This window comes from Girardinichthys multiradiatus, chromosome 5, assembly GCF_021462225.1.
Source record: "Girardinichthys multiradiatus isolate DD_20200921_A chromosome 5, DD_fGirMul_XY1, whole genome shotgun sequence".
NCBI classification, from domain to species: Eukaryota; Metazoa; Chordata; class Actinopteri; order Cyprinodontiformes; family Goodeidae; genus Girardinichthys; species Girardinichthys multiradiatus.
The window spans coordinates 12136744-12208832 of record NC_061798.1 but is presented as its reverse complement, the minus strand read 5'-3'; the positions used below and the strand labels follow the sequence as shown (position 1 = coordinate 12208832).

Below are 72089 nucleotides of genomic sequence, written 5' to 3'. Positions count from 1 at the left end.
AGTCACAAGAGAAGTAGGACTGCTCATGCAGCCATCAAGCTTCAAAAAGAAAACCCATGAGGCCGTCTCCATCCTGAAAGGTTTAGCGTGCTCGGCTCAGTCAGCTCTCTCAGTGGGAAAATCTTACAAACCCCTCCAAAATGAGTACTTGCAGGAGGATGCATTACGAGATACATTTAAGGTTCTCTGTGAAAAAGGAAACAAAGAAGGGAAAATATGCATTTTTCCCACAAGTTGGAACAATTTTTCGGACATCTTATTGAAATGTATGTGATATCTTTTCATCAAAGTAAACAAGAGCTACAGTTGTATAGCTTTACACATACATATTTTTACATAAAAATCTACAAAATGTCCCTCAAACAATATACTTTACTAATCAATGACACACTGCTCTTGTTCGGCTTTTCTTGTGAATCCTTTGTGTTAGTAATTAGATCAGAATCAGAATCAGAATCAGCTTTATTGCCAAGTTCATGCATACAAACAAGGAATTTGCCTCTGGTACACTTTGTTCTTTTGTTCTGTTTTTGCATTACAGAAAATACAAATTTACAATTTACAATGTACAATATACACATATCTAATAGAAAAGGTGCATTTGCAATATCTGTATGCTGTTGTTTTGTACTCTATTGAATGTTCAACAGAGAAACAGCCTGGGGGAAGAAACTGTCTCTGTGGCGGCTGGTTTTAGCAAACAGTGCTCTGTAGAGGCGGCATGAAGGTAAAGCTCTGAACAGTTTATGTGCAGGGTGTGTGGGGTCTGCAGAGATTTTAGCAGCTCTTTTCCTGACCCTAGACCTGTATAAGTCCTGGATGGAGGGAAGGTCAGCTCTGATTATTCTCTCTGCATTCCTGATTATTCGTTGCAGTCTGGACCTGTCCTGTTTTGTGGATGAGCCAAACCACACTGAGATGGATGAAGACAGGACAGATTGAATGATGGCAGTGTAGAAGATGACCAACAGCTCCTGTGGAAGGTTGAACTCTGAGTTGCCTCAGGAAGTACAGTCTCTGCTGGGTCTTCTTTCGAACAGTGTCTATGTGTGGAGACCATCTCAGGTCCTCAGAGATGGTGGTTCCTAAGAACCTGAAGTGGTCCACGGCCGATACAGTGTTGTTGAGGATGGTGAGGGAGGTGTATGGGGGTGGGGTTCTCCAAAAGTCCACCACCATATCCACAGTCTTGAGTGGGTTCATCACCAACCTGGATCAGTCCAATGACAGTGGTGTCGTCTGCAAACCTAAGGAGTTTCACGGACGAGTCCGATGAGGTGCAGTCATTTGTGTACAGAGAGAAGAGGAGTGGGGATAGAACACACCCCTGGGGGGCACCAGTACTTATTGATCTGGATCGGGAGAAGATGCTCCCCAGTCTCACCTGCTGCTGTCGGTCCATCAGGAAGCTGTTGATCCACTGACAGGTGGAGGCTGGGACGTTGAGCTGGGTGAGCTTCTGGTGGAGGATGTCTGGTATGAATGTTGCTGAAGGCCAAGCTGAAGTCTACAAACAGGATCCTGGCGTACATCCCTGGGTGGTCGAGGTGTTGCAGGATGAAGTGTAGACCTAAGTTAACAGCATAATCTGCTGACCTGTTTGCTCAGTAAGCAAACTGCAGGGTGTTCCAGCAGGGGGCCTGTGATGTCTTTCAGGGGCTTCAACACCAGCCGCTCAAAGGATTTCATGATCACAGACGTCAGGGCTACAGGCCTGTAGTCATTTAATCCTAGGATGGTGGGTTTCTTGGGAACCGGGATGATGGTGGATCGTTTGAGGCAGGAGGGGACCTCACATTTCTCCAGTGACTTGTTGAAGATCCTTGTGAAGATCGGAGTGAGTTGATGTGCGCAGGCTTTCAGGCATGATGGGAGACGTTATCAGGTCCTCCAGCTTTCTTTGTTTTCATGCGCTGAAAGAGTCTGTTTACCTCTTCCTCTGAGATCTTTAGTGCAGGCAGAGGATCTGATGGTGGGGGGTTGGTAGCTTTATGGGAGGAATTTGTTCCTGAATGGGATGTAGAGGGGATGATTTGAGGTACGAATGGCTTCTTGTCATGTCTGCAGTAGAAGCCATTCAGACGGTTGGCCAGGAGACGACTGTTCAGGATGGGTGGAGGGGCTCTTGTAGGCAGTCAGGTTTCTCAGATCATTGTTTATGAAAATACAGACTGTCTGCTGGGCTTTTAAGTATTCTGGAGTTTAGGGTCAGTGTAACAAAGTGGATCAGGTTCAACATGGAGTCAACTGGAAACACACAAGTTTTAGATTTCAGATCACATCAATCAGTGATTTTTATGCCATATTGTCATAAAACTAGATTTTATTTCACATATTTGTTCAGTTCTATCTTTTGTTTTTGTAGAAAAAATGGTTTAATAAGTTTAGTCATTCAAAGCTAAATTTAATAATGTCAGGAACGGCTCTTGAAGTTGGACACAAATGCAGACAGGCAGGAGGAGATTGGTAAAATAAAAAGATTTAATATACAACAAAATCATACAGGCAGGTGGAAGCAGATGCAGTCATGATCATGGGTAGGCTTAACAAGGAAAACAGTCACGGACAGACTTGGCATAGACAACAATTGAGGACAACAGTATGAACCAGCAAGGTGCAAACAGAATAGAGGAGTATATATACAGGTGAAACAAGTAGACTGATTGGCATGGTGCAAGTGACAATGAAACCAAACAATCAATCTTAAAGTCACAAAACTAGAATGCACCATAATCAGAACAACAAACTATACTTACAGGAATTGAACTAAAGCACATGGAAAACATAAGCAATCATGAACAAGGTCCAAAATAAAACTGAAGCACCTTAAAATCATGACAAATAAGGGAAAATTAACTGTGCATGCTGATTGAATGTTGTCATTAGGGGCGAGACCTTAAATGAACCAATTAAAACAGAGGGGTGTGTATGATATAAATAGAACAAGACAAATATGGTATTATCAGAAACTGTATAGCATCAGCACCAATTAAAATAGAGGGGTGTGATTGTAAGGCTCGTTAATCCTTGAATAACCCAATCAAAACAATAGGGTGTGCTTTAGTGTCTGTTTTAAATACTGGCATAAAACTCTGCACTTTACATGCAGCATTTCTTGGAAAAGAACACCTTTCAGCAGTGGTTAGAGTTATGTCCAAAGCTACCGCACCCTGTTGGCGGTCAGACGCCTTGGAGATCCACCGGTCCTTGGACCCCGGTAACAGTCAGCACTCTATCTAAAGACTCTTAAAGGAACGAGTCTCAAACAGTTTCTAACTTTTAGCTCTTTTAATCTAAATTAAGGCAGAGGAATGATTACAGAGATCAGCGCTGAGGCTCCCGTCTTGGACCGTCGCCGTCTGTTAGAGGATGACGAAGAGCCTCGATAGAAGGTCACATACAGTTTTTATATCTGGCACTCCAATGCAATGGATGTGCCCTCCCTCAGTGATTATCAGGAGACTATGTGTCACCATTGTGGTGTCTATCTGTTAGATTGTGTAGTAGCGGGTGTCCATCCTTAATCTAAGTGTGCTGTAGCTTTCTAATCAAACCAGTTATACCGGCTGCTCCACTATCAAACCCAGTGCCCCAGCTTCAGATCATTTAGGACAATCCTTGGGCCATTTCTCCTTGTAATGTATGTCTATGAGCATTCTTATCCTATTCTAACAAAAGGGAAACATTAGAACTTATATTTTATTTCACTATAGTATAGATGGGAAAAACAGCTATGAGCATATTAATAAAGGTTATTCCTAACAGTTAAGAGAGTTAATCATCAAACCGAGGAGAAACGCATCGCGTGCCAAGCTGATGAACAAGCAACTGCATCTATATCATCAACTTCCTCATTTTGCAATCCGAATTGTTGGATCCCAACAACCCTCATCAATACGGTGAAAACAGCGATACTTCATTTATTCAACATAACCTGCTTGAACTATCTCAGAGAAACCTGCTACGGGTGCTTAACACACCACCTGAGCCAGCGTCAGCACCAATGCCTGGAGGTATTGGGGGAGGATTATTACCAAGTCAACTTTCAACGCATCGTGCGACGACTCATAAACCCCAAACTTGTTCCTGCTATTCGGAATCTTCTGATACTTCACGCATACAGGCAGATGACTTCAGAGTGAAAACGATTGCAGAGACGGCTTTATATAAACTGAAATCCGTACAAGGCATCCACAGTGCAATAGTGGGCTTGTATGATCGCATGGCTGAGGATAAATATATCAAACAACTTAACTCTATTTCAGAGTGCTACGGACTGACAAACCGATCTCACATGTTGTACCATTTTAGTATTCCAGTACTTGAATTAATCTGCATTATCTGATTTTTCTTCTTATTTGTTTTGCTATTAAATACAATTAAAATGGGAAAATAATAACTTTTCCAGAAAGTGTTTGAATTAATCTGTATTATCTGATTGCGATTTTCTTTTTTTTTTTTGTTACTATTAAATACAATTAAAGAGGGAAAATATTAACTTTTCCCGGAGGTGTTTGAATTAATCTTTATTTAATTATATGAATACATTTATCTTGTTTACATAAAAAAAACAAGGGATAAAGCTATCCTCCGGTGTGTTTTTTCTCATTATTTAACAAGTAATCATCTGAAAGAAGGTTGATGAAGAAAGTACATTTCAACCCTTCAAATCCGGGAAGTTTAGGGGGTATAGAAAGGTTGAGGAGGGTTTTGCAAGATGAAACGGGAAAGAATGTTGCGGTTGAAAAATTTAAAGATTTTTCATCAGGAGAAGATACCTATACTCTACATAAACCTGCAAGAATAAAGTTCCTGAGAAACAGGGTTTTTGTCACCAGACCATTGAGGCAGTTCCAGGCTGATCTCTGTGACATGCAAGCTCTGGCCAAGGAAAATAATGGTTATAATTATTTATTAACCGTCATTGACATCTTTTCAAATAGGGCGTATGTACGAGTTTTGAAGAGGAAAACAGCCGTTGAGGTGGTAAAGGCATTTGAATCAGTTTTTAAAGAAAGTCAGATCCCCAAAAAACTTCAGAATGATGCCGTTAAAGAATTTTTAAACAAGAAATTTTTGGTTTTAATGGAGAAAAACGGTATTGAACATTTTGCGACAGCGAGTGAAGCAAAAGCTTCTGTGGTCGAGAGATTTAACCGCACATTAAAAACAAGGATGTGGAGATATTTTACAGCTAACAACACCCGGCGATACGTTGATGTCCTGCGAAAACTAGCTAGAAGCTACAACCACAGCTACCACACCAGGTTTAAGATGAGCCCTATGGAAGTGACCTCAGAAAATGCCTTTCAAGTTTTTCAGAATCTGTACGATGTTACCTCCAACAGATATTGCAAGGACTCAGTGACAATGTTTAAACAAGGGGATCTTGTCAGAATATCCAAGGTACATGGAGTGTTTGACAAAAAATATTAACAGTTGTACGGATGAAGTGTTTACAGTGTGTGAGCAGATACCCCGCTTTCCTCCTGCATACAAACTCAAAGATTTGGATGGAGAACCTATCGAGGGTTTATTTTATGCAGAGGAACTTCAAAAAGTAAAAATATTTAACGACAAGATGTATCAAGTGGAAAAAAATATAAAAACGACGCACCGTCAACAGTGTCAAACAGGTTTTTGTAAGCTGGAAAAACTGGCCTGAGAAATTCAACAGTTGGATCAGGTTTGATTCAATTCAATTCAATTCAGTTTATTTATATAGCGCCAATTCACAACACATGTTGTCTCAAGGCACTTCACAAAGTCAGGTACATACATTCCAATTAATCGCAACCATTGAACAGTGCAGTCAGATTCAGTTATTTATTCAAATTGGATAAAAAAAATTTCTGTCTAAGGAAACACAGCAGATTGCATCGAATCAGAGACTTGTAGCATTTACTCCTCCTGAATGAGCATGTAGAGACAGTAGACAGTCACTGGCGTTGACTTTGCAGCAATCCCTCATACTGAGCATGCATGTAGCAACAGTGATGAACTTCGAGACATTTAAAATACAGCATCATGGACAGCAAGGTAGAGGATGCCGGTGTTTACGTTACCCTTCCCTCTAACGCTAGCAAGAAAGTGTTTAAAAATAATACCAGTTCATGTTTTCGTGTAAATTTAGCTCAACATATTGATTTAGAAGGCCAATGGTTGGTTGCATTAGCAGAGATTTCATTCCCCCATACATGGCATAATTTACCAGATCATGTAGCCTACTTTGAATGGAGGAAGGTTGGTGATGTGGAGATCCATACGCAAAGGATCAGAGGTGGCTACTATAACATTATTCAACTCGAGGCAGAGATGGAAATGTTTTTCAAAAAAATAAACTCGGATATCCGCATGAATTCAGCAGAGTTAAAAAGAGATTTGCATTTCAAGCAAGCGGTCGGTATGAAATACGGTTCTTCAGCACTCTAGCTTATATGCTGGGTTTGAAACCAGGGGAATGGATTCATGTAGCTGAACCAACACTGGCTCTTTTTCAGGCGGATATAAAGGCTGGTTTCTATCACCTATACTGTTACAGCGACGTGGTCAGCCCGCAAATAGTAGGCGACACTTTTGCACCTTTACTGCGGACCGTCAAAGTACAAGGCGACTTCAGTGATATGGTTACTCTGACGTTTAACCCCGCCCACTACCTTCCAGTTTCCAGAAAACATATTGAAAATATCAATATAGAAATTAAATCGGACCAAAACGTTCCTGTAAATTTCGTCTACGGAAAGACCGTCATAAGAGTACACTTCAGACCGGTGATATCACAACGTAGCCTGAGATGATTTTTTCTTTTGTATAAACTATTCCAGAGATATATATAACCTCTAAGACTGATTGATTATCATTCATATTACCCTGGTCCTTCAACACTGTGCACCAAGCAGGCAAGAGAGAACATGGCACAGCTAAGTCTGAGACGTGATCCAAATCGCTTTGTAAATTACTATGTAAGTCAATCAGGCATCTGCCAGGGTTTTATGGGACCCCGGTCATGTAAGGACGCGGAATTGGATCCTTATTTTCAAAATTATTTCGCTTTGTATCCCCTCTGGTTAAAAAAGGATTTGCTATTGCAAAACCCCATCTTAAAATGGATGCATCAAATATCGCTTCGGACGTTATAGGTAGAGCTGTGAGTAAAATGAGTGGTTCTACACACACCGGTCAGGAAGGTTCAGGAGTTATGGTTTTATCCAAAAGACCCAGAACAAGACCCCCTGGTAATTGTTTAAGAACAGTTAAAAATGTTATGATTTGGGTTTGTTGTTTGGTTTTTTGTTTTCGGGTTTTTTTCTTTATGTTTTTCACATTTAAGGTTTTGAATCATTCTTCTGTTTATTATTATTATTATTCTTGTTAGAGTTTTGAATCATTTCTGTTTGTTTTTCTGGTCATGCTTTAGTTTTGTCGTCTTGTTCATGTTTTGTCAAGTTTGGTTTTTGGATCTGGTTTTGCTTTTGTTTCATGTTTTTCTAGTTTCTGATACTTTGTGTTCAAGAGTCTCTGTTTTGCTCCAGCCCCGTTTTGTTCATCTGTCAATTAACGTTATCCAGTTCACCTGCACCTAGTTAATCTGTCTTCTCGTTTCACCTAGTCACACTCCATATATACACACCTGTCCTGTTTTTTCCTTGCAGAAACATTCTCAGATCATGCTCATTTCTTGTTTTGTGGATCATGCCGAGCCTGTCCTGCCTGTCCATTTATTGTTTTGTTGCTGTCTTTCTGAGAGTGAGTTTTTGTCTTTTTTAATTAAATCGTTTTGCACTGACCGTCATGCTGCCTGCTAGTCTGCATTCCGGGGTCCTATATCTCGCAAGCCCTAACAGAATGATTCTGCCACGCATGGACCTCGCGGACAGTAGGCAGGAGAGCGCCAGGGATCGATGGGTCCAGCAGCAGATGGAGGAGGCGATGAAACATCTGCCGACCGACCTGGAGGTTCTGCCCTCTCCTCTGCTGCTGGAGCAGATGGAACGTGAGGTGGTTCAGCGCCATTCTCCGCCTGCTCCCCTAGCTGTGCACTCTGATCCGGCAGTGAAGCCCTCACCCTCCTCCCGACGCAAGAAACGTTGGCGCGGAGCACCTTCCTGCGGTTTGGCTGGTGAGGAGGTGGTTTCCCTGCCAGCCGACGTGAGGGCTGCGGCAAGTAAGCCTGCATCTTCGTCTGCTACAGCCTTGTCTCCCAGGCTCGCTGCAGCAAGTATTCCCGCATCTTTGTCGAGACAGGGGTCTCTGCAGACTAAAAGTGGGCGTTTCTCAACCGAAGTGGGCGTTTCTCAACCTGTAGGCTTTCCATGATCACGAACAGTGATTGGTTGGCTTTATGTCCTCTGTTTTTCATGGAGGTATATATACAGGGCTAACCTGTAGGAAGTTGTATGGAGAAGCGCAGAAAGAAGGTAAAGCAATTATCAGTCATTAGGTAAATTTTTTAAATTATAGTATTAATGTTGTCAGTTTGTATTATGAAGCCTACATGTACAAATTTGTAGGTAAACAAAAGTACAGGTCAAAAGTACAGGTTTAAAATTTAAGTGATGAAAGGTGATCTATCGTACTTATGTTTCAAACGTGATCGTAGCAACACCGAAGCAGTGAGGTCGAAGAGTGAAAAAACTGAAGTAAAAAGACTAGTTATGCTAGTTTCAAAGTTATTTATGCTTAAAAAAAATTAACACATTGGAGAGACATGGACCATAAACGTCTTAATGTATTGTGTTGAGGTATATTACTAGCATGTCACCATAGCAAAAATACACCTGTGTGTAGGACGTTTTGTAGCATAACGTAGCTTAGCTACATGAATTTGTTGCTGATATGTTGCATTTTGTGGATGGATTAATACTGAATATATATATTTCTTGTATTAACTAAACATAGTTTTGTAAATTTAGTCATATATTTTGCTCATGCTCATCCGGGAGGAGGGAATGCTGCAAGTCACTGACTGGATGCAATCTGCTGGGTTTCCTTAGATAGAAAAACTTTTTATCCAATTTGAATAAATAACTGAATCTGACTGCGCTGTTCAATTGTTAGGATTAATAGGAATGTATGTACCTGACTGTTGTGAAGTGCCTTGAGACAACATGTGTTGTGAATTGGCGCTATATAAATAAAACTGAATTGAATTGAATATTTTGGAGATGTGTGTAGTGTTGATTTTGATTTTTATTTGAATTGATTTGAATTTCAATAACTTCAGAGGTTTTGTAGACATAATAAAACAATAAATGAGTCATTGGCCTTAGCTGCAGTATCATTAGGGTGTTACTTCATGTGACGGAGGAAATTACAGGAGGAATCTGGGAAACTAACCCTGCATCCATGGCGCAGAAGTGGCTGCAGTACCCCGGAGTATTGGGTTCCGAATAAAAGCCTCACAGCTGTCCTCGTTTCCCATTGCCCCAGTAACCTGCACCACAATCTTTAAATGTGCTTCCTCAACTTGAGCAGTTTGATATGAGGTATGGCTTCCGGTACTCAGCCTGAAATTCTTTAGAGAATTTCTTCCAGTCAACGACACCTTCAATTGTAAAAAGAAATGATTAAAATCACAAACACAACATTTAAGTAGCACTTGCATAAGGACAAGGCATTTCCCTTTCCCAATGTATTAAACATGCAGTGCAAAAGTCTTTTGTGACAGAAGATTTCAATTAACGCCTGATATTTAAAATGTAATTCTGCTCAGTAGGGTGACAGAAAAATCTCCTTTTGTGGTAATTCTCACTTCAACTCTTTCGAGTGGAGAATTCTTGCCTTTGCTTCCACAAAAGTTAGTCACTTACAATCCCACTGCTTTGGTATGAGGTAAAACCTAGTGGTTTAAATCCTCCATTTATTTCTCACATGCACACATTTAAAACGCGGATTTTTCTTAGTATTTTTTGTTGTTTAAAATACTTAAACGCGGACTCCGAAACACGGAATTTTAGTATTACTTTCTTAATACTTAAGAGGACTCTGTCGTCCCCGATAACCTCGGAATTTTCAGTATTTTCACTAATACTTTAAGCAGAACTCCGGCGCACTGCTGTTACCTGTTAGTGCCTAGGTTTACAGGGTTTGTTTCTTATTTCACGCAATGACCCCCAGTCATTCGTCACACTTTTGTTTTAAATCCAGATTCAACTCACCACTTTGTCCTCTCCTCTCTCTCTCAGAGTTCCGTCAGCCATCAGATCCCAGCGGGCGGGCCGAAATCCAGTCCCGGAAAGGGTCTGTGTGTCTTCCTGATGAAAACAGCCGTGCGCACGGTTTTTTCCTGGAGTCTACCGACCCGCTGGAATCATCAGGCGTAGTTGGAATCCGGCTCTCGAAGGACCAAATTAATGTCAGGTTTAACCAACCTAACAATACTTATAACAACACAAAAAGAAAAGAGAGACAAAGTATTAGGTATTTTACTCGCTTTGCGAGGAGAAACGGTCAAGATATGCTCAGTTACAGATCTCGCACCGCTCTGAAGCCTATCCGACCGTTTCCTCTTTTTATTGTCTTTCGGGGGTCCCTAGTTTACAAAAACATCTCTAAAGGATGGGGGAAAACAACAACTGCATCGTAAACAGGTCATAAACAGCTTTATACATTAACAACACATTTCCCACAGTCTCCTCCAACTTGTAGGGTCAGCTCTGCCCTCTTGTTCAGTGCAATCAGCCCCTCTTTATGACCTCCTCAACTGGACTGCTTCCTTCTCTGCTAGTTCAGCACCATTTATGACCTTTGCCTGCAGACAAACTCACACATCCTTTACTCACACAAACATCATGAAAGGTTATGAGATCAAATAGTCAAGTTAAAGAATAGGAGAAAATATAAGACAAATCTATATTCAATTATTCCAACAGTAACACTTTTTACAGCCGTGGAAAAAACAGCCGTAAAATTCAAACACAACTTTGACACCGTTAATCTCTGCAAACCCATCCACAGAATATGGACTGGTTTTCTTTTCCCCCATGTTTAATGCATGTTCGATGTCAATTTTTCTGGTGTTTGAAATCCAGCCGAGCCATTGAATGGACGCGCTGGAAAACGTCTTACTACTACGCCTGTAGTCCAGAGGAGAGGGGATGGCCAAGGTTTTAGGAGGAAGGACATTGGTTACAAAAACCTTCATGTGGCTATCTTGATGCATTTAAGCGGATCCACACTTGTCTCCTTAAAGAACTCATCCCTGAATTTAACACAACTTTGAAATAGAATGTCCACATCATTTTTACAATAACAAAGAGCTTCCTTCTCAAAGTCCCCCTTTGCTCACTTCTCTGTACCAGCTGTTAAACACCTTTTATTCTTGAAGACTCATGCGTTCGAGTGCGTAGCATGATGGAGGTAGAAAGGACCCCACATACTGGAGACGCTGTTCGGAGGAGAATAGGTGAGGGAAAAAACCCTTGCTTTGATCGGTAAAACCTAATGCTTTTGGCATCGCACTCAGCTTCATACAAATGAATGATAGGCTATCAATGTATTTTAACCTGTAATCAGGGTCGGTTAAACAGAGAACTTTACTACCTAGCATGATGAGATGGGGTTTAATGACTAACTGCAGCATAACTGTGAGAATCAGGTAGCTCTCATACCCGCAAGGGTTGTGCGCTATTAAAGTGAAGCCCCTATACATCCTATCTTGAAATGGAGAAGAAATTTTTGGGTGCAGTCTAATCCATAAGCGTGCCATTCCTCACCTTTCAGCGTTTTAGCACAGACCAGAAAGGGGATGTGCACGCTCTTCTCATTGATGAAGCATTCAAAATCATAAAAAATCTGTTTATCGTCAAGCTGATTACAGGGTTTGTAGGGTTGACTGTAGCACTGATGTTCATCGCATGTCACGTCTAAACCGGGAAGTATATTCTCATCGCAAATACAGCATTTTACATGACACGTGTGGTTTCTTGGGTTTGCTGATTGGGATAACGTACATCCTTTTGCAAACCTGGCACAGTGTTACCAACTCACAGTCACTCATAGGCATTTCAGCATTAGGTCTGTTGCGGGGTTCCCTATGTCTAGTGAAACATGAAGACTTACGACAGATTCTGTGACAGGCTGCACAGGCGACAAGATTGCTAATTTCTTGCATACACTGGTATGTGTGGTAAACTGGGCAATAGCCTTAACAGTGGTGTGTGTCTGGATTTTCATAGCTGCTGTAACAGTATGCACAGATGTATCTTGACCCTATAAAACCTTTGAGATTTTTTTATCCCATAGTAGTGACCTTGACATAACAGCAAAAACAGAGGGTTTGAATGATCAGGGAAACCGGTTTCAAATTTACACAGAGCTGTAGACCCTGTAACAGTTAACCTTACGTTTCGACCCTCCTGCAGTGTGTAGAACAAATTCCAGGTTATTGTCTACAGGCACATCAGCATTTGACTGTACTAACTCATCTAAAAAGTCTTCGAAAGCAGGCAGGATCATATTTCCATCATTGGTAACAGTAAATGTGACGTGACGATTGAGTTTTTCACCCACTAATCCTACACCATGCAACGGTTAGACCAGCTCACCGCCTCACTTCAGGGTTTGTCTAACCACATTCTCTTCTGTTCAGCCTACTCCTACAGCCAGAGCAACGGCCAGTCCTTCTGATTCCCCACTCCGGGTTTCCCGTCTGAGGGAAGTGCCGTCACCTACTCCTGAGCATTTCTCCGGTGAGATTGAAAAATGCGGAGGCTTTTTGCTACAATGTTCTCTAGTTTTTTGCAGATCTCCTCGTTCATTCTCAGATCATGCCTCAAGAATCTCTTATGTTGTGGGTTTCAGACATATCAAGATTTTGAAGCAGAGTTTAGATTGACATTTGGGAGTTCTGAGTCAGGTCCTGACCGTAAACTGGGGGCAGAGTCAGGGGAGCCGAACTGCAGCTGAGTTCGCTATAGACTTCCGTACCATAGCGGCCTCCTCTGGCTGGAATAACCAAGCCCTTAAAGGAGCATTCAATCCTGCTTTAAATGAACAACTCAAGGATGAATTGGCCTGCAGAGACGAACTAGAGACCCTCGAGGATTTTATTTCTCTGGCAATTTAGATTGACAACAGACTCTGGGAGAGGAAAAGAGAGAGGAGACAGTGGAGTCCTTCAAGATCCACTTCCGAGTGCCCGTTGATCCCTAAAACCCAGGTTTTCCAGACTTCAGATGAACCCATGCAGATTGGGCGAGCTCGACTTACCCCAGAAGAGAGACAGTGACGTTTTGACAGTAAGGTTTGTCTTTACTGCAGCCAGGCAGGTCATTTCGTGGCTAACTGTTCCTCCCGACCAAAAGGGGGAGCCCGCCAATGAGAACAGGAGTCTTGGTGGGTAAGCATCACACACAAACCTCCCGATTAACACTTACTGCATCAATAATTTTGGACAAAGACTCATTTCCGGTTCAGGCTCTTGTGGATTTGGGTTGTGAGCAAAACTTTATTGATGAAAACTTGGTTAATCAACTCAATATTCCCACCAAAATATTGTCCAAGCCCATTGGGGTAGCTGCCCTGGACGAAAAGTCTCTCACCTACATCACTAAAAGACTGTTCCCATTGAACTTATTATTTCTGGAAATCATCATGAAAAAATAACTTTTTATGTCTTTCCTTCCCCGCAGTTTCCCATAGTGTTGGGAGACCCTTGGTTGTCATTACATAATCCTCAATTTGATTGGACTCAGGCTTGTGTCAAGTCCTGGAGCACTTCATGTCACTCTTCCTGTCTACGGTCGGCTCATGTGCATCCTACCCACAGCAGCAACGGCGTGGTGGAGGAAACCCCTGACCTAACAGGTGTGTCTGTAGACTATGACAATTTAAAGGAGGTATTTAGTAAACCAAAGGCCCTGTCATTACACCCACACAGACCTTACGATTGTGCTATAAATGTGTTTCCCGGAGCCACATTACCTTCCAGCAGACTTTATAACATTTCTAAACCTGAGAGAAAATGTATGGAAGAATATATTAATGAGTCTCTGGCCGCTGGAATAATTTGTCCATTCACTTCTCCACTAGGGGCAGGATTCTTTTTTGTCTCTAAGAAGGATGGTACTCTCAGGCCTTGCATTGACTACAGAGGATTAAATCAGATAACCATTAAAAATAAGTACCCTCTACCACTCTTAACCTCAGCTTTTGAGCCAGTTCAAGGAGCCACCATTTTTTTCCAAACTCGACCTAAGAAACGCCTACCATCTGGTTAGAATTAGAGAAGGAGATGAGTGGAAAACAGCTTTTAAAACCCCCATCGGTCATTTTGAGTATTTGGTCATGCCTTTTGGACTAACAAATGCTCCAGCAGTTTTCCAGTTCCTCATTAATGACGTCTTAAGTGACTGTTTGAATCAGTTTGTTTTTGTGTACCTGGATGACATTTAAATTTTTTCCAGAACCCTAGAAGAGCACAAGCAACACATACGAGTGGTCCTCCAGAGACTCCTTGAGAACCATCTCTTTGTAAAAGCAGAAAAATGTGAGTTTCACGCCACATCAGTTTCCTTTTTGGGCTACATCCTTGAGAGCGGGCAGGTGAAGTCAGATCCTGAAAAGATAAGAGCGGTGCTGGAATTGCCCGTTCCCTCCACCCAGAAACAGCTGCAATGCTTTTTGGGATTTGCTAACTTCTATCGCCGCTTCATTAAAAATTACAGCCAAGTGGTTCTTCCTCTCACACGTCAAACATACACTAAGAGACTATACCGCTGGACACCTGAGGCCGAAGCTGCATTTAAAGAAATAAAACAGAGATTCTCAGATGCACCCATTCTCTCTCAACCAGATCCCTCTAAGCAATTCATTGTCGAGGTCGATGCTTCTGATGCAGGGGTAAGGGCTGTTCTCTCACAAAGGTCAGAATCAGATGATTGGACCCATCCCTGTGTTTTCTTTTCCCGTCGGTTAAATCCGGCTGAACGGAATTAAGATGTGGGAGATACGGAGCTTCTAGCTATTAAATTAGCTTTTGAGGAGTGGCGTCACTGGTTAGAGGGGGAAGTTCATCCAGAGTTGGTCTGGACAGACCACAAAAATCTAGCCTACCTTCAAGAAGACAAACGCCTAAATCCCAGACAGTCTTGCTGGTCATTATTTTTTACCAGATTCAACTTCGTTATCTCCTATAGGCCAGAGTCTAAGAACACAAAGCCAGATGCTTTATCTAGACAGTTCTCTGTTGATGAGGAAGTCCCAGTAAGTTCTATTATTCCTCCCCCCTGTATTGTTGGTGCCCTTTCCTGGGACATAGAAGAGCAAGTCCTACGAGCCCAGGAGACCGAACCAGACCGCGGGTCGGGTCCTCCCAACAAAATCTATGTTCTGTAAGAGCTCGTCTCATTAAGTGGGCCCATTCTGCTAGTTTCTCCTGTCACCCTGGTGTGAGTTGCACTATGGCTCTTATTAGGCATTCGTTCTGGTGGCCCTCTCTTTTCGAGGATGTTAGGACTTACATCCAGACCTGCCAAACTTGTGCACGTAATAAGTCACGCAACCAGCCTCCGGCCGGTTTATTACAGCCTTTACCTGTCCCGGGCCGTCCTTGGTCTCATGTAGCCATAGACTTTGTCACTGGTCTCCCTCCTTCCAAGGGTTTCACCACCATTTTTACTGTTATAGATTGAATTTCTAAGCTTTGCAACCTAATCCCATTACACAAGCTACCATCCTCTGTTGAGACAGCTATGTACTATTGAAGCATGTATTTCGGTTACACGGGATACCTAAGGAGATCCTATCGGATCAGGGGCCCCTGTTTATCTCTAAAGTTTGGAAGGAGTTTTGCTCGATTTTAGGGGCCAAGGTAGCCTTGACTTCAGGCTTTCATCCCCAAACCAACGGTCAGGTAGAGAGGATGAATCAGGAGCTTGAGGTTACGCTTCGTTGTGTGTGTTCATCCAATCCCTCCTCCTGGTCCTCACATTTGCCCTCGCTTGAGTATGCACACAATAAGGGGGTTATGTGCATGTGTTGTGATTTTAAACAGAGAGGGAGTGGGGACTGGTATGAGCAGCCCCCAGATGTTGCTGATAAAAGCATAACTCACTCTTCTCCCCCATTCCCCTTTCTGTGGGAATGGGGAAAGAAGAGTGATAAACAATACAAAAGTTTTCAAACCCTAACAGTCCCTCATTTTTTATCACCAATAAAGTCATGATTAGATACATGTAAAAGAAAACAAAATGTCATAAAAGTAAAAGAATTAAAAGAATTAAAACAAGCCTTGTTCATATCATCATTGTACTTTTACTCATTTCACTTAAATAGCAACGTCTTTCGATTTTCTGCTATAAAGTCATTTTATGAAGTACAATTATGAATACACTCAAGCATTGAAGATATATTCATTTACAACATGTCATCATAATCATCTGTTTTTGGGTCCAGTGTGGTGTCGACTTGAATCAATGCTGCATATGCGACTGTGACCCTCCGGATCGCTGCCTACAGATTGTGCCCCAAGAACCCCCCCTTTAGATCATCTACCTGGAGATCACAAGCCCGAGAGTCTGGACTAGACGACCAGAGAACGCATCCTTTGGGAGAATTAAAAGGACAGTTTTGCCTCTTGAGATAATTAAACATTTGAAACGTACCTGTGTCCTAGAGTGATTCTGCATGTGGGACAGGAAGATCGGTTCTAATATGACAAATAACTTTTATACTTGTAGGCTTATAAACGAATTTTGAAATACGATAACTTTTCACTTATTCCGGACACGGGGGTGTATGTTAATAGGTCCAGATTTCGCTTCTTGTTGCACTGAACTGATGCGCTTGTGGGAAACGTTGTCTTGATCTTTGAAAAGTGACCTTCTCTGGGTCAGTTTCGGGGTTTCATCGTTGAATGAATCTGTAAACAGATTTATACGATATTATTTTATTGAACTGTACACAGTCAGGTTATTGACCCACATATCAGCTAGGGAGAAAACAAGACAAGTCTTTATAGGGAATTATGCATGCTTAAAAAAAACTATATATATATATATATATATATATAACTATTGCTCTAAGTTGAAAAAATTTTTTTAGAAAAGCTAAAGGTAACTACAATTATCATTCTTTTTTCAAATGGAGTCTCTCATGATTCCAAACAAACACCTCATCGCTAGAGTCAGTTTATAACTTGGAAACAGTATACTGAGGGGTCGTAAAGTTTCTGTTAATTACATATTTGTCTTACCTTTTTTACCAGCTCATTTTGTTTCTCTCTTTAGATCATCTCTACAAGTGGTTGGTGCAGATTGTCTGTTACTCAAACATTTGAGCAGAGGAGGGCCTTGGAGTTGAGCTCTTTCTGATGTAGATGCAGAACTGGAAGGTTCTGCTCATTCTATCGCGGTAGGGAAGCACAATCTTTATTTACTTTATTTACTTTTAGGTCGATCTATTTTGAACTGATTCAAACTGGCTCATATATTCAGCGAATAGGTCCTGCTGTAAAGCAAAATGAACTTACAATTCTGTCAGGTTACACAGTTCATTTTGGTAGGATTTCATGTGACAGGCCAGCATTAAGTTGAGTATGCCTTTAAAGTATAAAGGCTGCATGCATTTTTTAGATGTATTAACGTCTGAAAAACATACAGTTAATTAATAACACCCTTAAACACACCCCTGTATTATAATTAGTTCATTTAAGGTCTCACCCCTAATGACGACATCCAATCAGCATGCACGGTTACGCCCCTCGGTTTTGTGAGAGGTATTCTGTGACCACCCTTTCCACAATTTTAAATAGAAATAGGAGGAGAAAGACCTGCCAATAGTTCTCCATCTGAGTCGTAGTTTTTTTGTTTTTTTGAGCAGTAGTGTTATTCAAACAAGTTGGAGTGTGATAGGAAATGTACCAGATGTCAGTCAGGATTAATCACTTGTGCGACTGCTGCAGTTACCATAGGGGCAATGGATTGGGGTAGGAACATAATCCAGCGGGCATGTAATTGGGCGGCTACATATAAGTAGTTCTCATTGAGAGTGGTAAATGAAGAAAATGATGCAGTAGGACTTTTGCATGCTGAGTTAGTGGCACGCTTGATAATGGAAGGTTTGGTGTGGACAGTTTGGCCATCATATTGGTAGCAGGTGACAGAGGTGGAGTAGGATTCTGAAGGTATAAATAGTTTCCGGCTGTCACTAGTACTGGGAATCTTTTCAATGTAGGAAGCCTTTTTTGGAAAAATGGAGAAATGGAAATGGAAGCAACAAATAGTGATTTTCTTGTTAAACTGATATCAAAGATATGTGGTTATATAAAATACACAACATTCCACCCAAGAGTGCTTCAGTACATCTAACTGCGTCCTGTCTTTGTAAGTAGTGCTCTGGCAGAGTGAAACAGTCTGAATACAGAGCCATTCCTCCCTTTTAGCACCCAAAGGCTCATCTCATCAACTCCATTCTGCTGAGACTGAACATCAGCCAAATGAGCACCACTGCAAGCTGTTGCAGTTTAACTTATCCCGGGTGCCTTTATTCTCTTTCTAACATGAATACTTCTCATGATGACTCCACACCCCTGGCATGGTCCTATAACAGGAGACAAAATGAAAGACATCAGGCAGCAAGCTGGTGTGAAAGAATAAATGACATTATAATTACAACCAAGCCATGAAAGACAAAGGTTAATTGCAGCAGTTCATAAAAATAAATTCTAAATATTGAGAGAGAGCTAATGCCAAGTAATATTTCGAAAGGTTTGGGATGAAAAGAAATGCCTCAATTTAAGAATGACTTTGTGAATATGGACCTTGAAAATCTGACTTTGCTTAAACACTCATGCAAACATTTCATTCTTTGAAAAGAGGTTTGTAAAAGGTCTTCACTAGATTGAGCTGATCTGATTCCCGATAAGACTGTTTTCTGGACCATGTAGTTGACGGACCTAGAGGTTTTTCCCTTTAGACTCTCCTTCCTACCTCTTCCTTCTCTTGCAAATGTTTCTCTCTGAACTTTTCTTTTTCCCTTTTTAAAAGTCTTTCTTCAAACTTTTCAATAGAGTAAGAGAGACAGATATTAGACCTTTTGATAACATTAGACTTTCATCAGTTAATATTTTGGATATTTTTTTGTCCTTTATGTTTGTTTATGTTTTGTTTTAATGTGGGTTTTTTTGAGTCAATATTGTAGTTCTGAAAATAAATATATATCTGGCATGTAAAATCTCATTCCTTTCTATAAAGAGCACATTTAGAGTTCACTGCTTAAGCAAACAAATCTACTCTTCAGATTTATTATAGACAGACAGACAGACAGACAGACAGACGACGACGACGACGATAGATAGATAGATAGATAGATAGATAGATAGATAGATAGATAGATAGATAGATAGATAGATAGATAGATAGATAGATAGATAGATAGATAGATAGATAGATAGATAGATAGATAGATAGATAGATAGATAGATAGATAGATAGATAGATAGATAGATAGATAGATAGATAGATAGATAGATAGATAGATAGATAGATAGATAGATAGATAGATAGATAGATAGATAGATAGATAGATAGATAGATAGATAGATAGATAGATAGATAGATAGATAGATAGATAGATAGATAGATAGATAGATAGATAGATAGATAGATAGATAGATAGATAGATAGATAGATAGATAGATAGATAGATAGATAGATAGAGGAAGAACAAAAATCCTGCAGCGAGTGTTAAAATATACATATTTATCTCCCTGTCTCTCAACATGTTGACAATTCCTCATTGTCATAATGTTCATCTAATCTACCCGGACGTTGTCACTCATCCCTCTTGTTTCCGACTTCCTACAATCCGAAATGCTCTTACAGCCTCTATTACAGATGCCAGGCATCTGAATGGACACACCAACCCCTTTACAGAAAGCTGAGTGCCATCATATTAACACATGTAAAGCTTCTTGAAATGCATAATTCTTATTCAAATGAACCTTGTGATCATTCTCTGTCGCTGTTTTGTTAAGAAATCCCTACCTAAGGCCGCCAACAGAGAGCACTTATTAGTAATATCTTTGAGTTACAAAGGAAATGTGTTGTTTCTTGTTCATATTTTGGAGTCTAAATCATTCATAGTTGCAAAAATGTGTGGAACTGGCAGATGGAATTGTATTTTATTCTGCAAAAATTACAAGTTTTCTTAGTTTATTTGTCTACTTGTGCTGCCACTAGTCTTATCCTCTATAAATGTTCAGTGCAAACACAATAGGTGAATGGTGTGGTAAGTGGTGTGGAGTCTTTATATCAGTTTGTTACACATTTTGCTCTGACTTCAAGAATAGCTGAGCAACTTTGTGCCAGCAGCCCCGGTGTCCACTCCGTCCCTGTTGCTGATGGTTGTGTCATAATTTCTACCGTCACCACAACATCAGCATCAGCATCAGTCCTCAGCCCTTCCACTTGGAGTTCTACGGTCTTTCATAAGTTAATGCCACTCTCACTAAACCATCCATCATGGCAGATCTCGCTACCATCCTATCAACCTTCCGTATAACCACTGCAGCCATCTTACTTCCAGACAATCATCTCCATCTCATTCTCACTTCTACCTGCACTCATTCGAGTTCTCTCTACAACATATCTTCAACTCTCCAAGCTTTCTACCACCAACTCCCTGTTCTCATTATAGTTTGCGATGTCCTCTGCAAACTTTATAGTCCACAGGGACTCCTGCCTGACCTCATTTGTCAACCTGTTGATCACCATTGCAAACAAACAGGGGCTGAAAGCTGATCTCTGATCTAATCTCACCGACACCCTGAACCCATCTTTCAATCCTGCCTCACACCTCACCACTGCCTCACTGTCCTTGTAAATGTTCTGCACTGACCTCACATAGTTATTTCTTTGCAACACCTGACTTTCTTGTACAGTACCATAGGTGCTCATGGGATCCTACTGAGATCCCAAGACATGTCATTAACTCCCTCAAACTTTCTCTATACTACCTCATCAACACTCTCAAAGCTCACATTAAATATATATAGCATGGATTAGCTCTGTTTTAAACCCCACTACTCTATAGTATAATAGGTAAATAAGTCTCATATATTTCATCAATCAAACAATCTCATTGTCAGTCTGACAAGCATTATTTTCCTTTTCCATTGAATGGTCTTTAAACATTTAAAAAGACTAGCAGTCAACCTATTTCTAAACACTGCAACCTATCTATACGAGAGATAAGGACACCTTAACAAAGCTCCTAGAATCGTAGGATACACTTAGCATTAATCAAACTAATATTTACTACTACTATATTTACAAGTATTCATTGAAGAGAAACATAAGTAAAAACCTGGACTAATGAAACACCTACCCAAAGGGGGTTTGTTAAGAACAATAAATCAACCTTTAGCTACTTATCATTCAACTAATTCAGGCTCTAAGAGTTCTGGTACCTTTCAGATTTTCTGCGTGAGTCTGTCTGAGTAGGTCACCTCGTCTTTTCTGATTATCTACCCAGCTGTCAGCATTTGGGGAAAAAGGAAATTCATTCAATAACATCCGTGGCCTTGAATCTCACGGTAAGAAAATGAAACAATCCCACCTGGGTAGTTGAAGCTTCAGTCTTTCCTCGCAGAGTGGTGATGTGCTCCAGTATCAACCACCGTCCCTCTCTTGAGGCAGGGAAATGTAAAGCATCTTTCACCATTATCTCTTTCAGCGCAGGTGTTCCAGCTGTGGGCCATACTGCAGCACAAAGGGGAGTGTTTGGCGAAATCTCCCCAACTTTGGAATGAAAAGCACAGTCTGTCTTTTTCTTCAGGTTGGCCAGAATAAATCAAATTGATCTGACGAACACAAACGGAGAGTTATCTCTAGGGGGTCCTGGTGATCAACTGGGCTTTTGCAGATAGTAGGTTCTTGATGAATTCAGAGGTCCATACAGACTTTATCTTCTTTACAGTTTAATTAAAGCTTTAACATCTCATAAACATTATAATTCAATTATATACAGACATATTCAATAAATTAAAATATTATTGAAAAGTTCATTTATTTCAGTAACTCAATTCACTAAGGGAAACACATTATTTATACTATTTTCACAGAGGCTGATGTTTTAAAGCCTGTATTTCTGTTATTTATGATGATTTTCCTCTTACAGCTAATGAAAAAAAGACATTTAATGTTAGGATTTCACATCAGACCAATAACAAAAAAACATATTTAATGCAGAAATATGGGCTTAATGAAAAGTATGTTTGATACCTGCTTAAAGGTTGTTATGTGCATGCGATAAGACATTGCATGCACATACAACTTTGAACACATTGGCCCACAATCAGTGGCGATTCTAAATGACCCTTCTATCCTGCCCAAGATATTTCTATCGTACTAACAGAAATAAAACAAGAACGGAATTACTTGGTGCCGTCTTTTCTGGAGCAGGGGAGAGTTGTTACGCGTCCGTAACAAAGTCAAGGACGGTCGGCTTCTCCTCCTTTGACAAAAGGGGAAAAATATGACGGACCGTCAGCAGTCAACTGGAACAAAAACAAAGAGGAAATTTTTGTCTCCTTGGAAAACCTCCGTGGGATTTTCTTGAGTTGTGTGTCTGGTCCACACCTTCGATCGGAAAGGTAAACCTACTGGTCTTCTTATCCCAGTAAGCTTTTAGCTCGTTGAGCTTCTACTGAGTTTTGCCAGTGAGGAGAAATGAACAGAACCCCATGTGTGAGTTTCTTCTCCATAATGATGCGCTCCTCCGTTGCGTGGTAACAGCATCTCGGTTTCCAGCAGGAGAAAAAGCAATGTTGGAGCGTCTCACATGTTCTTATATAGCTCACTGTGACATCAGAGCTGCGACGCCCACTTCTTGTTAGCTGCAATGCATGCTGGGAGGTGTAGCAGACAATGGTCCATCAAGGGAAGTATGACTAACTGAATCTAAAACAGATGTGAAGGAGCTAAAAGAGACAGGATCAAATGACTGTACAAAAAGCAAATAGAAGGGTGAGGCAGTGACACAGGGGTAGAGCGCATGAGCCATGTATGGTGGCTACAGTTCTTGAGGCAGCCGCCATGGGTTTGAGTCCCGGCCGTTGACCTTTGCTGCTTGTCTTCCCTCTCTCTCTCCCCCTCTCTCTCTCTCTCTCCACCCATTTTCTGTTGGTCACCTTACAAAATAAAAGCCACTAGTGCCACAAAATAAAAGAAAAAGAAACTAGAAAAAAACACAAAGAATCACTAAAATGCAAAATGAAATAAGCTCTAAATGGTATTATACTGTGTTTTAAAAATCACTGTTGATTTTTAAAACACAGTACACTCCAGCTGAAGAGTGACCTGTCAAAGAATTTTAAATTTCAAACAACAGATGGTCAAATGAAGTGCAGATCCCTTAAAAGACTTTGAAATAGCATTTTAGTTTATCATAGAATCAGAAGTAACAAATCAGGCATTAACTTCACCATCATAAGTCAGACATTTGGCCATATTTTCTTACAGTGTGCATCACAACACAGGGTGGAACAGACTCCCCTGTCTAGCAAAGAAAATAAGTGATAACAAACTGATTCTGTCCAATAATTTGCTTTTTTTATGAGCCAAATGTCCAAATGTATACATAATCATATTCAATAAATTAGAATATGCATTCCGTTGAGACTCGTTTGTCAGATTAAAAGTAACTTTCTAGAATAACAACCTTTAAGCAGGTAAGCTTTAATTAAAGCTTTAATTAAACAGACAATGGTCCAACACCCTGTTCATTGTCCCAGCAATCACTCTCCATCTGTATATAGTCCTCCTGGTTTGCTTAGACTTTCAATTCCTCTTGTTGTCTATCCATAGTCATCTCGAGTTCCAGCCTGCTGTTTTTCAGCCTCTTTTTTTTCTTTTCTTAACCGTGTCCTGTCCGGCAGAGTATCGCTCAGGATTGTTGTCTGAGTGCCAAGAAAAAGCCCAACAGATTTACTTTCACAAGTGGAGCATTTCAGGTAACACTTTAAAGCTCTGCTTGATATTTATAAAATAAACTTTATTAGAAACTGCTTTGGGATTATTTCATTTGTTAAGGACATGGAGACAAAAAAGAAAAAAATAAGCACGAAAGAGAGAGAGGTGTGGCAAAAAGGAAAAGGGGAAAGAAGGAGAAAAGAATGGAGGAGAGAAAGAAGGATGAGGAGAACACAAGATAACACCCTGCTTGCTTCCCCACCAGCAGAAACCTTCATAATAACAGCTATTTTATCGAAAAGTGCATGGTACTTATGAATGCAAGATGTATTTAGTGGTAAATGTGGCTCAACATAGAACATTTGTGTATAAATCTAAACACCTGTGGGTCTGAGTGTGAGCGCGCTTGTGTATACAAGGTTTCTCCATAAAATATGCAATAGCGAATGCAAGGAGCCCCAGACCTGCCCCCCTGGACTTGGGACAGATAGGGAGGATAACCCCCCCCAACATCCCAAATCAGCCAGGAGTTAGAAGTTTTTAAAAGACTTTTAAAACTGCTTGTGGCTAAGAGCACCGGCCAACGTTTACCAGCTGATCGCCGCAATGGAGACATCAGCACACCAGGAGGACTTTTCTTTCCAAGTTAACTCAAATTGCACATTTTGTCCATAAAACTGCTGGTTTGATCTTCATAGACACTCAATCCGCATATATTTTCTTTTATTTTTATTGTTAGGTAGTCATTTTTATCCCCTTTGTGTAGAATAGTGCTTGTTAGTTAGGTGAAGGTTTTTGGACCAGAATAATGGTTTATCAGAATTATTTGGCTTCAATAAATCTTCATATATATAATTAAGAGAAGTGTTCATGTTTATTTTATGCAAGAGTGATTTATCTGTCAAAATAAGGTCAAAGTTCCCCCTCCTTCGGTGAAGTGGTTGCATAAACAGAGACATTATCAATTATTAATGATAAATAACTAATTTTAATTATTAAAAGCTTTGAGCCCATTATCACAACACCAGAGGATATCTCTGATTTCTATTCGTAAGTAATGATTTTTGGTTAAGAAATTATTTTCCTGAATTATGATTTTTAATTATAATTTTTGAAGTGCCTTTAGTGACTAAATGCCAAACCAAGAGGCCTTCACCATCCTCACCTGACCCAGTAGTGTCTCCTCTTGAGTCCCCCAGAGCCCTGCCAACATTTCCAGTCTTCAGAGCCCTGGGCATGTCCCCAGTTGCAAGAGCTGCGGCCAAGTCATTCTATTCAAAACCCTGGTTTGGTTGTTTTGTTATTTTTTTTTGTTTTTAGATACCCGAAAGCCAAGTGTGTGTTGTGTCCACATTCAGTTAATCAGACTCACCCGTTCGTTGTCCCAGCAATCACCCTTCCAGTCAATTTAGACCTCCCAGGTTTTTGTGTTTTGTCAGATCTTCCTATTGTCCACCTATAGTTATCTCCTTTCCACCCTGGGATTTATATTTCCTTCGTGTTCCCTATTTGGTTCTCCATCTTTTACTTTGGTTTTCTGCTCCAGACTTGTGATTGTACTGCTCTGGTTTTTGTAAATTTTGTCTTTCTTATTTAACATCGATTTCACCATCTCTCTGCATTTGGGTCCTCACCATTTCCTGAAATATTGTTAAAATCTCTTCTCATTCTCTTGAGACCAAAATTGTGTCCTGTTTCATCTTGTGACCTGAAGGATGGTTAGCTGAAGGAAGAGCTTCATCAGAACTACCACTGAAATAAGGGACAAAAATCAGTATATGACAAAAAAAGCACAAAATTTTGATCCTCTGTCTGTCACATATGACACATCATGTTTACATTCTAAAGGGAAAAAAGTATATGGTGGTGGACTTTCGGAGAACACCATCCCCATACACCCCCCTCACCATCCTCAACAACACTGTATCGGCCGTGGACCACTTCAGGTTCTTAGGAACCACCATCTCTGAGGACCTGAGATGGTCTTCACACATAGACACTGTTCGAAGGAAGGCCCAGCAGAGACTATACTTCCTGAGGCAACTCATGAAGTTCAACCTTCCACAGGAGCTGTTGGTCATCTTCTACACAGCCATCATTCAGTCTGTCCTGTCTTCATCCATCTCAGTGTGGTTTGGTTCATCCACAAAACAGGACAGGTCCAGACTGCAACGAATAATCAGGAATGCAGAGAGAATAATCAGGGCTGACCTTCCCTCCGTCCAGGACTTATACAGGTCTAGGGTCAGGAAAAGAGCTGCTAAAATCTCTGCAGACCCCACACACCCTGCACATAAACTCTTCAGAGCTTTACCTTCAGGCTGTGTTAGATAAATGTACATACATTATTCAGTTTTCATTCTACATTACTTATTTACTATCTAGATGTGCTGTTTATATTACTGATTGAGAATGGTTGTTATCTCCTTATGCATAGAGGAATATGATGTTGCAACATGAGCACAGGATGTGAAAACAGTCTGTTCTCACATAAAGATATACTCCCTCAGCAGTTGAAACTTCATGTAACTAGGGCGTTCCTTATCCAATAAAAGCATGAAGAGCGGAGACTGTCTTCAGAGTGTGTTTGGAGGATTGTAACTGAGACAGTCTCCGGGACACTCTCCTTGCAAGTTAAAACAAACTAACTTCTCTGTGTCTTTCTTTGTGCAGATGTTGTAATGAGTGTTGGGGTTTAAACCTAACATTTAAATGGTCCTTTCGAGCCGGAGTCCAAGATACCTGACGATCCCAGCGGGTGAGAGAGATCCAGGTAAAACTCCGTGGCCACGGTAAAAATACCTTTTCCGGGACTGGTTCTCCCTGGCGGGCTGGGATCCGAGGGTTGACGGAACTCCAAAGACGCAGAGAAGTGTGAGTAAATCTTATGATTAAAAAGAGGGATGAATGACAAAAGAATAAAATAGTAAAACCCTGACAATTCTAGACACTATCAGGTACAAGAGAAGAATACAGTTAAATTCCGCAGGAGGGTAGACTCCCTTAGTTGAAATAGACTAATTAAATTCTACGTTAAGGACGGCGGAGTCCTCTGTTAGGAAACTAATAAAAGGAGCGAGTGAGTGTGAGAGTGGAAAAATAGCCACCACTAGGTGACTGTTTTTCATATAAATTAAACAAGGAACAAATGGTGAGCCGTTGCGGATGCATGTAGGCAAGAAAATTCCACCTTAACGGGTTGAAGTGAATTTTACCGCAACAGGTTAGTTGATCACCATCTTGTTTAAAAGGTATTTCCAGTATTTAGAACACACCAGGTGTTAAAACCATACTGGAACTAAAAGTCGCCTAAAAATGGGTAAGGGACAAAGTAAAGAAAAACAAAAGTTACTTGATAATTTATCATGCAAAGATTGGAAAGTAGTAGAAAAGGAAGAACCAACAGCTGTGGAACCATTATGTTACTGGGTAAAACATTATAACTTTAATGGAAAGTTATCCACGGCTGCCTTAAAAGACCTACAAGGTAAAATAGCTAACAAATGTAAACAAAATGAAAAACAAATGAAAAGAGAAGGTTATGCACAGACAACGGTATGGTGTAAAATTATAATAAGGGTATATCGAACATGGACACAAGATGATATTAAAAAGGCAGTAGAGGGCATTCCCCACCCTAGAGAAGATGTTGAGGAATGTTTGAAACAAATGGAAGACCTCAGACGTTCTTATCACCTGAACGGAGCAGAAGTACAACAGGTGTGGATGTGCAAGTTAGGCCCTGACTGGTTTCATGTTAAAGGAACTTATACGCCTACTCAAGCAGATGGTACCAACCGAGTTGCTGACAGTGATGATCTGACAGAACATGTGAACCCCCTATTGGAAAGAATTAAAGCTAAATATAAAAAGAGAGCAAATTACACTGAAATAGGAAGGTGCCGACAGAAACCAGATGAACCATTTGATGAATATAGAGCAAGAATGGGAACGGTGTTCAAGGTTCACAGTGGTCTAGAACCAAGTGAAGATGCAAACAGTGCCTTCCAACAACAGTTAAAAAATGCACTCCATTCAGGTTCGTCACCTGAAATACATGGCTGGGTAAACCGCCATTACATAGGAATGAGTGGAGGCTCATTACAGGATTACGACAAGGAAGTGGAGCAGTGAGGCTGTGGAGAATCTCCAGGCGTGTTTAGGCTGTACAGACTGGGATGTGTTCAGGACTACTACCAACAGTCTGGATGAGTACACAGAGGCTGTGACTTCCTACATCAGCTTCTGTGAGGACAGCTGTGTACCATCATACACCAGGGTGAGTTACAACAACGACAAACCCTGGTTCACAGCTAAACTCAGAAGGTTAAGACTGGATAAGGAAAAGGCCTTCAGGAGTGGGGACAAAGACATATACAGAGAGGCAAAGTACAAGTTTGGCAAGGCAGTGAAAGAGGCCAAACGACTGTACTCTGAGAAGCTCCAAAACCAGTTCTCAGCCAACGACTCTGCGTCTGTCTGGAAAGGGCTCAAGCAAATCACCAACTACAAGCCGAAAGCCCCCCACTCCATCAACGACCGACGCCTCGCCAACGACCTGAACGAGTTCTACTGCCGCTTTGAAAGACAAAGGGACAGTCCTGCAACCATCTCCCACGACGCCCCCCAACAGCTGCAGCCACAATCCACCACCCCCATCTCTCCAACCTCAAGAGGGGCCTTGGCACCTCCAACCCCCACCCTGAAGTTCCCCCCCACCAGCCCCCTACCCACGCCGAGGACGGCTCTTTCCATCCAGGAGAGGGACGTCAACAAACTCTTCAGGAGACAGAACCCCCGGAAAGCTGCTGGTCCGGATTCTGTCTCACCAGCCAGCCTGAAGCACTGCGCTGATCAGCTGTCTCCAGTCTTCACAGACATTTTTAACACCTCACTGGAGACATGTCATGTGCCAGCCTGCTTCAAGTCCTCCACCATCGTCCCTGTTCCCAAGAAGCCAAGGACCACAGGGCTTAATGACTTCAGACCCGTCGCCCTGACCTCTGTGGTGATGAAGTCCTTTGAGCGCCTTGTGCTCTCACACCTAAAAGACATCACCGACCCCCTCCTTGACCCCCTGCAGTTTGCCTACAGAGCCAACAGGTCTGTAGATGATGCAGTCAACCTAGCCCTTCACTTCATCCTCCGGCACCTGGACTCCACAGGAACCTACGCCAGGATCCTGTTTGTGGATTTCAGCTCTGCCTTCAACACCATCGTCCCAGTTCTGCTACAGGAGAAGCTCTCCCAGCTGAGTGTGCCCGACTCCACCTGCAGGTGGATCACTGACTTCCTGTCTGACAGGAAGCAGCGCGTGAGGCTGGGGAAGCACGTCTCTGACTCCCTGACCATCAGCACCGGTTCCCCCCAAGGCTGTGTTCTCTCTCCTCTGCTCTTCTCCCTGTACACCAACAGCTGCACCTCCAGTCACCAGTCTGTCAAGCTTCTGAAGTTTGCGGACGACACCACCCTGATCGGACTCATCTCTGATGGCGATGAGTCCGCGTACAGATGGGAGGTGGACCATCTGTTGGACTGGTGCAGCCAGAACAACCTTGAGCTCAACGCTCTAAAGACAGTGGAGATGGTTGTGAACTTCAGGCAGAACCCAGCCCCACCTGCCCCCATCACCCTCTGTGACTCCACAATTGACACTGTGGAATCTTTCCGCTTCCTGGGAACCATCATCTCCCAGGATCTCAAGTGGGAGCCAAACATCAGCTCCCTCATCAAGAAAGCCCAGCAGAGGATGTTCTTCCTGCGGCAGCTGAAGAAATTCAACCTGCCAAAGACTATGATGGTGCACTTCTACACAGCCATCATTGAGTCCATCCTCACCTCCTCCATCACCATCTGGTACGCCGCTGCTACAGCCAAGGATAAGGGCAGGCTGCAGCGTGACATTCGGTCTGCTGAGAAGATGATTGGCTGCAGTCTACTGTCGCTCCAGGAACTGTACACCTCCAGGACCCTGAAGCGGGCAGGGAAGATTCTGGCTGATCCCTCCCACCCCGGTCACAGACTCTTTGAGACTCTCCCCTCTGGCAGGAGGCTGCGGTCCATCCGGACCAAAACCTCACGCCACAAGAACAGTTTTTTCCCATCTGCCACCAGCCTGGTTAACAAAGCCCGGAAACCACCCTGACACTGTCCCTTTCCCCCACACCCCCCCTGTTTTTGCTGACAGGACACCTGTAACCTGTAACTCTATGTGTTACATTAACGCTCAGCTTGGACTCCTGCTTTACTTGCACTGCTTTACTTGCACAATGATCACCTGCACTGTTGTATTGCTCTTGCATCTTATACTGCTCTATATTTACTCTCACTCACTTAAAACTGTGCACATATAATTATATTATATTGTAGATATGTTTATACTGTTTAATTTGTATTGTATTGCACCGACTACGCCAAAACAAATTCCTTGTATGTCCAAAAACGTACTTGGCAATAAAGCTTTTCTGATTCTGATTCTGATTCTGATTACATCAACCATGCCCTGCATGCAGAAAAAGTTATAAAAAGTAAAAAGACCAAACAAAAAGACACAGTGTTCTACCACGAGGAAGAGACAGCCTGTTTTGATAATGCAGTTTATTATCAACAAACACGAGGCAGGGGGCGTGGTAGAGGTCGAGGAAGAGGTAGAGGCAGAGGACATTTTGGAGCACAAAATCCAAGAGCATGCTGGTCCTGTGGAAAAGAGGGACAAATGGCTAGAGACTGCCAAAGTAGCTCTGCCCAACAAAACTATAGTGCGTGACTAGCACCAGAGCCGCAGGGGAAACTGAGCAGACAACCCCTTGGTGAAATGACAGAAAGGGTACTTTTGACTGAGGAGGGAGAAAATATATTAAATCTGGAAGAACTGTTCTATGTAGAAAAAATTAGGCCAGAAATAACATTGATAGTACAAGGCACACCTATCACGTTCCTTTGTGATTCTGGAGCATGTAGAACCACCCTCAGAGAGCCACTACCACATGCAAAGCCTAGTGGAAATTATGCTGTGGTCAGAGCAGCCCAAGGAGTGACAAAAAGGGTTACTGAGACTGAACCCATATGGCTCAGAGACCCGGAAGGAAAAACATGCCAACTTTCGGTACTGATATTGCCAGAATGTCCAGTAAATCTATTAGGTAGAGATGCAATGGTCGCCTTACAACTAATCATATTGCCAACTCCTGATGGATTAAAAATAGCTAGGGAAAGGCCTGAAAATGTATATGTAATGCAGGGAGTGGGAAGCCCAAACTATTACTATACATTGGACATCCCAAATAAAGCACCAACTTCCACGGGGTCATTTCTCGTAGATGAAGGAAAAAATTCCATACAAAACCCTCAGGATGTAATGTCACCTGATGACCTACATGTTACAATGTGGTACACAAACAAACCAGTCACACATGCAGCATTACTGACAGAACTGCTACAAGCTGTGCAATTACCAAAAGAACTAGCAATATGCAAATGTGCGGCACACACAACAGGAACTGACCCAGTTTCAAAAGGCAACGCCTTTGCAGACAAGATAGCAAAGGAAGCAGCACAGAAACAAATACAAGTTCTAATGATGACAGGAGCTGATTTACAAAATGAAACATTAAAAGACATGCAACAACAATCACCAAAGCAGGAACAACAACAATGGCAAAGAAAAGGGGCACAATTAAAAGATGGTATTTTCACCTGACCAGAAAATAAACCAATCCTACCAAAAAACCTATACAAATGGGCAGCAATATTGAGTCATGGTAAGTCACATGTCTCAACAGGAGGGATGACAGGATTGGTAAACCAAGTATACACAACCTATGGATTCAACTCCTATTCAAAAAATCTTTGTAGAAGCTGCTTAGTATGTGCAAAACACAATGCCCAAGGGAACTTAAGGCCAAAAAGGGGACAATTTCCCAAGGCCAAATACCCTTTTCAACATATCCACATGGATTTCATAGAACTAAACAACAGCGAAGGGAAAACGTATTGTTTAGTAATAATAGATTCATTCTCAAAATGGATAGAACTATTTTCAACAAAAACACCAGATGCATTAACAGTGGCAAAAGCCTTATGCAAAGACATAATACCAAGGTATGGTATTCCAGAGAAAATCTATAGTGACAACGGTACACACTTTGTTAATCAAATCATTAACAAAATAGGACAAGCCTTCCACATAGACCTAAAACACCACTGTGCTTATCATCCACAAAGCGCTGGGCTAGTAGAAAGAATGAATGGGACTATAAAGAACAGGTTAAGAAAATGCATGGAAGAAACTGGAAGACCATGGACCATGGACCATAGACCTTACAGACTGCCATATTTTAAAAATATGTGGGAAACAGATGATGAAAGCACACTGGCAGATTATATGAGAAAGATGTTACAACAAAGACAGCAAAACAATGAGAAAACTAATGATGATGAAACTTCTGTGTCTACGCAGGGAATACCGTTAGTTGAACCAGGTGACTGGGTCCTGATAAAAAGCATAAAGAAGAAGCATTGGCATTCACCTAAGTGGGAAGGGCCCTATCAGGTGTTGTTGACTACTGGAACTGCGATTAAGATTGCAGAAAGGAACTCATGGATCCATCTAACACATTGTAAAAGAATAATAGAACATGACTAAAATAAATTTCTCAATAGCAGTGTTTACCCTAACTATCATTGTTTGTGTTGTAGTAATAGCATTGTGGTATCTGTTGTAGCATTGTAGCTCTTCATCTGACCTTCAGAGGTAGTCCGGCTACAAAGGGGGCTGCAATTATAGTTTGCAGTTGTCTCAAACCGGTGAAGATTGTCCACAGCTCTGCTACAGGTTTTTAGGAAGGGCTCCAATCTACAGAAAGATGTTCACCCCTACACACAAAAAGATATTGATAATAGGGAGCATCATCTCAATCATAGTTGTAAGTGCCCTGTTAATATGGGAAAGAAATCACAAAATGCAAAAAAGAAGAGCAGGGTACTATAATCCTAATCGATCCAAAATCCAACATGAAATATTAAAAAACCCCTGTAATACTACAGATGGGGATAGCAGTAGAACAAAAGAACTGTATTTCTGCTATCAAACTAACAGAACAGACTGTGTTCACTTTTGATCGAAACTTGCAAATAGGGGGCTATGGGGCAAACAGCTGGGATGGATATGACTGGTATCTAGATTGTAGTGGTATGAAACAATCAGGATGACCCTACTTACATAGACAGCATAGGAATACCAAGAGGGGTCCCTGATGAATATAAATTAGCAGATCAAGTGGCAGCAGGCTTTGAATCCACCATATGTTGGTGGTGTACAATCAATAAAAATGTAGACAGAATCAACTACATCCATTATAATGTGCAGAGATTAGGAAACAAAACTGAAGAAGGTTTCTCCGCTATCCATGAACAACTGTCAGCTACCTCACTTATGGCTTTCCAAAATAGAATTGCCGTTGACATGCTCTTAGCTGAGAAAGGAGGTGTTTGTTCTATATTTGGTGGTCAGTGTTGCACTTTTATACCAAATAACACCGCAGCTGATGGAAGCCTGACTAAAGCGTTGGAAGGCCTTAGATCACTCAACGACAAAATGAAAGACCATTCTGGAGTTGACACCTCAATGTGGGATGGTTTTGGGGAAATGTTTGGAAAATATAAACAACTAGTGTTTTCAATATTAATGTCTATTGCTCTGTTTGCAGCTATTCTCACCTTATGTGGATGTTGTTGTATTCCTTGTATAAGAGCCTTGTGTTCTCGAATAATCACCTCTGCTATACAACCAGTTAAAACAGAGCTCTCAGAGATGTATGCCCTTATAAGACCAGACGAGGACTCAGATGAAGACCCTGATGAGACAAGCAACGAAGAGACGTCCCTGCATTTTCCAGACTTTTATCCAGACCCTGATGGTTATTAGGGAGGTCCTCTGAGTGTAACTTTTTATGCATTGCAATGATTTCATGACTGAAAATCTGAAAAGAAGTAGTCACTGAATGATGTTTAAAATTGATTTAATGCTAAACTGAATAAACAGGAGGGAAATGTTAGATAAATGTACATACATTATTCAGTTTTCATTCTACATTACTTATTTACTATCTAGATGTGCTGTTTATATTACTGATTGAGAATGGTTGTTATCTCCTTATGCATAGAGGAATATGATGTTGCAACATGAGCACAGGATGTGAAAACAGTCTGTTCTCACATAAAGATAAACTCCCTCAGCAGTTGAAACTTCATGTAACTAGGGCGTTCCTTATCCAATAAAAGCATGAAGAGCGGAGACTGTCTTCAGAGAGTGTTTGGAGGATTGTAACTGAGACAGTCTCCGGGACACTCTCCTTGCAAGTTAAAACAAACTAACTTCTCTGTGTCTTTCTTTGTGCAGATGTTGTAATGAGTGTTGGGGTTTAAACCTAACAGGCCGCCACTACAGAGCACTGTTTGCTAAAACCAGCCGCCACAGAGACAGTTTCTTCCCCCAGGCTGTTTCTCTCTTGAACTTTCAATAGAGTACAAAACAATAGCATACAGATGTTGCAAATGCACCTTTTTATTATTACATATGTGTATATTGTACATTGTAAATATGTATATTCTGTAATACAAAAACAAAACCAAAGAGCAAAGTGTACCGGAGTCAAATTCCTTGTTTGTATTGTGGAAATATATTATGTGTGTGCATCATTACTATGTTCAAAACCAGTGTGGGAAATAAAATGTATAACATGTGTTAGTATAAGACATTGTGTGGCCTGCAGAAGTATTTCTCTCAGGGTATGGTGAAAGTGGAAAATTACTGAGAATTGCATGTGTGTGAAAATTAGAGATAGTACAACTGACTGAGTTACTCCCTGCTTATATCAGTAGATACGGGATGCAGCTGTGGGACAATACCTGTCTAAATATGGTAAGCCGGAAAAGTGTATACGTGACTATGTGTAGAAAATATTGTAAACAAGGGCGCTGCCCATTTTCGTGTGTGTTTTAATAAAAGAAATGAGCCCAGTGAAGAAGAGACAACAAGAGAGCAGAAGAAGTCTCGGTGTGTCCTGCCCACATGAGCTCTCTTCCCCTGGGCCCAGGTATTTAAATTGAATACAACGGTGTCTGAGTGTGATTTATTCTAATGTGTTGTGAATTCCTCTAGGTTACGGTGAATAAACGAACGCGCAGAAGGCCCCGGTAAAGGGGAACTTCAACAGTATGTACGAACTTGGCAATAAAGCTGATTCTGATTGTGATTCTGATATAAATGTGCTGTATGGCTATGAACTTTACCAAATAAAGCAACAACATTGTGTTATTCCTAGAGTCAGAAAGCCTCTGTTCATAATTTCTGCTCTCCGAAATTTCAGACTTCCAGTTAAAGATTAGCTGTTGAACTCAGCAGCTTTTCAAGAATCCGGTTGACATTCATGCAGAAGCAGCTAAAACTGGCAGGTTTGAAAAAAAAAAGTTCATTATATAGGCCATTCCCTCAGCTTTTGTGTTGGAAACAGTAGGAATGAAGGGGGGGGAACACAATGGGAGCGACTTTATAAAACATTGCCTCTACTGTCAGTAAAGAGCAGATAAAAAAATCAAGAAAAAAATAATGCTCTCCTTACTTGCCGATCTCTTAGTCAATGTCACATAAAGTGTGTGATCAGCCTAGTGTTAAATGAAATGAAACCGAATTTATGCGGTGAGCAGCAAGGCGGCGAGCCACCAGAGACATCTGAAGGGCTTCACCCTCCCCTCCTCCTCCCATAAACCCCCATCCCCCATTCTCGTCTCCCCCCAAAACTAAAATGATTATAGTTATATAAGTTTTCCTCCCACTCCCTCAGCCCTCTCAGCCATCAGCAGGGGTGTTGTCATGGCAACAACCGCCCCTCCTCTGAACGTCAGTGTCGGTAGCTGGAGGATGAAGCTGCATGCAGCACCTGTCTCTCTCGGAGTCTCTCAGAGGGCAGCTTTGACATGCGTTTGGAGCTGCTGCGCGGGCAAACAATCTTCTCATGACTGTTCTGACTCGCTCCAGCTACTCTTCTTCAACCATCCTCGCCATCAGACACCTAGGGATCAACTGATCGAGCTCTTCCACATGTAAGCATGGGACCATCTGCCTTTTTTTGCATCATTTGTTAACAATGATGAATCCCAGTTAGGCAGAAGCGATTATAAAGAGACGTGATGTACGTTTAGAGGGAGGGTTATTACAAATTAGGCAGGGTTGCTTTATACAGCCATGTGCATTTTAAGGTTCATCTCTGCTCTTTCTTTTTTTGCCCTCCTCATCCATCCTCTGACCTGTCCTCCTCCTCCTTCTACCTTCCCCATCCCTTGTGCTCTGCCAGCCGTTATGTCCTGGTTGTTCGTGGACTGGTTCGTGCCACTCTACCTGCTGGTGTCGATTCTGGTGCTGGCAGGCTTCGGAGCATGCCTGTACTTCCTCGAGCCCGGTCTGCAGGACGCCCACAAATGGAGCAACAAAACAATCCGGCATCACCCGCTGGTGGCCAGCGTGAACTGCAGAGATGACGATAGCAATGCCCTAATCTGATGGAGAGGGTAGCAGAGGACGCGTCCAGACAGGGGCGCAGACAGGACACCACAGCGACAGGGAGGGGGGGCAACACCTTGACATCTAAAAGAGGAGGAGGATGAGAAAGATTTATCATTCCAACATTTCTTTGCTCTCTGTGGATTTTCCCAACAGGGATCAAGGAATGTGAGCCAGATACGCTCATGCAGGACTTACAGAAGGAAATTACAAACATGTTGCCCTTTAGTGTTTTAGTAAGTCTAGTGCCATCTTATATACTTGTGCCAACTTTTGCATACATTTTGTAATTTGACAATCACTTTACATCTGACACAAAGTTAACTTTGATTGTGCTTTTATTCATAGTGAAGTGAATGACGTAAGTCTGCTGCAACTGGGGGAGGTTTTTTTCTTTTTGTTATCCTCTCCCTGTTGAAATGCATGTGGATAGTTAGTTCTGCTGTGCCAAATTGGTGCAACGCTTCTTAAAGTAACCTGCTGTGAATAAATACAAGAGATTCCTTCAATGTGCCAAGAAAATCACGGATGGACCAACAATGCAAAAAAATTGCTTTTGTTAGTTCATTATGTTTTGATTTTGACAGGATCATAAGGAAACGGTGTAACAACCTTTTTTGCCTTCTTTGTTCATAGAAAATAAAATGTTTTAATCCCTTTGGAATCCAGGATTCTTTGAGTTTGATTTGAGCAATACTGGTGAAGCGTTGCATTGCTGTGGAAAAAGTATTTACAGATGACAGATGTCCACTATTTTTGCTTTATCACACATAAGTGTTTTAGATCATCAAACTGATTTTGAGTAATCAGTAATTGCCTCTCCTTGTTAAATTATGAATTAATTGTGAATAAACAAATTTTTTGGACAAGTGAGTTCAATTTCACCAGCCACACTTTAATACCAGACCTGTAGAATCAATAATACTTAAAAAAAAAAAAAACGGCCTGACAACAGGAAGTAGGCTAAAACCAACACCTCATGCTCCAATGTTAAGAAATTTAAGAACAGAAAAGAAACAAATGTATTGACATCGATCAGTCTTACAAAGTCATTTTTAAGGCTTTGGGACAAAAGCAAACCACAGTGAGAGCCAACTTCCACAAATGGAGAAAATATGAAAGCGTGGGGAACTTTCCCATAAGTGGCTAGTCTGCTACAATTACTCCAAGAGCACGTTGATAATTCAACCAGGAGGTCACAGAAAAACCCAGAACAACATCTAAAGCACTGCAGGTCTTACTGGCCTCAGTCAGTGTTCATAATTCAGTGGTAAGAAAGAGACAGTTCCCAGGTCAAAACTGCTGCTGACCAAAGAGAACACATATTTGTCAAAGAATATTTTTGAAAGTTGCCACTTACTCCTCCACAGTCAAAACTCCCCACTATGATCGTTACAATGTCCTGACAGTGTTACTCTAACATTGTAGTTTCCATGAATCAAGGGAACCTACATTGCTGAAACAGTGCATCCTTGCAATGTTTAATGTGCCGACAACAACACTCCAAAGTCTCACCTGGTCAGTCGCTACAAAATAACATGCTGGCCTGGCCCAGACTTTAGCAACTGCTTATTGGGGAGGTAACCCAGGGTCAAGAGGTATTAATGAACCCCAAGTATTTTTCTTTATAGCAAAAGGATTTTATTTGTTTAAAAAAAAAAAACTTATATCAGGTTTAAATAGTTTGGTTTTCATGCTAGCTCCATAGCTCCATCTTTTTTGGTGTATTTCAGTGACTGCTTTACATTGCCACAGACAGGCCTATTGTACCATTTTGGCTCATTTCTTGATTGATGAAGACATTTCTGGAAATGAGGCTCTGTTTGTTAATGACTTTTTAGGAAATACCAAAAAAAAAAGAAAATTTTTGGAAAAACTACACTTTCACTTGTACAAGGCCTAAAAATGTTGAAGTCGCATGTGTGCCTAACTATCACAAATGTAATTTGTATGTTTAAAAGAAACTTATGTGGGTAGGGTACCAGAACTGGTTCCCGTCGAGGGCCCCATGACCTAAACCTAATCACTGGTAACATTCATTATGACAACAATCCTGCAAACGATCTCTCAATGACCAGGTCACACGAACTTGTATTGTTAACAATCAACAGGTATTGGTCTGTTTCCTGTAACAGACCAATACCTGTTGATTGTTAACAATACAAGTTTTGGTTTTAAAACTTTAAAACTAAATTTTGTTATTACACCGTTGCTTCGGTTTAAAGCCCATTTAGTGAAATGTATGGAGCATAGAGTAACTGTCATATACACAGAACTGTGTGCAGGTTTGTGTGTGTGTCTCCTACCTCCTCTCATTACAGGGTGTGACCAGCAGGTGGGTCCTCACAGCTTGGACTCATCAAGGCCATTCAGGAGGATCTGAACCTTCAGAGGCACATAAAGACAGTAACAAGGTCGGCCTTCTATCACCTAAAGAACATCTCCAGGATTAAAAGACTAATGTCTCAGCAGGACCTTGAAAAACTAATTCATGCGTTCATCTTTAGTAGAATTGATTACAGCAACGGTGTCTTCACAGGTCTGTCTAAAAAGTCGATCAGACAGCTGCAGTTGATCCAGAATGCTGCTGCCCGCGTCCTCACTAGAACTAAGAAAGTGGAGCACATCACCCCGGTTCTAAAGTCCCTACACTGGCTCCCTGTAGATCAGAGAGTAGAGTTTAAAATGCTTCTGTTAGTCTATAAACAGAAGCACTGTGGCTCAGTAGGAAGAGTAGTTGTCTTGCAATCAGAAGGTTGTGGGTTCAATTCCAGCTTCCTCCTGCCATATGTTGATGTGTCCCTGGGCAAGGCACTTAACCTCAAGTTGCCTACTGGTGTATGAATGTGTGAGCATTAGTGAGTGCAATTGGGTGAATGTGGCCCTAGTGTAAAGCTCTTTGAGCGGTCTGTATGACTGGAAAAGCACTATATAAGTTCAGTCCATTTACCATTTGTGTCACTGCAATAAGCAGAGGGACAAAACTGGGGTGCTTATTCTATAGGCTTGCTAAGTCTGTGACATTGTGATATAACTGTAATAATCAGTAGAAATTCTAATTATAGTATTTCTGTTTAATTTAAACCAATTGGACCATGCTAAACGTTTCTGTTTTCATTTTTGTAGTAATTCAGTAAAACTAGTATTTTTACTTAAACCTATCTAGTAAGAAACTTACCATCCTATGCCTAAGTTATAGATGTTAATGAGCTGTATGCAGTTTCGTCAGTGAGAGAATTAATCTCTTGAATGAGCCAACATCTTTGCCTCCTATCAAAACCCCTCAGAGTTATGGTGTGATCTTGTGCAAAGACCTGAAAAGACCAAAGGGCTTGTTGCTCTCTGTGCTCAAACAACTCCTTGCTCACACTTCTGTCTTTATGCTTGAGTGGGTTTCTGAATGCAAGTCTGCATTGTGACCAGACAGGCCGTACTCAGACTTCACGGTGTCCAGGGGACCAAATCTAACAGGACACCAGAGTAGGAGTGGAACAGTGAGGGCTTAGAGGAGAAAAATGGCGAGAATGGCACTTGTGTGCCCACTGCTTCCTACTTCTCTGCTCATTGTCTTGAACTCTCAGGCTTGTTTACTCTCTCAAATTGATGGCAACAGAGAAAGAGCATCAGACATCAGGTTTGCTTTTTTACCCTAAATATCAAAATGTTGTGTCTTACCATGCTGCAGCAAAAAGCAGTCACTTACTGTAATGCTGCTTGCATATTTTCTACCCTGTAGCGTTGCAGTTGTAAGAGCTTGTTTCATAAAATGCTAATATGCTCTCAGATGGAAGCAAATAATGTTTAACTGTTTTCTCGTGCTTTAGTTATTTACTAAACGGTGGGAATTTATTAACAAATGTCACATCAATCTTTAACACAAGTAAAAGATAAATTTTATTATATTTTTATATTTGTAAAATCTATTTCTGATATCTATACATTAATCTATGTTTTGAATGACTTGATATTTTGTATCAGTTTGTATTTGTTTTCATAACATTGCCACTTACATTTAAATTTAATAAAACCATTCTTTGTAATTCCTCTGTGTTTGCAGGTTGTAATAGCAGAAACTGCCTATAGAAATTGGACTTTGGATTTGGAAGTACAACTAAATTTAGTTCCTCGCAAAAGGATTTATCCCACTTTGTTTTTATGTTTTGTCCCCCTATTGAACATTTGGGAAGTGGAAGGAAAATAAGGCATGGTTTCCAGTATTTTACACATTAAAATCTGAAAAGCATTATAAAGCCTCCCTAAGTCATTGCTTTGTAGAGCCACCTTCCCCTACAATTACAGCTGCAAGTATTTTGGGGTATGTAGCTACCAGCTTTGCACATAAAAAGACTGAATTGTTTGCTCATTATTCTTGTAAAATAGCTGGTTTAGTCAGATTGGAGTGTCTATGAACATCAATAAGTCTTGCCACCAATTCTAAATTAAATTTAGGCCTGGACTTTGACTGGGCAAACTATTATGCTTAGATCTAAAAACTCTGTTGTCACTCTGGCTAATTAGGGTTGGTGTCCTCTTGGAAGGTGAACCTGCCCCCCGGTCTCAAGTATTTTGCAACCTCTAACAGGTTTTTTTTCAGGATTTTCCAGTATTGAGCTCCATCCATGCAACAGAAAAGCATTCCCACAGCATTCAGTAATTAGTATTCTGCCACATGCAGCTTTTTGCAAAAAGACCTAAAAGCTACATGTGGCAGAAATGTTTTTTTTGTTGTTGTTTTTTTTTACCTGACCCTTCTTTAATCCTCTCTATAGCTTTCTCCCTGACCTGTCTGCTGTGTTATTTGGTCTTGCTGTAATGTTCTCAAACTAACCTGTAAGTCCTTCACAGAACACCTGGATTTATACTAGGTGAGTTTATTGCAAAAAGATGGGCGGACGGACAGATGATTTTTTTATAAAGCAATGAGTTTCTTCTCAACATTAGACCCTTTAGGTAAGATACTGATAGGCCTGTAACTGCAAAATGTGAGGGATCTTTTCTGCCCTGTCAGTTTTCCCAGTTGGTTACCGATTATTTTAGATTTCCCCTTTGACTTCTCTATAATGGTCAAGAAAAAAATATGCTTTGGCTTTTCTTATATTTTAATCACTTTGTTTGTTTTGTAAACAACTTCTAGCACTTGCTGATTTAGTTGTGATTGCATTTTTTAAAGCAAGACCCCTCTCTTTCATTACATTTAGAGTTTTAGTATTTGTCATGATTTTGTGGTGTTTGGTTGCAGGTTGTGGGTTTTTCCTCTTATGTTTCTGACAGTTGAGTTCTGGAACCTGCTTCTGTTTATTGTTTTAGAGAGGGGTGCTATGTCTTGGTTTCTTCTGATTGTTGTATTCTGTTCATATTGCTTTCTGGATTATGTTCTGTTATTGCTATGTTTCTTAGGTTTCATTATGTCTGACTAGCATTTAGTTCCTGCCATGCTTAGTTTTCACTCTCTGTCTATGTTAAGCAATCAGCTTAATTCGGCCCACCTGCACCATGTCAATCAGATTTTGTTTTTCACCTGTGTCTCGCCATACGTATACACCCTCATTCTGTTCATTCCTCGCGGAAACATTACGGATCACTTCACTCTGGTGTCACTCTGCTCATGCCTAGCCTGTCTTGCCTGTTTCTGCTACCACTTGCTTAAGTGAGTTTCGTTTATTAAATCAGTTTACTCACCACCTATGCTCCCTGCTCATCTGCATTTCAGGGTCCCCCGCTACACCGAACATGACAGTATTTAGTCAACAAAAAACTTGTTTATGTTTAGAATTTATTTTGGAGCTAAACTCTTTAATCTCTTTCAACAGTTGTTTTGAATATTTATTTTATTTAAATCTATGTCTAGATATACAGGGGTTGGACAATGAAACTGAAACACCTGTCATTTTAGTGTGGGAGGTTTCATGGCTAAATTGGACCAGTCTGGTAGCCAGTCTTCATTGATTGCACATTGCACCAGTAAGAGCAGAGTATGAAGGTTCAATTAGCAGGGTAAGAGCACAGTTTTGCTCAAAATATTGAAATGCACACAACATTATGGGTGACATACCAGAGTTCAAAAGAGGACAAATTGTTGGTGCACGTCTTGCTGGCGCATCTGTGACCAAGACAGCAAGTCTTTGTGATGTATCAAGAACCACGGTATCCAGGGTAATGTCAGCATACCACCAAGAAGGACGAACCACATCGAACAGGATTAACTGTGGATGCAAGAGGAAGCTGTCTGAAAGGGATGTTCGGGTGCTGGATTGTATCCAAAAAACATAAAACCACGGCTGCCCAAATCACGGCAGAATTAAATGTGCACCTGAACTCTCCTGTTTCCACCAGAACTGTCCATCAGGAGCTCCACAGGGTCAATATACACGGCCGGGCTGCTATAGCCAAACCTTTGGTCACTCATGCCAATGCCAAAAGTCGGCTTCAATGGTGCAAGGAGCGCAAATCTTGGGCTGTGGACAATGTGAAACATGTATTGTTCTCTGATGAGTCCACCTTTACTGTTTTCCCCACATCCGGGAGAGTTACGGTGTGGAGAAGCCCCAAAGAAGCGTACCACCCACACTGTTGCATGCCCAGAGTGAAGCATGGGGGTGGATCAGTGATGGTTTGGGCTGCCATATCATGGCATTCCCTTGGCCCAATACTTGTGCTAGATGGGCGCGTCACTGCCAAGGACTACCGAACCATTCTTGAGGACCATGTGCATCCAATGGTTCAAACGTTGTATCCTGAAGGTGGTGCCATGTATCAGGATGACAATGCACCAATACACACAGCAAGACTGGTGAAAGATTGGTTTGATGAACATGAAACTGAAGTTGAACATCTCCCATGGCCTGCACAGTCACCAGATCTAAATATTATTGAGCCACTTTGGGGTGTTTTGGAGGAGCGAGTCAGGAAACGTTTTCCTCCACCAGTATCACGTAGTGACCTGGCCACTATCCTGCAAGAAGAATGGCTTAAAATCCCTCTGACCACTGTGCAGGACTTGTATATGTCATTCCCAAGATGAATTGATGCTGTATTGGCTGCAAAAGGAGGCCCTACACCATACTAATAAATTATTCGCTGTCTAAAACCAGGTGTTTCAGTTTCATTGTCTAACCCCTGTAGATACAAATATAATATTCCTTCCATTTCACAATTATGCAATACTTTGTGTGTCTATAAATGTAATAAGTCTTTCTTTGCAGGTGGTTCCAACCGGCTTGGTTACGACAAAATGAGTGTTTTTCATCATCCAACTCCTTTGATATCAGGTGCATCTATGTCCTGCAGACAATCAAACGAGCATCCTAAAGTCTGCTTGTCACCTCCTCTTTCTCTGTCTTCTCCTGTGGTCAAGAAGAAAGCTATCCTAATCTCATCATTTGATGAGAAGGGGCTCATCTTTGAAAAGGGCAACACTAAACTCTCAGCAGCCAGCGGGTAAGCAGACGTGTGGATTGTTTTCACTGGGGTTATATGTTTCATAATTTAAAAATATTTTGCTAAATGCCTTTTACATCTGATTTTTTCCCCCTTTAGACCAAGTGATGTAATTTCCTACAAAACCTCATGCCAGCTCATACGAGGTAAAGAATGTTTGTATTCACAGAGAAACAACAGGGAGAGAACTTCAACTCTTCCAAGGACAAAACCCTCAACACACAGCTCTCTGCCTGTCTCTGCCAAGCCCAACATCTGTATTTCCCTTGCTCCACAGCCAAATTCCTCTCCCACACTCCCTACTTTCAAACCAAGACCAAGGGATTCTCTTCTTCTCCCCGCCTCAGTGTTTTGTGATTATTACCCAGTACCGCACCAGCCAGACCCAAAGCCGAGAGTGTCTCCAACTCTGACTGTCCCAACACCCAGACGGAGCCCATCACCCTCAATAGCGCCCGATAGCCAAGAAGAGAGACAACCTTCTCCTGTTGCTCAGGAGAGACATGCTCGATCTATTTCTATATCTAACAGGAAAGTGGAGCATTGCGACAAGGTCAAGAATGAAGTTCTTGACCAAGGAACGTTGCTGGACTTTACTCATCCTGGGCAGAGAAGAGTTGGCAGAGAGCCCCGACATCAGACAGAATCTTACAGGCTCCCTGCAGTATGTCACAGTTCCTACATAGCTCACAGCAAAGTTGGATTGAAGAAAACAGAAATTACAGCAACAGACAGACCCAAGACTCTAAGCAGGAACTCAAACATCGCTACTGTGCCAAAATTAAAACCAATTACAAAACAGGAAAAATCACGTGAACCAAGAGAAGTGACAAGAAGTTCCGATGTTGTTTCAGCAGTGTTTGATGCCCCTTCTATGAGATCAAGACTTCAAAGTAGGTTAGCAGACTACAACCCCAGGAGCAATTTTAGTCACACGTCTTGTACCTCCTTTGATCAGCCATTTGAGCAAACAGAGAGAAAAATGTTGACCAAACTGCTCCCTTCCACAGATTCTCAGATGAGTCTTAATTCAGGCAAAAACAAAACAAGAAGGCCATTTGATTTTGACAATGAAACAACAAGGAAGTCAGAAGTTGCATCTATAAACAGCAAGTCCCCTCAGAATCCAAGACCTGTACCAAACCAGACCCCAAACCAATCTACCAAGACAGATGGACAGAGTGCAGTAAGCCAGTCTGAGCATGCATCAGAGGATTTCAGCTGCCAGTCAAGAGACATCAGTCAGACACCACCGACGTCAAGAAGTCCACACAGATTAAATCAGGTTAAGAAACGTATGGCAGTATGTCAGAGCTTGGGGACCTCCCAACCTGATGAACTTCTATATTCCCAATATGGTTCCTTTTCAGACACTGACCTACAACCTGAAGATCCCTGGAATCAGGAGTTGAATAAGCAAAGTGATAACCACAAAGTTCTGAATCAAACAGGTGTATTTGAAACATCTGACCACAAAGAGGTGCCAACAACACTGCTAGAACACCCCTGGGCCCCATCCATGGCAGGATGTTCATTCAACACAAACAAATCTGGTAACAACTCAAAGAAAGTATCTGACTGGTCACAGCAAATATTCTACCAGCCTTCAGAAGAGACAACAAGACAAGTTTGTCAACAAAAACACCAACCAAACTACTCTGTTCCAGACAGAGCATTTATTACTGAGGATTCAGAGGACCCCAATTACGTCACTATGTACTACCCAGACTCCATGTATGTTGGTGAGTACAGACATATCCAAAACCCTACAATGACTTTAACTGACCAAAGTCAATCCATTGATTAAGACTGGGATGTTATAGTATTTCAGTTCTTGTTTTTATAGTCAATAGGAGTCCACCAATATTGTGTCTGTGGGGGTGGGAGCTCAGGCGAGTGGGGTGGTCGAAGAGGATAGCAGAGGGCTGGAAGAAGCTACTCCTTATCAGCAGACTAACAGACAGGCTCAACAGAGATGTGACCACGTTGGTTAGCAGTCTCTGTCAAGCCGAAGAGCACAGGAAGACATGCAGTTTTCTACACTGGCACATAAACACAGCGAAAACATGCCGAAACAACAAAGCAGAGGGACGTAAGGAGAGCAACTGAGAGATAAAGTGTGAGTGGGCGAAAAGAAAATAGCTTCTTAAGGCTTATTGGGTTGTTGAAATAAATATGGGTGTAGTGGTGAAGTCTCAGATGATAGAGCTCTAGGAGATGGAAAATAATGTATGTGCAGTGTCTTCTTGAGAGATTTTGGGACATATGAGGCTAGTAAAGTGTCATTTTGCATAGGACCAGTATCTCATTGTGGAGCTGCTAATGCAAAATCTATGGGTCCTGCATTCCATTAATTTAAATGGCTTTTATAAAAACTGTCTAGGAAGATTATCCAGTATAGTTGTTTTTCATATGATAAAAACAAAAGCAGATCTCCTCCTGAACTTATTATTGAACTTTCTTTAGTTTCAAAGCTTCAGTCAGGGATAACATTTTGTGTTGTTTGTCTTTTAGTTTGTGGAGCTGTAGCTTTTTACTGTATTTTCAGCTATAAATGCCATTTTGACTTAATGTAACTGTGACATAATTGCCTTGCATACGTTTTCATAGCCCTCGACATTCTTCACATTTAGTCACATTACAAACACAAACATTCATGTATATCAGTGGTGTCCAAATGTTTGGTCAAGGGGTCCAAAATGGTGAAATTGAAAGCACTTGTATGTTTGTTTTTTTCTGAATAAAACTCAAAAACAAAATTATTTTTATTTTTATCTGCTCATTAATGGGCAAAACATGCAATATTTTAACGAAACAAATACTTGTAAGTTATTGTACATCTGAAACATAAAAAGGGTCTCACATGTTTGCCCTATTAAAAGAAAGGCAGACAATTTCCTTTTTTTTTAACTCATTTTTTATTAAATATTCTTAATTATTTCTAATAAATAAGATTTGGATATCGGTCAGTTTTTCTTTGAAAATGCTTGCTGTATGTTGTCAATTTTAATGAACAGGTGCAACCAAGTTTGTTGTTGAGTGAAAGTTGCTCAATGTAAGCAAAAATAAAAGCAGGAAATACAGTATTGTGCAAAAGTTTTAGGCAGGTGTGAAAAATTCTGTAAAGAAAGAATGCTTTCTGATATATAAATGATGATTGTTTATTTTTATAAATTTACAAAATGCTAAGTGAGTGAACCCAAACATACAGCCAAAGTCATTAAGAACTATCTTCAGCATAAAGAACAAGAATTACTGGAAGTTACGGTATGGCCCCCACAGACCCCTGATCTCAACATCAAGTATGTCTGGGATTATATGAAGAAACAGAAGGATGTGAGAAAGCCTACAGAAAATCTGTGGTTAGTTCTCCAAGATGTTTGGAACAACCTACCAGCAGAGCTACTCCAGAAACTGTGTGCAAGTGTACCTAGAAGAACTGATGGTGTTTTAAAGGCAAAGGGTGGTCACACCAAATATTGATTTGATTTAGATTTATCTTTTGTTAATTCACTGCATTTTGTTGATTGATAAAAAATAAATGATTACCACTTCTATTTTTGAAAACGTTCTTTGTTCACGGCATTTTTTCACACCTGCCTAAAAGCTTTGCATAGTACTGTACATGGCCAATAAAAGACAAAAACTATATGTTGTAAGCAATATTTTCCAGTTTAAGATTCTAATTATAAAGTTTACAAAAAAGTGTTCATCTGCATCAACTGCTTGTGTTGGTTGGCCAAATTTGTACCATTGTTGAATTGTGGTCAGGGGTCACACAAAATCATTCCAAGGGCCAATAATGGCCTCCATGCCGCACTTTGAACACCCCTGATGTATATTATTGGGATTTTATGCGATAGACCAGGGGTGGCCAACTTCAGTCCACAAGAGCGGGTGTCCTGTACGCTTTAGATGTGTCTTTGCTCCAACACAGCTGCATTAATGGCTGAACTACCTCCTCACCAAATACTCAGATTTTGCAGAGCCCTGCTAATGAACCATTCAGATGATTCAGATGGGCGGAACTACTGAAACATCTACAACATACACGATCTAGCTCTTGAAGCCTGGAGTTGGCCACCTCTGTGATATAAAGTGATGCATAATTATGTGGACGAAAATACAAATATTTAGTGCCTTGTGTGGTAAACACTGCAAATTGTTGTGAACACACCATCTCTATGGTGAAACATGATAGCAGCAGCATCATGCTATGGGGATGTTGATTGGGTTGCGTTACCATTGACATCGTAGATCACCGGCGTCAAACTCCAGGCCTTTGAGGGCCGGTGTCCTGCTACTTTTAGATGTGCCTCTGCTTCACCACGCCTGAGTCAAATAATTAGGTCATTAGCAGGACTCTGTAGAACTAGACTGCATACTGAGGAGGCAATTCAGCCATTTTGCAAACTTCTACGTTTATCTTCTGCTAAAGCACATAGGGGGCTGCTCGGCCATACCTTTTCCTGGGTTGTCTTTCTGACATCAAGAGATTGACGGTATTACATCTTATGAATTAAGTTAATTTAAATTCATATAATTTTAGACCCAATTGCAACAACAGGGCCCTCTGTATATTACATAATTGGTCATTTTTGGCCTTTTGTGGCTTATGTATGGATCAGAACCACAACTTGTGGGAATAGGATGTACTGTTACATACTAGACATAAGTGTACAATGACTTTAAATTAGATTTCAGTTTAAGCATTTTATGGATATTTATTTTAACTACCCTTAAAACCTACCGTATTTTCCGCACTATAAGGTGCACCGGATTATAAGGCGCACCTTCAATGAATGGCCTATTTTAGAACTGTTTTCATATATAGGGCGCACCGGATTATAAGGCGCATAGAATAGAAGCTACTGCAGTCAAACGTTTGACTGGGGTTGCGTTATGCATCCACTAGATGGAGCTGTGCTAAAGAGAATGTCAACAAAACAGTCAGATAAGTCAGTCAGTCAAACTTTATTAATACACTACAAACCAGCGTTCTGATAACTCCATTCACTCTCATGGTAAGGTCTCCTCTACATACAATTGGAGTCTATGAAGTTGAAGTTGAAATCAAACGTTAGTTAAAACGTGAAAGGGAACTTTTCCCTGATTCAGTAAACACGTAAAAGAAACAGTTTGATGCACTAAATCAAACGTTAGTACATTCACAATATAGTAGCGTTAACTGTTGAATTATCTCGCTGCTGCTCTATTCCCATGTTCGACTGCGTAGCTGACAGCCTTGAATTTGAACTCAGCATCGTAAGCGTGTCTCTTGAAAGGTGCAATTTTGGGGTCGTTATACACACACAAGTAGTGTTGGACTAGGAGTAAGCACAGTACAGGTGTTTACCGCTATTACTTCGGCGACGCCCCTGACTACGGTAGCCGTAATGCTGCAAGCGGTGCGGCTTTGTAGTTTACCAGTCGTACTGAAACATTTTGACAGAGCGCCGTTTACAACCAGTATGGATCAACCAATTAACCAATTGATCCATATATGAGGTGCTCCGGATTACAAGGCGCACTGTCATGTTTTGAGAAAATTAATGGTTTTTAAGTGCGCCTTATAGTGCGGAAAATACGGTACTATACTATCAAGAGAAATAAGTCATATGAAAAGGTTTAAGTACATTGTTGCGAAACGGAAGTAGGAAGGGACTAAATGACAGCACTTGGGTATTAGTTAAGGGTACAAATTAGCAAATGAATAAATTAACCTGAAACTATCTTGGTTATTGTAATTCTGTTTCTTTAGGAAGTAGTCAGTCTGCCATTACAACTAGCTTAAAGTGTCACTACTGGATTTGTACAACTAAAAAAAAGAGCAAATTTTTCGTTAATTTGGCATCTCTTCACTTGCTACAAGTTTACTCTCAAATGTATTTCAGAATTATGTTTTTAAGTTTTTTTTAATGAACTTGCTAGTTTTTATGTGTTTGAAGTCCTGCAACCCTGTCATATTCTCTGAGGTTATTTAATTTCCCTTTGGGATTAATAAAGTATTTATGAATTTAATTGAATTGAAGGTTATAACATCAGAGACTTTTAATTGTTCTAAAGATGCAATGCAAACTTAGAGTTGATGGAGCTTTTGTTCCTGCAGCACAATAACTGTAGAATGCTTTACCAACACACCATAAACAGACAGCTTGACTTCCTGCTTTGAAATTTTGGTAAAATCATACATTTAGACTTTGGCCCCTAGACCCAGTATGAGATTTTGACTATTGGATTATTGTTTTACTTGCTGTTCTACAGTTTTAACGTTTTTGTGTTGCTTTAGAGTTTTTGTGTTTGTATACCTTTTAGTACGGCTACCCAAGGTTGTATGGGGCATTAAGCTGAATTTGGTACGGGGCCCCTCTTCCTTTCAGGAGAATCACCACAACTGACAGTGTTTCAACAGAGATTTGGTAAAATCTGATAGAGGGGGCCACCTTTAATTGGCAGAGTTTAAAAACAATCACAGATATTTGGATATGATTTGCTGAGATCTATTTGTGAACAAATCAAGCTCAAGCACAAAGAAAAGATTAAACTCATAGCATCATATTACAGCTACAGTATGTTAAAACAACAATCAAACAATGAAGATTATTCTTTGCACTTTTACAATGTAAACTTACCAAATCGTTTAAATCTAAAATTTTAATTTTAAACAATTTAAAATATTTTAAATCATCAACTCAATTTTAATAGTAGTCTAATTCTTAATAAACAAATTAAAAAATAGATTTATGATCTGTGTTAAGATTCAAGCATTTATGGGAGCTGATGTTTTGGGGGGCCTAAAGCAGCAGCTTAGTTTGCTTATGCCTTGGACCGTCCGAATCTGCCTTTGAGTCTCTAGCATTTGAGTTTTTAAGTACCTAACTATAAATAAATAACCAATGTATCGTAAGGTAATGTAGGTTTTTAAATTAAATCTCACCATGTAGTGCCGTATTTCAACTTGTCTGTAAAGTTTAAATGTTCAGCATTATTCTGAATATTTAAATAGCTTTACTATTCAAGATCAGCAGGACATTTAGTTATCTAATTATGTCGCAGTCCAGGCCTATAAATAGTGAGCATCACTGTCAACAGACTGTTCTAAAAAGATGTCCCTCTGAGCCAGGGTTACAGTGCGCATGTGCACTGCATCTCCCCACTCCCTGTCCTCTTGTCGCCTTGGCAACAGACAAAGGGGGGTTCTTTCTCGACCGGAGGGAAGAGAGAAAAGGTAGCAGCGCATCACATGACCCTTTCTGTTCTCAGCATCTCTGTGTTTGGTTTTTGGGACCAGTTTTCGGACTCGGTGAGAGCAGCCCGGCTTCTCTTCGCCCTGACGGACTGAACGGGAATCGGTGAGTGTGACGCCGCTGAGCCGACCGTGCTAGCAGCGGGCTAACACAGCCTGCAGGACCAAGAGCACAGACAATGGGGTCGGCAGGGCTGGGAGGGACGGAGCTAACCTTGTGTTTTTATTCAGAACAAACCAAAACTGCGTCTCTGTTCGTATTGCGTTAAAAAAAAACATTAATCTATACTCAACGTGCTTATTTGTCCTTATTTTTAAAAGAACCGTGTTTGTGATAGCACCATCATTTAGTGAATGTTTCAAACACTAAGTGTGGCTTCCCTCCCCGTGGATGTTAGCTCGATTTTAGTGCTGAAATGTTTCTAACAATACCTCTCTGAGATGGGATTATATGAAGGGAGCGGAGAGGGAGCAGTGCATGATGACCACTGGCTGGAGTAACTCAAAGTGACAGCCACTGCCTCTCTGACCTATGCTTTCTGCATCTGTGACCGACTGAAGGCAACAACAACTGGCCCTTCTATATGAACGCCCCAAGTTCTCATCAGTATCTCTGGCTCAGCCTCAGCAGGCACGTTTCTGCAATTATCTGCTGCTTGCTGCACCAAGGGGCTCGTTTCACGAAACATTTTTTACCTAAATGTTTGACTGATCTGGGCTGCTTCCCAAATCCTGAGATTATACATCATTATGTTCTGATGCAGGAGCGATGGACTCCAGCTTTTGTTTCTGCTCCTCTAAAAATAGTTTTCACTATGTTCTGTTCAAGTGTCCAAAAGCTGTAACATTTAAACAGAAGTTTTCATACACCTGAACTTTCTCACACTTTGGCAACTTTTTGTACAACCTCAAACCTTTTTCAGCCCTCCTAAGCCAATACTTTCTAAAACACCTTTTGCTACCTTTTTAGCATCACGTCTTTTGCCGTATGTTTCTACCAGTCTTTGCACATCTGGACACTTACACTTTTACCCATTCTTCTTTGTAAAATAGCTCAAGCTCAGTCAGATTTCACATCTTGCAACAGATTATTACCTCCCAAGATGGTTTAAGGGCGTAATATTGGTGGCCGGAGTTCAACACCAAATTCCATGTTGGGACCTTTCAGTTGATCACGATGTATATAAGACAAATTGAACAAAAGGACGATCTGAAAGAGGGCTTAGGATTGTGTTTTGTAGCAACAAACACTCCAGGGGGATCTGCCATGGAAAGGGTTGTTCAAAAGCACCTCATATACATTGTTAGGTACAGTGAAGGGTCTATGTTGCTGTGGGTTTCTCTTCCAAATGATCTGAACTCTACAATAGGCACCTCCAAACAGCTCCACTCTTGGTTGTCCCTCTCTAACATAAACTCTTGTTTATGCTGTTACTGTCCTCCAGTAACATTATTTCATGTCATTAGAAAACTGAAGTCCACTTCTAATGTTGTAAGATACTAAAGCTGATCTGATTTCGCCCCATCCTCTATATTCTTTGCCAGCTGTCTCTGTGTTGGAGGGATTTGGCCCCAAAAACAAACATTTCAGGGGCTCACTTAGAGGTATAAGCTGTTTCTGCAAATGCATCTTGGTCAGATTTAATTCTGGACTTTGACTAGGCTATTCCGAAACCTACTTTTCATCTTTAGCCATTCAAAGTTGGACTTGCTGAAGTGCATATCAGCTTGAAGCCTATGATGGTTTAAGCTTTAAGCTGGCTGCAAAAGCCCATTTCTTCAATATAGAGCAACTATGGGGACAGGAAGCCTTAGCTGCTCTACTGGCCTACTTCTTAGTAATTTCTTCACGTGTCCTTTATTTTTGTCTTTCTCCATCTCTGCAGACATGTCAGACATAGTTCCACCAGAGGTTAAACCCAAGCCAGCTGTCCCTGCCAAGCCCCCAAATGTGGGAGCTCACTCCCCTTCTAGTCCCTTTCCCCCCCAGGGCCCAGGTGTTGGAGGAGGTGGCATTGTTGCTCCACCTACAAGTGCTATTCCGGTTCCCATCGGAAGTCATGGTCCAAGCCATGCTGGCAGTCACAGTGTGGGTCATGGTCATGGAGGCTCCCACAGCACCGGAGGGGGCTCCACTCTGCTTGGTTACATTGGTATTGACACCATCATTGAACAGATGAGGAAGAAGACCATGAAGACTGGTTTTGACTTCAATATCATGGTTGTTGGTATGTCACAGTAGATCCAATTTCTCTAAATTTACCCCATCTCATCTTTAGCTTCTTCAATTTCCAACTTCCATTAAATCCCTCTCAGGTCACAGCGGCCTTGGAAAGTCCACCCTAGTGAACACCTTATTCAAGTCCCAGGTGAGCAGGAAGAGTGCAGGATGGTCACGTGATGAGAAGATCCCCAAAACCATGGAGATCAAGTCAGTGTCTCATGGTGAGTAAAGAAAGAAATATCGTTTCGTCCGAACCCCTCTTTTATTTACATTAAGATTAAATATACATAATCTAGCCCAGGAACATAAAGGTTACTGACCCAAACTTAGAGGTGGCTTTTCTTAACTTCAAGGTTACTTTCTTGAACCTAGTAGGAACATTCTTGAAGCGCTCATGGACCATACTAACAAGGCCTTTTTTCGAAACATTTCAAACCTGTTTGTGAAGAAAAACGTAAAACTAATATTTAAGTTACAAAAACTCATCTCTATACTTTTTTTAGTAATTGTCCTTGCAGTAGTGGGGTAGTAGTAGCCCAAACACAAAGACTGTTTGTCTGCTGTCACAAACAAACAAAATACAAATTTTTATGTGTGATTTTACTATATATTTATTCAAATTTTAATTAAATTCCCCAATTAAATTATTCCACTGTGTAATAATCTGAGACCTTTAAAATATGTTAAAAAATGTTATATATCTATATCTATATATGTATATAGATATATATACATATACCCCGATTGTAAGGCGAACTCCCGCTTTCTGAGACTTATCTCATTAGATCTGAAAAGTAATTAGTAAGAACTAGAGAGGTCTAGAAAGTCCCCTCAAAGTTCCAAGAAAGTAAAATTTAAGTTAAAGGAAATTAGGGACCTTGTGAATTTATTTTATAGTGTATGATTATATCTACTATAGTCATAATATTAGTAATATGGTGACTGACAAAAGAGATAATTGAGAGTTTTCATATGAGACTAATCTAAAAGCTATGTTTTGTCTCTGTTGCAGAGATGTTCTTTCCTTGGACTGTATATTTATTTATATTTCCTGGTCAAGCTAGTTAGAGTAAATAAGTTATTAAGAATATTGTGCAGGTAATTAAATGTGGAGACCTGGCTGATATTTGCCCATTTAGGGAGATCAGCTCTAATAATGACACAGAAATGGGTTTCATCTAATGTAATACCTAATATCATCTGACATAATACAAACAATTAGCTTCTGGTTTGTGTTGTACTTTCAGTGACTGGAGGCTTTTGATGATAGGACAGAGCTCTCAAGTTTCATGAAACGTTCAGAGTGAGATTATGTCTGCTGGTGTCTAAGTAACTAGAGATTACGGGTGTTTGGCCGCAGCAGCGGTCCCTCTAGCTCACTCTTTTCTCCCAACAGTTTTATTAGGAAAATTGTCTAATTTTACATCATCCTTGCTACAAAAAAACCACAAATAGAAGTCATGACAACTGGTTTATCTAATAAAGGACAGATTTAGCCAAATACATAAATTAAACTAACGCATTTGAATCAAAACGCAGAAGTTTTTGAAATGAATGTAGCCCACTGCATTTCAGGGGACATTCATTTGTCAGTGTTCAAATGATAGTTTTCATACTCTGAAGTGTCAGAATGTTAGTTCTGATTACTAAGATTTAATATCCAGTATGATGACCTTTCTGAAAACAGTCATCAGAATATGACTGAATGTTTCAGCTGGACAGACTCAACGGCGCTCTCTGCTACTACATCTGATGATCACAGAGTCTGATTTAACTCTCTTTGGCTGCTGTAAGCCAACGCAGGGGGGCAGGGAATTGTGCGACCCGCTGCAGTCAGATTCTGATTATTCTGATTGTAGCAGCAAGTAATTATTGTAGCTCAAACTCACAAGTGTTCAAGCTTATACATTCTAGCCTGCCTATTCTATTTTTCTGATGTACGTATTAATAAATACAGAAACTAAGGAATACAAATATCTTAAGAGGGGGCTGCACGGCGGCGCAGTTGGTAGCACTGTTGCCTTGCAGCAAGAAGGTCCTGGGTTCAATTCCTGGCCTGGGGTCTTTCTGCATGGAGTTTGCATGTTCTCCCCGTGCATGTGTGGGTTCTCACTGGGTACTCCGGCTTCCTCCCACAGTCCAAAGACATGCCTGTTAGGTTAATTGTTCTCTCTAAATTGCCCTTAGATGTATGAATGAGTGTGTGTGTGGTTGTTTGTGTGTTGCCCTGCGATGGACTGGCGACCTGTCCAGGGTGTAACCCGCCTCTCGCCCATAGACTGCTGGAGATAGGCACCAGCTCCTCCGTGACCCACTTTGGAATAAGCGGTAGAAAATGACTGACTGGAAAACGTAGTTATCAGCTGATAATTTATTTCAGTTCCAACGTCCAACCTTCGTATGTTCTTTGTCTTCCCGGTCTATTTCTTCGCGCATTGCTGAATGTAAAAGGGATCCTGTAATCCCAACATGCACTTTGTCCACCAAGATGTGAACAAGGCAGAAACAGCTCCGCAGAACTTAGACTGAGCTCTGAACTGGACGGGCTTTGTTTGGAGGTGTGTACTGGGAGTTTTGGTATCGATCCAAACCGATCAAATACAAGGCTAGTATGGACAATACCGATTCTTTGCCTGAAATGTCATGACCTTGAATAATTTTATGATTTTCCCTTTGGTTAGTTGCTTATTATTATGATAAAACAAAGGACAAAGATTATAGGCAAATAAACATGTTTTTATTAACTACATTAATATAAAAGAATGTAACAGTATAGAAATACTAAAATAATTCCCTAATATATGGATCTTTGTGAATTATCTAAGTAAAATAACAAAATGATTAAGACAATTAAGGCTGTAACTGTAATCTGCATGTAGCCTACATAGGAATACTATTTTTCCTTTAACAGTTAACACAAAAGGTTATTATTTTCAGGCATACTCATATTTCAGGGTTAAGGTGTATATCTTTATGTACGTGTATATTTTTGAGTTTCAAAAAACAATTAAGTTTGCTTTTGAACTGGCTGAACATATAATCGTTGATAACAGTATTCTAAAATTGTATCTCTGATCAACAATTACACTGTTGAAAACATTTCTTTATGATAGAGATTATCTGAAAATTCTTGATTTTTGACTGAAAAGCCTCTGCCAGAGACCTCTGGCTCTGCATCGGAGGTCTGGTTTAAGGATCTCCCTCCTCCTCCTCCTTCCTTAACTATTTTTTTACAGCTCGGAGTTCTCTCGAGGCGAGTTTGAACTGTTTTATGTCTGTGTAAATTAGTGGTGTTCTCACAGTAGCGAAAGATTTTTCTGCACACATCATGTGGCAGAGTCCTTATCAGCTGCACTGAATAACGCTTCTTCTCTCTCTCTCTCTCTCCTCCATCACGGAACTGCTGTCAGTGATGGCGGAGAGATAGTCGGTGGGAAATAGTCTCCACATTGAACTGTTTTATATGTGGCACAATGCTCCAACCAGCCAGTCGTGAGTGATAGCATACCATACTCAGCCAGATGGTGAACATGTAAATGCTCACGCAAGTTTGTCGTGTTTGAATCCTTTCCTGGCACTATACGTCTGCACAAGCGGCACACGGCTTTAGTTACATCCTGTGGTTCTCTTTCATGCAGATTAAAGCCAAAGTAATCCCAAATAGGAGGCTTGCTGTGTTTTGATAACTTTTTGATATTTTTTGATAGTTGATTTTAAAGATTTTGAGGTTTATTAGATATACTGCCCCCCCTTATCTTACTTAGGTAAGTCCACCTAAACGTTCTAAACAAACCTGTGTTCCCCTTGTTTGTGTTTGGCAGGGACCAGTAAACACTTGAAAAGAAATGATGTAAAATCTGATGAAATATTTCCCAGCTAATTAGGGTAATGGACAGTCACTTTACCTTAACCTTATAAGATATAAAAAGAAGCAAGCCACAGAGGCTGGATTTTTCAGAAATAGACATCGAGAGTTCACTACTCTGAGAAACGGTTCAACATTGTGTATTTTTTAGATATTATACCTTTGGATTTCTTTATTTTTTGCTGAAGATCACTATCTTGTTGAGTAGCCCAGTTCCAGTTTAGCGTTTGGACAGATGGTCTGACAGTGATGCCAAGAAAAATTTGATACACTGCAGGAATAATACATGAATCTCTGACTGCAAGCTGTCTAGTCCTTGAAGCAGTGGAGAAACCCCCAAACTTAGCACTTATATGACTGTTTTAGGGTCAGTAACTACCTCTTAGACTCTTTCTTCCAAAAGGTCTGCTCCATGAAAACATTTTGAGTATACAGAAACAACTATCAACAGAATATTCCCCTCTGTTTACCACTCTGCTCTTGGGTCAAATTAGGTAAAGCCTGAAGTCACCAAACTGCACTGCTTGTAGCTGATTTAAGGCAAATCTTTCAATATTAAACTCAAACTAAACTCACCCATAACCCAAAGCGTAAGTAAGGCAGGTTCCGTTTTTATTACAACAGATGCACCGATCTGAGATTTGAAACTGATTCACAATCTCTATGTTTTAAAAGTATTGACCTGCCAGTATTGATTTTAGCTAATTGATGTTGCTGTAAAACAAGGTTTTGCAAATATGTTATAACAAAGACATAAAGGAGTATTTGCTGTTAGCAGTAATTAGCGTGCCTAGCTTAAGTTACTGTAAACATTAGTCTCTGAGTGTATACCTTAGAGGATGTAGACCCTAACCTTAACTTTAGGATTTTCCTACTGTCAGTATTTCCAAATCCATCACTTTCCAGGACAGACTGAGGAGTGCTCAATAGGATGAAACAGAGGAAGCCTTCCGGTTTTCTATTCCTGCTGTCTTACTTCCTGTTTAAAAGTTGCAGCTGGAGTTACATACAGTTTGCTTTTAAGCACCTCTTGTACTTCCTTTTTTAATACATTACAAAAACTGAAAATGGCTTACGTTGAGTCTTCTTCCCTTAGTAACAACTTCTACTCTGAAAAATGTCATTGTTAGCACAGCCTGTTAGCTCTTAGGTATGATGTGTTCACTGATCAAAATAAGATCTGACTTTTGGGTTCATGACTGTCTGGGTACCAATCATGGTTTGTCAAGCTGAAAATCAACCATTTCTGGTTGGTGCATCTCTACTGATAAAAGAACTGGATCAATACAATATATATATGATCATACTTCAAGATAATGCCATAGATCGCAACTAATGAAGAGGATTTGTCTTTTTTGTTAAATGCTTCAAAATGATCCAATAGCTGCCTGCAACATAGCTTTATCTAAGATAAACAAGGTTTATATTGCATATTTCATGTTCATGGGGGGCTGACTTTAGGGCCACTGTGGGGGTCACATAAATGGGCTTGCCTAATGCAACATTCATGCAAGAACCACCACTGCTTGTCTGTACTTAAATGACAAATCACCCTCATGTGGTTCAAGGGCCATTTTTGGTTTGTTTTTATTGTTGCAGTGATTGAAGAGGGTGGGGTCAAGATGAAACTGACAGTTGTTGACACTCCAGGCTTTGGAGACCAAATCAACAATGACAACTGGTAGGTTGCTTAATGTCTTCTCTTATAGGAATAACATATTTTTTCTTGGGTTTTCTCTGTGCTAAACTGTACATTTGAGCTCCAAAGTGCAGCAGTGCTCATAACATTTAAAATTCATACTTTTTGTGTCTCACAGCTGGGAACCCATTTCTAAGTACATCAATGAGCAGTTTGAGAAGTTCCTGAAAGAAGAGGTGAACATCACCAGAAAGAAGCGAATCCCTGACACCAGAGTGCACTGCTGCCTTTACTTTATTCCCCCGACTGGACACTCGTGAGTAAAACTGATTTTTAACAAGAAAAATCACTCATGCAGGCCAGAAACCACCTCCATGCAGTGTGCTTGTCTTCATTCAAAAACATCTCACATTTGAAAAAAAGAGCCATAAATAACGTGTTTTTACATTATGTTCCAGTAAGCACCTACTGTACATCTCCTCTCAGCACCTCACAATTAGCTGCTACTGACAACTGTGAAATTGCTCCTTAATGGCTAAATGGCTGCAGTCTTTTGTATATCCCTGCCAGTTTGCCTCTTCCTTCTCAGTCGGGAAAATCTAGATTGACTGGAGGCTTTGTAAACACTCAGATACAAGTTGGACCACAGGGCCATTGTTAGCTCTTTCAATCATTTCTTTACTCTTTTTTGGGGGGGATGAGCTGTCCTGTAAAATGTTTGTCATGTAACTACTTGCAGTCCTTATTCTCGCTCCACGTCTGTTCTAGTCTTCGACAACTAGATGTCGAGTTCATGAAGCGCTTGAGTCACTCGGTAAACATCATTCCTGTGATTGCAAAGTCTGACACAATGACCCTCGAGGAGAGACAAGAGTTCAAACAGCGCGTGAGTCTGATCATTGTAGCTGCTGTAACATCTGTTTAACAGGAAAGACAACTCATTTTACCAAAAATGTTTTCAAGTCAAGATGTTGTGAGGGTTCTAAAGCCGTCTTTGCCTTCGGTCACGCTGCAGGTCAGAAAGGAGCTGGAAATGAACGGGATTGAGTTTTACCCACAGAAAGAGTTTGATGATGATATAGAGGACAAGAGTGACAACGACAAGATCAGAGTATGTGTTCATGTTTCCTTTCTTTCTGTCTTCTCCATCTAATCCCAATAAATACAGATGCACCGATCACCAGGATTGGTGGCTGATTTGCAATTGTTTTTGTAAAGAATTAACCAGCCAAAATTGACCATAACCAATTCTGATTTGTTTTAAGATCTATCATAAAAAGATATAAGCATTTAAATTATTTTTCTAACTTTCCTGATGTGAACAGTTATTTATTCAAATAAGAAGAGGCAAGGCCACACCGTGTGCATGAGAGAATAGTCGGAAAACAGGATTTTTCTATTTTTTAAAGCAAAAACAAGATGATTACAGAGTTTAGAATCTTTATAGCAAAGATCCTTGCTTTAATTATGACATTTCCAAGTCTAGCATGTTCCCTGACAGGCAGAAGATGAAAGCTCAAAGGATAAAACAGAACAACTTTACTATGATACACTCAGCCTTCCTGTTATCTCTTGAATGTCTCTGCCCATGTTGTAGCAGCCTAAATGAACAGCTGACATGGATCTGTGGAAAACAGATTCTCTTTAAACACGTTCTTACTACTTGTTCTTCTTCTGATTTTATCTTTAAACACCTTTCTGATAATACAAATAGCTAACTATGGGTCTTCTTCCCTCAGTAGCAACGTTCACACTAAAGAGTGTTATTAGTGGTACCTGTGATCACTTAGGTATTTGGCCTTCACTGAAAAAGATTACATTTTTTATTTCCAGACCAGCCTATCTCTGGTCAGGACAAGTCGAACTAAAAATCGTCCAATTTTGGTTACGGTTTCTCAATGCGTCCAATCTTTTGAGGAGTGTGAGGCAGGGGGATATTTTGCACAACTGTTTCATCTCATGAAGCTTAATCAGTGCTGAAACATATCAATCTGCAGGAAACGATGCCCTTTGCTGTGGTTGGAAGTGATAAAGAATACCAAGTGAATGGAAAACGAGTCCTGGGGAGGAAGACACCGTGGGGAATCATAGAAGGTGAGCATTGTTGAAGAAATTATGTGTTTTTACCACAGAAATAAAAAGAATGTTGTTTTGATAGTGTTTTTCTGTTTTTGGTCTCAGTTGAAAATCCAAACCATTGTGAGTTTGCCCAGCTAAGAGATTTCCTGATTAGGTAAGACCATCTCCTGAAGCATATTTAAATGCCAACTGTATAAACTGGATTAAAACATTTATTGGACTAAATCAACATTTAGAAATGCAACTGAAGTCATCATCTCACCAGGATGAATTCTGGGTATATTAAGGCTGTTTGATTAACTGAGATGATCTGTTTGTACCAAAGCTTTTGCAACCACACTAGTCATTATACAGCAGTGCTTTTAGATAGCGACTATAGGACTGACCTCTTATCATGTCGATCTACATTTGTACTTGGTGGCACCAATTGTTGAACATATCTGAAGTGAACTGGTTTCAAGTTCAATTCATCTGAGAGATTCCAATTGCCTTATGTAAATAACACATACATTAACACATCTTCATCTCATACAAGAGAAAATACGGTGTCCCTCAGGGGTTTGATCTAGGTCCAATTCTGTTCTCACCAAATATGCTTTCTTTGGGCAATATTATCAGGAAACACAGCAACTGCTTCCACTGTTATGCTGATGATACCCAGTTGTTCCTATAAATGAATCCACATGAGACCGATCAATCTACTGACGTTATACACTTGTTTTGTATATGTGAGAAACAGGACAATATGTAGTTTTGTTAAATTCCTTTTAAAATTGAACTTATTGTTCTTGCTATGACTGTCAACCCCAGATATAACTAAACTGGTCACGTTGTTCAGGAACCACCTAGGCACAACCTCACCATGAACTGGAAACTGCTGGTACACCAGCATCACTGTCTACAGGGTAACACATTTTATATCAACATGAACCAAGTGGATGCCGACAAAGCAAAAAGTTCCTGCTCTAAAATCAACTTTTACAAGCTTAACTGAAATTTGACACTATCTTCATGGAGAAGTCAAATGCCTTCTGGAGAAAAGGAGGAGATAAAGATTAAGCTATTTGACAGGATATATGTTTGGATGAGTCAAGGTAATGTTTTCAATGCTAAGAAAACGTCAAGAACGGTAGTGGTAGCATCATGCTGAGGGTCCGTTGTGCTGCCTTTGGTACAGGTGCATTGTACAAAGTAGAAGGAATAATGAAGAAGACTACTTCCACATTCTTCAGCTTTACCTCAAAGCAACTGCTAGACAGTTAAAATTTAGACTGAATTGGGTGTTTCAATAGGACAGTGATCCGAAACACATCAAAACTGGGTTTGGAAATGGATGAAGCAGGATAACAATCTTCAACGATGTCCCTGACTTCCACCCTATTAAAAGTTTATGGACTATGTTTAATAGTGCAAGTGCATGCCAGGAAACAAACCATTTAAATGTGATCTAAGTGATCAAATATCAGCCAGATTTGAGCCAAAAACTGGCTGGTGGACACAGCTGGCTAAGGGACATTGAACCTACTTTTTGTGGGAGTGAATGTTTATATCCAGGTCTTGTTTGTTATGTAATCCTTGCAGCCCCCCATACTAATGCTTCCCTGTTTGAAACTGACTCCAGAACTGTCCTCTTCGTGTTTTTGCACATCCTTTCTGCAGGTCCCACCTCCAGGATTTAAAGGAGGTCACTCACAACATTCACTATGAGACGTACCGTGCCAAGAGATTGAACGAGAATGGAGGTCTGCACCCCATCACTTCAAATGCCACCCAAGAAAGCAACCTGTAGTCAGTCAGTGACAGAAATGGTCAACAAGAAAACAGTGCAATGAAGCTCATATAGGAATCTATAAGAAAACAAATCATGATTTCCACCCCAGGTTTGCTGCATGAGTGAAATCACTGTTATTAGTCTCTAAAACTTGGTATTGACTCTGTTTGCCTCCCTCTCCGTGTCAACCCATCTGAAGTATGCACATATTCCCTGAAGGGACCCCAACTGCTGAGGTTTTAATGAAAAATCTGTGAGAGGCTTTGGTTTAGAAAAAAACCCATATCACTTCAGTACCACGGTCCCCTCATTCAGGCTGCCTTTGACCTGTGCATAGCAGTTGGTTTTAGGTGATACTTGCCTTCAGCTCCTCCCTCCCTTCCAATTGCAAGAACTATTGAAGAGAGTCAGCAGTGTAGATTCTGTCAGCATGTAACAACATATCAAACTAAGCTCAGATTAGCACTCTAAAGCCATTTTCTCTCCGTTTTCAGTCTACATCTCCAGCTTGGTCGTGGATAGTTACAGTATTGTCACAGGTCAGGTGTTGATCTATAACACCGAACCATAGACATATATTAACTAATACGATCTCCAGCCAAATGATTATTATTATTATTTTCTCCAGGACATATGATCCATATTACCTGGTCTTTACTTCGCATCCATTCCCCATTTGAGTTTTTACGCAACATTAGTGATTACTGCTTAAATTGACAAATTTCAAAGCAGCTTGCTGTTTTTTTTTTTTCTGTTTTGTCACTTTTCTGTAATGTGTTTAATGACAGCAACAAAAATGTCAAATTTTGAGTTTCTGTGTAGGAATAACTTATAAGAGAATAGTGAGTCTAATTTTTTAGTCTGGGTGTAAAACACTGTACTATTAATACCTTCTGACCCTAATGTAATATGTATGTTCTCATAACAATGTAAAGGCAGCAGGAGATTAAGTTAAATTGTGGTTGGCATACAGATAAGAGGTAGACATGCCCCAGTTAATTGGTCAGAGATCAGAATTGGATCGGCTCTGATCAATGATGAGAAGGTCAAACGTCTCGTTCCTATGTATTAAATGCATCAAAACTAAGAACAAATTTTTGGTCTCTAACCGTATCAACCAATAGCATGTTGATGCTCTTCCTTTTTTATCTACATGGATAAGAATTGGAAATAAGACTTGGACGGATGTAATCTTGTAACATCTGTGCATTTTAAAAAGGGGGACAGGAGCAGTATCAGCCATATTACATTACAGTAGACTAGTGGGAATGATGCCGCTCATCAAGCAAGAGTGTTCACTGAATAGGCACAGAAAACAGTTGCATTGGCCTATTATGCTCTTGCAGTGACACCTTGTGTATTTTTTATGTAGATTATCATAGATTCAGATGGATTTTAGTTATTGTGAATATTTTTACACTTAAACAAAGGAAAGGCTTTTAGATTCAGGGCAGTATTTACTTCAATCAACTATTGGATATAGCATTTGAGGGACACTCATCTGTACACTAAGGTTTTCCTTTAATCACATGCTCTGACCTTACTTACCCTTCTTAGTGGCCACAAACAAAAACATTTTCCATTTGTGTCACCAGTGTATTTTGCATGGCAGGGAACATACTTATAGAAATCTGAACAAGATTCTTAAGATATCTGCAAAATAAACTGGTTTGTTGTCTGTTTTACGAAGCGTGAGAACAGCGAAAGTATTTGCACTGCCAGTTTTACAAAAAAAAAACCAAATCCTCCTGCTTACCACTTGGTGGCAGCACTCTGCAACAATAAGATTGGTTTTACAGATTTAAAACATCTGATGCTCTGACGCTCTTCTTTTTAATTTATCCGATTTTCTTTCCTGAAAAGGTGTACAAAACCTGCCGACATATCTCTTCATATCAGGTTTATGATAAACTTTAATGTTAAATACTCAAATGTGTGCACTGAATTAAGCGAGCTGTAAACGTGTTTACCACGTTTTCTTCGGGACTTCAAGATTTCTAAAAGTTCTGCCATGTACATTATATGCTGTGGAGAACAATTATGCCAAAACTAAATGATAGTTCAGTAAATCAGTCATTATAGTCACACATGTCAGTATGATGTCGGGCAAAGTGGTCGTAGTTGTGAGTTTAGTGCAATCAGGGGTCTAAAAGCAGAATTTTGTGGCAAAGTGCTTGTTTGTGCATGCGTGTATCTGTGCAGCCAGTCACCATCATTAACTGAATATTTCTGAATGTGTGGTCTGTGCATTGAACTGGTGTCTTATTGGGTTAGGACGCTGCTGTCTGAACTCCTGTAACTCCTTTCAGTCAGTATAACTTCAACATGGTCACTTATTTATTGACAACTTTTTGCAAAGTTGACGTGAAACATTTAGGGTATCATTTCCAATGTTATTTGGCATTATTTATACATTGGTGTTTTATCATTGTAATTTCTTTATTTAATAAATGCACTTCTCCATGTTTTTAATTTTCTTCTCCTCATTTATTGATTCACACTATATTAACCTAAGTTGAGTTGTTATTTCATCCGCTGCTAAATTGCATATATAATGAAACTGTATTGATCTAGGAGGTACACCATATGACTGCAAAAAAGTCGTTTAATAGAATAGAAAACACAAACTGATAAAAATACCAACAGATAACACATATTCTGTAAAACAAGTGCATACATGTAAAGTAAATACAGTGCTTCACAAAAGTATTCATACCACTGAAGTTTATCACAGCGCCAGTTTATAAACACAAACTTTTATGTGTTTTATTTTATGTGATTTTATGTGATAGACCAATAGAAAATGGTGCAAAATTGTGAAGAGGAAGAAAAAGGATACATTCCATTTACACACATTTTCAAGATATTTTATGAATGAAATCTATATAATGTGACATGCATATGCATTTACCCCCCTTTAATCTGATTACCCTAAATAAAATTCAGTGTAGCCTTTGGAAGTGAGCTAATTTGTAAATACAGTCCCCCTGTGCGTAATCTCAATATAACTCAGCTGTTTTAAAGACCTCAGAGGTTAGAGAACATTAGAGAACAGACAGCATCATGAAGACCAAGGAACACAGCAAACAGATCAGAGAGAAAGTCAGATGGACATTTAATATAAAACAATATGCCAAGCTTTGAACATCTCAATCATTTAAAAATGGATAGAGTATGACACAAATGGAAACCTACCAAGACATTGGTGTCTACCTAAACTAACAGGTCGGGCAGGAAGGAGTATTAATCAGAAAAGGAGCCAACATACCCATGGTAACTCTGGTGGAGCTTCAGAGATCCACTGCTCATGTGGGAGAATTTGGTGATAAGACCACTATTGGACATGGAAGAAGAATGCCATGGTTGAAAGAAAGCCATATAAAGTTGTTTTTGCAGTTTGGTGTAAGACATGTAGGGGACACAGCAAACATAGAAAAATATGCTCTGGTCAGATAACACCAAACTTTCCAGTCTACATGAAAAACACTACATATGGCAAAAAAAAAACAACAATGCTGCTCATTGCATTAAACGCCATTCCTAGAGTGAAAACTTTGTGGGGGCAGCATCATGCCATGGGGATGCTGATCTTTAGCAGGATCATAGAAGCTGTTCAGTGTGGATGGGAAAATGAATGGAGCTAAAAAGAGGCCAATCCTGGAAGAAAACCTATATGAGGCTGGAAAAGGCTTAAAACTGAGGTGGTGGGTCACCTTCTCGCGGGATAACAAGCCTAAACAATACATACATGTGCAAAACTGGTGGGCTTTTTACACATTTTAACCAATAGATGGTGATTTCATTCCTCTCACTTAGTTTGACTTAAAGCTTTTTCTTGATTGCCTTTGAAGAGATCTTCTCTCCCTGCTCTGCAGCTCCATCATGGTGGATTCATGGCCATCGTTTCTGGAGAAGCACCTCAACATGAAGTGGAATTACCTTTCTGTCAAATGTCTGAGAAAGAAACATACTTAGCTTCCTAAATATCTTTCAGAACAATTGCTTGTAAAATGCCAAGCTGAATCTGGTTCAGTAAAAAGGTTTATTTTTTGAACATGCAAACAACAGTACATCAACCAATGAGTTTTCTTGAGAAAAACTGAGTTCTAGTCTGATACAGGTGTCTTATTTGCAAACCCGCACCTGAGAGCTGCAGTAACCATGTTTTTTTCTGGCCAAGATCCAGCTCCTTTTTAAGACGGAACAGAGAACCAATGATGTCATATTTCCTTAAAATCGTGGTAGGTTATGTATAAACACCCCTTCATGTATAACTCATTGAACCATTCTTGGCATGATGTAATGTGAGGAACATGTGAGGCTGCCTCTTTTCTTCTTAGCTAGTTTCCTTTTACAAGGTCTGATCAGTAGAGCATTAGAGATTGATCCCCCATTGGGGCCTCTTATCTGCTCAGCCTGACTTCTCCACAGCAGTTAATTCAGAGTTCAAGATCAGTTCGTTTCAAGTTTGTATTCTGCTACACTGCTATGTCATTACAGGGCTGTGAAAAGTATTTCCCCCTTACAGATTTCTACTGTTTTAGCTTTTTTGTCAACACTTAAATGTTTCAGATCATCAAACAATTTTTTTTCATGTCCTGCCCGGCAGTGCAGCAGCAAGAATTGTTGTCTGAGTGCCAAGAAGAAGCCTATTTACTTTCACAAGTGGAGCATTATGGATTTCACTATAATGCTCTGCTTGACCAGGCCAGAGTAGATTCAGCAAAGGACCCTGATGGATGGCCTGAGATGATGGCACACATCACAATCACACATTCCTACCCTCTTGCACACACGGCCAAACACTCACACGCACACATCCAATGTAAACAAGAATGGAAGCCATATACTCACTATCACTCCCATACACACCCTACATTCCCAGGTCCAGGTGGCGATACTCCAGATGGGGCAACCAACCTCGGACCCAGGAGGTGGTCCTCTTCATTCAGGGATGTAGACAAACAGACTGCCCGAGCCACCAACCCAGACTAGGGCTGGGAACACCCCGAACCCGAACATCCCCGGCCCAGATCCTGACCCCCAACGACCCCGACGCCATCCAAAGACAAAAAAAAAAAAAAAACAGGTCCATCCGGTCTAAATGAGCCAGCCAAACAGAACAGCACCAAGATGAAACAGTCCCAAACCCCCAGTGAATTCCAATCTCAACACCATGAATCTCTCACCCCCCACATGAACCCCAACCTGAACTTCCTCACAGGGTAACCCCCAACCAGGACACAGATACCGAACACAAACACCATAAATCCGGTCCCCAGAGGTGCACACCTCCACAAGAGCTTCATTCCCAGAAAGCGAACGAAAACACATCCACACAGCACGAAAACCACTCAGTCCCACCGTCACCGCCCCTTTCGCCTTATGTTCATGTTTTCTTATAGAGCAATTGTTTCATCCTTGCATACATCTAATTAAAGTAAGTAAGTAAGTAAGTAAAATTTTATTTATATAGCACCTCTCAAGACACAGATCACAAAGTGCTTCACAACGCTAATACAAAGTACAATTGGAATAATATATTTATATATGTAAAATAGAAGAAGATAAGATAAAATCAAAAATAAACTAACCAAACGCAAGCTTAAAAAGATGAGTTTTTAGCTGTTTTTTAAAGACACCACCGAATCCGCAGTCCTTATACACAAGGGGATAGAGTTCCAGAGTCGGGGAGCTACTGTTGCAAAAGCTCTATCACCCTTAGTTTTCAGTCTTGTGTGATATACAGCCAGTAGGACTTTATCGCATGACGTCAGAGACCTGGGGGGATTGTACGGATATAAGAGTTCACTGATATAAGTTGGGGCTCGACCATGAAGACCTCTATAAGTCAGGACCAGAATCTTAAACTGAGCTCTGAATTTAATGGGGAGCCAGTGCAGCTGGATGAGTAACGGTGTGGAGTGGGAATACTTAGAAGATTTTGTCAGAAGTCTAGCAGCAGCATTCTGAACAACCTGGAAACGTTCCAGGGAGTTTTTGCTAAGACAGGTAAATAAAGCATTACAGTAATCCAAACGTGAGGAAATTAATGCATGGATAGCAATCTCAAGTTCAGAACGTGACACAATGGGACTTAACTTAGCAAGGTTACATAAATGATAAAAACAAGAGTGAACCAGAGATTTGATGTGGGTATCTAAGGAGAAAGCAGAGTCAAAGGTTACACCAAGGTTCCTGATGGAAGATTTAGGAAATTTGCCAAGAGGACCAAGAGCTTCCATTATCCTGGGTATAAATCTATCAGGGGCACAAACAAGGACTTCAGTTTTTTCATCATTAAGTTGGAGAAAGTTATCAGCCATCCAACTTTTGATAGATTCAAATCATACAATCAGCAACTGTAACTTAAAAACATGTTCAGGCTTTAAGGAAATATACAGCTGAATATCGTCAGCATAACAGTGATAAGAAATGCCCTCAAAAGTGCTCAGGATATGCTGTAAAGGAAGCAAATACAATAAAAATAACAAGGGCCCTAGGACCGAACCTTGGGGGACACCACAAGAAAGGGAGGCTGGAGAGGACCTGTACCTAGAGGCAGCCACACAGAAGCATCGTTCAGATAGATATGAAGTGAACCACTCTAAAGCAGAACCAGATACACCCACCCAATGTCTCAGCCTATCGAGCAAGATATGATGGTCAACAGTATCGAAGGCAGAAGTAAGGTCCAACATCAGCACAGCAGAACACTCTCCTGCATCACTACGCAACAAGATATCGCTAGAAACTCTAACAAGAGCTGTTTCTGTGGAATGAAACTTACGAAAACCAGACTGATATTTGTCAAGGATATTGTGTTTGTCCATGAAGGCTATCAGCTGCATAGATACAACCTGATCAAGTTAAATTTATTTTGACTCTCCAGACATACGCTAACTTTAACAATAGCAAGAGCCTGCTACAGCTACCATGATGACATTTAATTGTATTTGAAAGCTTCTTTTAGCGTCTTGCTTTTTCAGGGTGATTTTACACCCTGATCTTACATGTTGTGTGGAGTTGGACCCAAGTGCAGGCAGAAAAACGAAAGTCTTGTGATGCTGGAGAAGATGGTTTATTAAAATAAAAGACTTGCAAAAACTATGAGCAGGCATGAAAAGAACTGAAGAGCTTCTAACAATACCAACAAAGCAATGATGAAAAGATGCACAGGAAAAAAAATGGCAAGGAGGCCTTCTGGCAATGGACAACTGAATACTATGGTGAGGAGGAAATGAGATTGACTTGCTTTTTACCTCTGGAGAGGCGATTGAGTGATACGAGAACCAGTTAACACTAATCAGGAGAACACAGGTGAGAACCTGATCAGAGCAGGTGAGACGTAGGGAAAACGACTAAGGATATGTTCACACTACAAGTCTTAATGCTTAATTCAAATTTTTTGCTGAAATCCGATTTTTCTGAGTGGTTGTTCAAACTACTAATTAAATGCGGCCACCGACAGACTTCAGTCTGAACGGTTCACGACCCCAAAGCGACCTGCATGCACAGATTGAGAATGTAGACGTCACACAGAAGCACATTGCTTACAAACGGATGCCAGCGCCTGTGTCATTATTAAGTTGTTGAACAGTGGGAGCCGACAATATTATGATCAAATCACAATAACATGAAGAAAGGTAGAAAAAGAGAGCACAGCTATTAACAATAGCCTTTGTGAACCCGTGAGTGCTATTTCTGTAGAGACGTCTGTGGTGAGGCGTAGCCAGAGCCAGGACAATGACGTAAAGTCGGATAAAATGAGACATGACCGTTCTGACTGCGGGTGCTCTGAAAACTATCGGATACGTATCCGATTTTGCACCACATATGGTAGTGGCACAATTCGGATTTTGGTTAGGTGAAAAGATCGGAATTGGGCCGTTCTGAATGCTATGGAAAAGTCAGAAATGGGTTGCATATGGACAACAAGTTGGATTTGGGCCGCATTTACCTGCAGTGTGAACGTGGCCTAATTACTATTTTCTGGACAGTGGAATTGTTGATTTCTCTCCTTTGAGACCTTTTTAACTCTCTTACCAGTTACATTAGATCCTTTATTCCTGAAGGCTTCAGTCAGCTTTCTAGATCTTACCACAGTGATCATTCTTATGTCAACAGCCAGGAACACATAAAAGTACATATCTGATGTTTAACCCCAGGTAAAACTTCATTCAAAATCCTGGGTAACAATGTTCCAATCATGTGCACTTGATGTGTAATTTTAACAACTTTAGGAGGCAATCAATGTGGTGGGATCTATCTATAAAAGCCATTTTAAGATTGATTGATTTATTTTAATTGAAACTCCTTTTCATGGCTGCACTATTGTAGACGAGTCCCTTGAGTCCATTACTAATTGGTAATTTTCCTGCATCTGGGTGTTACCAGCAGGGGGATACATGTGCACGTGCATTTATGGTTGAATTCTGGCAATGCTTTCATGGAGAAAAACTGTGTGAGCTTACACTGGTAGGCCAGTAGGTGCCAGTGCATGGAGTGATGAACTGCACTACAGTGAAGAAACCAATATGGAAGTATACTATCAACACCCGCACACATACAAGAAAATGGCTTTTGATTAGCTGTCAGCTGTATTGAACACTATGTTTTAAAGGCATAAGGAGGGTTTTTCCTTACTGCCAACCTGTAAATGGTATTTTATCTCCAGTTTCCTAAGGAGTGCCATTGGGTGGACAACCTGCTGTTTTGTTCACACAGACATTTCACCTTAATTATCATTCTGCCTGTTATCTGCTTAGCCCTAGATCTTTCCTCCAGAAGAGGTGTAATCTTTCAATTACACAATCTCGTTCTCATTTTATAAACCACAGTATTTTCAAATTGCACTCGGTGTTTTATATTCCTGGGTTTTATTTGGTTTGTTCTGTTGTGCTCGCTCACAATTCTCTGCTCCCCTCACGGCTAAAATCAATCTGCAGTCAACACACCTTCAGCATTCATTAATCCCATGCTCCAACATTTATACCCTTGGTTATTTTTATGTTGGGCCCCAGCCATGGGATGAAACAAGGACTGATCTGTACACAGCAAAAAAAAAAAAAAGAGACTGGTAAAAACTCTGTCATGGTAAGCCACAAAAGGGAAGTGTTAAAGAATCTGGTTGCTCACAGAGTGCTGTATCCAAGCATGTTCACAGAAGGATGAGTAGAAAGTGTGGTAGGAAAAGACGAAGAAGCAACAGGGAAAACTGCAGCCTTGAGAGGATTGTCAAACAAAATCCAATTAGGAAAATGAAGGGAGCTGGGTTGAGGCTGGAGTCACTTCGCACAGATGAATCTTAATCATGACCTACAAGTATCTTACCTGGCCTAAAGAGAAAAAGAACTG

At 40.6% G+C, this 72089-nt stretch overlaps 2 protein-coding genes across 2 annotated transcripts; both read left to right on the top strand.

Moving 5' to 3' along the window:
* The first annotated feature begins 32687 nt into the window (after positions 1–32687).
* On the top strand, positions 32688–33852 carry LOC124868909. Its single transcript, XM_047366549.1, has 2 exons — positions 32688–32991; positions 33150–33852. The coding sequence occupies exons 1-2, from the start codon at positions 32777–32779 to the stop codon at positions 33835–33837; spliced, it is 903 nt and encodes a 300-aa protein (XP_047222505.1). The 5' UTR covers positions 32688–32776; the 3' UTR covers positions 33838–33852.
* A 17215-nt stretch (positions 33853–51067) lies between these two features.
* On the top strand, positions 51068–65204 carry septin3 (septin 3). Its single transcript, XM_047366595.1, has 10 exons — positions 51068–51260; positions 53041–53382; positions 53471–53599; positions 58843–58924; positions 59061–59198; positions 59651–59768; positions 59898–59993; positions 60880–60976; positions 61064–61115; positions 62621–65204. Exons 2-10 carry the CDS (start codon positions 53043–53045, stop codon positions 62748–62750), a joined length of 1182 nt encoding a protein of 393 aa, XP_047222551.1. The 5' UTR covers positions 51068–51260; positions 53041–53042; the 3' UTR covers positions 62751–65204.
* The last annotated feature ends 6885 nt before the right edge of the window (positions 65205–72089 follow it).

What these genes read in the sequence shown, in the direction of transcription:
- LOC124868909 (XM_047366549.1), top strand. Translation starts at nt 32,777, where the DNA reads ATGTTCACCCCTACACACAAAAAGATATTGATAATAGGGAGCATCATC. An exon ending in AGAACAAAAGAACTGTATTT is followed by an intron (nt 32,992 to 33,149) that starts CTGCTATCAAAC and finishes CAGCATAGGAAT; the next exon opens with ACCAAGAGGGGTCCCTGATG.
- septin3 (XM_047366595.1), top strand. Translation starts at nt 53,043, where the DNA reads ATGTCAGACATAGTTCCACCAGAGGTTAAACCCAAGCCAGCTGTCCCT. An exon ending in GATCAAGTCAGTGTCTCATG is followed by an intron (nt 53,600 to 58,842) that starts GTGAGTAAAGAA and finishes TTATTGTTGCAG; the next exon opens with TGATTGAAGAGGGTGGGGTC. An exon ending in CAAATCAACAATGACAACTG is followed by an intron (nt 58,925 to 59,060) that starts GTAGGTTGCTTA and finishes TGTGTCTCACAG; the next exon opens with CTGGGAACCCATTTCTAAGT.